We start from the raw sequence: 72,089 nt of genomic DNA on the forward strand, positions 1-72,089 counted from the left end.
AGGGAAACCTAAACTCATTCATCTTGATGATCACAAAACACAAGAGCAATCCATCTCTGAGCAGATGAATGGGCTTCTCCAGGGCTGGAAACGTAATAAAAGTGGCCCTCTAATGGAGTATAGTTGTATTAGGGCCCCGTTTATAAAAGCCATAAGGCCCATTGTCAGGCAGGCAGGGAAATACAGCATCATTACAGCGCCACACAGACGTGGATCAGTCTCTGATAACATTAAAGCAAAGCTTCCTTTGTGTGGCGGCGGTCTGCTCTCCACCACCGTAACTGGTTTTGGCGTGAGCCAGACGAGCAGCGGCTTTGAAGCTTGCGGCGCGTTGCAGGCGGCGGCGGCGGCAGCGGCGGCGGCGGCCGAGGCTCAGCTGATGGCGCAGAGCGGCGCAGCTGACAGGATGAGTGTGGGCTGTTTGAGCTCGGAGGTGCTCGCTCGCCGCGTGATGTAATTACAGCAGCGTCCGGGCCGAGGAGCTGGTTCCTCTGACAGACGTAACGAGGAGCTGTTAGAGATTAAAGGGCCAAACCACCAGTCATGCGTTTCTCTATTGATTTACTATCAGGAGGGAACGGCCGCCATTTTAAGACGTCTCCTCAGACTCCACAGCATCTTTCACCTCAGGTGTACGTTCACCTGTGTGAAGAAGAAAAAACTTATTTAAAACTAAATTTGAAGCAGCTGAAAGTTCGGGTGAAAACATTTTTAAAAATGAGATTTTGTTTGCGGCTGAGTTCAGACGAGCTTCAGTAATAAAAGCCGTCACAGCTGGAGTTCGTCTGGATCTGGACTCACCTCAGTTACTGAAACGCTTCCAGCATCTGAACACCACCCAACCGGTCCAGTCCACACTGCACTTCTATTAAAACCTCGGGAATTAAAAGATTCTGGTTCATCCAGTGAACTGGGAAATGAGCCATGTGACCTCCCTTTATCTCCCTCCATGTTTCCTGTCTCTCTCTCTCTCTCTCTCTCTCTGCTGTAATCTCAGTCTCAACCAGAGCAAATGCCAAAAAAACTAACTCCTATCCTGAATAATTAATATAAAAGCCAAAAGAAGCAACTGTCTTATCACTGCTAATGTCCAAAACCACCTGTCGCCTAGAAATTCCCCTCTGAATCACAAGCGTTGTTACTGAATGCATCTTAATTCATGTTTTTCTGTAAAAATAATAATATTGCAAGAAATAAAGTCACTTTTAATGGGATAAAACCTGAAAACATGTTTTTTCTTCAGGAGGAAAAAAGAAACTAAAGTGCAAACATCCAAAATGTGGATTTAATTTCTCCAGCTGCTTTTCCTTTCACTAATCAGCTAATCAATTAGTTTAGTCATTTAGCTTCTCTGCGACGCTCTGGGCCTCCAGTGCTGTAAAACCAGGCTCAACAACTGGCCGTGGGACGTAAGAAGCTCTCTGATTGGTTGGAGAGCTAACCCAGTGGGTTTTACCAGCACTGAAGGTCACAGAGAGGATGATGGGAGAAGCTAATTGACTGAGCTAATCGATGCTAACAGGAAAAGGAAAAGCAGCTGGAAAACAATGGAAATCGAAGATGAAATCCAGCTGTGTCCTGTTTTTATGCTGTTTCTGTAAATCCATTTTTAAATCTTACGTATATATTGATGGATTAATTGTTCATTTTTAAAAATTCTTTTAACAATTCCTGAAGAATAAAAATGAAATTGAGGAAACGCTTCATTACTTTTCCCATGACACCCCTGGTCCTCCATAGCGACGCTCCGTGACGATACAACAGAAGCTGAGACATGGACGAGCGTCAAGAAACCGGGTCTGGTCCAGACCGCGGCGGCGGCCTCGCCTGCTCTGTGCCACTCGTTGTTTTTGGGTCCCCCCCCCCCCCCCGACAGTTACACAGATGTAATTGGAAGCGTCTGGCGTTGCGTGTCAGCCCGTGGCCTCAGTGCTTCTGTCTACACGTACAGAGAGATTCCGACCTGTACACACACTTAAAGTCGAGTCACAGTATATCATGACCCGACGTCACGGCTTCGCTCGTACACTGATCTATTGGCTGTGAGAGACCGTGGGAGAAGGGAGTGGAAGTGCGTCTGCCCAGAAGGCTCGTCCACATTCGGTCATGAAGCAGTGAAAGAAAAAGGTAAAGCGCTGAGGAACGGTGAGGTCTGTGTCATTTTAGATTTAGAAAAGTTTTATTTCTGTGCAACACACAGAAGACGTAGGTAAAGGTTTATACTGAGGATAAATCACGTTGGCTAAGACTACTTAGAATTTACTGAAATTTATGTATGTGATGGTTTGAATGTAGGATTTACTGCACTGTACATGCAGCGCTACAAGACACTAAGACTGTGTGGGAAGTTTGAACTTGTTTAAATAAAATTAAAGCCGTATTTCATCACATTTACAACATGTCTTCCAAAATAAAAGACAAAACGCGATGTTTCTTCTCCAGAAAGACACGTGTCTGAACGGCTTCTATCTGTTTAACATAACGATGGTCACATGGTTCGGTTTCAGGTAGAAATGCGACCTGATTGGGTTTCATGAAAAGGTCCTGGTTAAGGTTTTAAGATACTAGTTTTCACTCGTCTTCCTTCTTAATAAAACGCTTTGTAAGAACTGGTTTGCAGGACGTGCTCTCCGGCCACGGCTGCGATCAAAGCCGTTCCTCTCTGGCAACATGTTCGTCGTGGCGTCGGTGTGAATGTCGGATCATCAGTTTGTGAAAAGTTAAGAGAAACGAATCGGACAGATCTGTCTGATCTGATACGGCGTTGGAGAAGGAGCGGGAGGAAGGAGGTTTCTAAAGCAATTCAACAAGACGTTCAGATGAACTGACGATTCCTACAGTCAGTGAAGGCTTCGTCACTTGAACGTGAACGAATGTGATTTCAGGTGCTGAAATTGCCCTGACTTTTCTGTTTCCGCCACAGAAACTTAAGTGATATTATCAGTATTTAAACAAAGTCATTTCATGTAAGTTGAAGCTTTAACAGTTAAAACCAAACAAAAGACTCGTTTTGTTGCCGTAACGTCATTTTTAAAATCTAATATTTTACAGCAATTTCAGAAAATACAGGAAGAAATTTTACATCGAAGAAAACACCAGGAGTGACATTTTATTTCCTCTCTGAATATTTATTCGTCCAAGTTTCTTCCCGCTTAATCGGCGGAGACGGCAGCGGTTCACACCTTCAGCACGTTGCACAAAGTCAAAGAGCGTCTCGATGCGCGGCGTAACTACACTTCAGCAGAAATCCCAAAACATCAGACGGGACGGTATCAGCATGAGATCACTGATAGGGGAGCGCTGGACTAAACAACATGTGACACGAGCAGAGCCGACCATAAATCCCGAGCAGGGCTCAGCGAGAATGAGCAACAATGAGTGGCTGGAGCGAACGGCCAGATGTGCAGCGGTGCTGCTGAGGAGGGAGACAGATTTATGGCCTCTTCTTTAATGAGGTAACATCCTTTTCACTCATAAGACTTTTAAGAACTTTTTTTTCTTTCTTTTCTTTTCTCCCACATGCAAGAAAAAGGCAATTCCTCTGGAAGCGAGGCGAGGATGTAGAGACCCGGGAGGAGGGGGTGAAAGAAAAAAAAATAATATATATATATAAATGTAAAATTCAACTTCTTTTTTTCTCCTGACGTCAGTGAAGCAGGAGGGAGTGTGAGGAGTGAGAGGGAGGATGGACAAACAGATAACACTTTAACAGCGACATAAACAGTTCGACATGATCTATCATGTCTTACTGTGTTGTGTGTGAACGCAGTGACTTAACCTCGGGATTTAATGTTGGGAAAAATACAAAATTACAGACGATATTCGGACGTTGAGGCTTGAAAAATAAAAGAAGTAATAAAAACTTATCTACCAATATAAAATAAAAACATAATCCGGCCTGACTGTCGAGGTTTATGTTCATTATTGTGGATTAATTCGACCTTACACTGTAGAAACACTAAGAATAAAGTAATTTGATTTAAAATAAAATGTAATTAAACTAGATTGTGACACAGACCAGGACCATGACATGGACGATTCACACTGAGGCTCTGGGCTGGGAGGCCCCTGGGCCTGTGACCGGGAGACCCCATTTACATGCTGATCCGTGCACATTTATGCTGCATTACTCACAAACCACGAAGGAAGTTTTACAGTAAAAGATAATAAAACGAAACATCACATTTCACACACGTTATTGAAATTAGTTTTTACTTCCAGCTGTTTTCTTCCTCCAGCTGTGGCCATTAAATGAATCAGTGCCTGCCCTCAGCGTCACCTCTTATCAAACCAAAGCCTCAACTATTAAAAAAATCCAGAGGAGTGATTAGAGCGGCGGCAGCAGACTGCACCGCATTAAACTGAAGCTTGTTTTTGCTGAGGCGGTGGGCGGCCATTTATGAGCTGCTAACATGAACGAAACAAGGTTTTAAAACAGAGTAGGTAACAGAGGATTTGTGTGGCTGCACTCGAGGGCCCCGGCCCCTAACACTGCTGCAGATTGTGCTCGGCCCCTGAATGGCAGAGTCATCACCCTCTAACTCCTCTGCTCATTATACAGCCTCTCCACTCTCACTGAGCGGCGTTTGAACGGCGCTGAAGGACCCTACAAGAATGAGAAACACCGATTTCATGAATGGGCACCCCCCACCACCCCCCCGCCCCCCTCCTCCTTTCAAAATAAATCTCAGAGAAAAAAAACAAGGTGGGTAAATACGGCGGTGACTGAGAGCGACAAGAGTCGAAATTGAATTTCCTTGGAAGTGATGTAATCTGGCGGCCCGGGTCAGACCGAGATGTTATTATCTTAATTTGGGGTTCATTAATCGCCGGTGCGGCGGGCTGATGACAAGGTTTCCACCTTGTCCCAGCTGCACGGAGCTGCCAGCTGATTTAGGACGGCTCCCGGCCTCGGTATGTAAACCATTTGCAGCAGGAATGTATAAGCAAGCTGTAAAAATAGGATTTGGCCTGAGACATACAAGACAGATCACGCTGTAAAACAACGCGCTCCATCTCCACCGCAGCCTGGCGGGGGCGGGCGAATTGTTCCGGGAGGGGGGGTCAGATTGTTGGTTAGTTCTCACAAGCGGAGGGAAGCCCGCAGGTTCAGAGTTCGGGCCTTTGGCGACAGGCCGTAGATTTGAGGAGGAGGGGTGTGTTTAAAACTGAGAATGGATTATAGGCTGCAGAACCATGTAATCCTCCTCACAAATAAACGATATATAACGCTCAGCTCTCACGAGGGGGCTCAACAGGGAGGAGACGCTTTCACACGCAGGCGGCCGAAACGCACACACCTCCATTTGCATCCGTTCACAGCGAAGAAGAAGAAGACACCAACAAAGAAGAAGTCGCTGCACTAAATCTGAGCCAGTAAGAAAAACCCCCTGCTCACTGAGACACCAGGTCATCAGTATCCAGAGTGAGATAACGAGCTGTGGCAGCGTGATGCGAGGCAGCTCCACATCAGCTTCCTCCAATCAGGGTTAATTAGATTTAAAAGGCGATGTCAGCTCGTGTCCAGGTGCGTGAAATAATCTGTTGGTTTTATCTACCAGGACACGAGTCCGTCCATTTATTTTGTGTCAGTCAATGTGGGGTTCGTTCAGAGAGTGAAAGAAATTTAATTTTGTGATTCCTGTTCTTCACTTACAGTTTTTGTGACAGAAAATAAAGAGTTACTGTCCAGATTCATAAAATCAGTAGATTATATTTTGTGTTCCTGGACACAAACTGACGTGAGACTGCGTTAAAAACACACATCAGGATCATCATGTCTCTGCAGCTTCAGGTCTCAGGTTCCTGGTCCCAGGGTTCATTTCTAGGACCCCAGTTTTTAATCACACTTTTCTTCTCTTGTGTTTTATTATGTTGTTGTTATTATTATTATTATGTTTTATTATTAAGTGTTGATCCATAAGAAGATATATTTGTGATGTTAAGAACCAAAAACCATCTCAGTGTAGTTTCACATCTCCTCTCTCAGGCTTCTCTCTGCAGCTCTAGTAACAACAGGTCGGTGAGCCAATCAGAAGAGAGGAGGCTCTGAGCCTCTCTTCTGATTGGCTGACTGTTTTCTGAGTGATCCAATAAAAATAAAGCAGATTTCAGGTTAAAACACTCAGAGAAACCAAATCCTGCAAGGTTTGGATGGTGGGTCCAGGTGGGCGGGGCTTGGTGACTGCTTTGTTGTGACATCACAAAGTTCCAGAAGTCCTGACGGCTGGTTTTAAGGCTCAGTTTCTGAATACAGGCTGTGTGCATTTCTCTGTGGACTGAGGCTTTGATACTTTCACAGTATTAATATAGAAGCTAGAGCTGATCTATAATCTATAATCACACTACACATGGACACAGACCTTCAGATCGGAGGAGACCTTTAAGTTTTGCTGTAGCGAGAAACTAGGGTCCTGAAAATGTGGCTTTAGGATTGTGGTCCTGAAAGTCCTTCAGTTCTCCAGAAACATTATTGACACGAGCAGAAAAAAATGTAAAGTGAGATAATTTATACATTGATCACAGTCCTGGAGTTGACATGATGAATCGAGTATAAGTTTAAAGATTTATAAAATGACACACGGCAGACAGACTCTGACAGACTGAAGAGGAATACATGAGCAGACGCGGTGCACGGATCTCAGTTATGTCTGCACAAGAATGTTTAAGAAACAACGACTTAACTTTAATCCTAAACCAAACAACCCGAAGCAAACCTCGGGCTTCTTCGACATTAACAGTTTTCTTCATCATGTTAACTGATGAAACGTCTCGGGGACTGGGACGGCGGGACGGCGGGACGGCGGTTTTGTAGCAGAGGACATGAAGTGATCCCTGCGGTTCGTGCGGTTCAGCCGACAAACATCCGCAACTCTTCATTCGAGGTTTGATTCTCTGACACATTTTTTAAAGCTGCGTATTTCATTCCTCGTGCGTGATTCACCAGCTGATACGAGGCAGGCGGGCTGGAACCAGGACTTTAGAAACACTGAGGTCATGAGTCTGAAACCAAAGTGGACAGTGTCTCTGGTGGAGAATAACTTTTATTTCATATTTTTAAATTTAGTTTTTGCCTTAAAAACTTTTGCACATGTTTAAACATCATACGAGAATCAGCTTTGAGAAACTCAACATGTGAATCGCTCTGTCATTAACCCTCAGGAAACATCAGAGGACACGACCTCTGCGCTGGAAGAACAACAGACCTTCAGCGTCTCAGTCCTTCTAGAGTTATTTGGTGTTAGAATTTCATTTTTATTTTATGAACCTGTTGTAATGTGCAGTTTTGCAGTTAGGTGGTAGTGTTTTTTTAAACCAACGCTATTTAATACAAATAAACAAATACGAGCAAAAAGCAAAGTAAATAAATAAAACTAACAATAGTAAATTAGTGAGTGTCCTCTGCAGTCCGTCTTGTCGTAGTCGACCCAGAAACAAGCTGCCGCAAAAAAAAAATGTAACTAGACAAACTGACGGGGGCAAAGTTGAGTTTAGATTTTAAAGTGTACCAGGCACACGCACGTTTGAGGTTCATACATGTCAAGACTGGAGCATTCATCACATCGCCGCGCTTCGTGTGTGCAGACGATATTATCCAAACAGCTGAGCATCTGTTTTTCTTTTTCTTTTCTGAAGGACAAAACAAACTTAACGTAGATTTGTCAGGGTTCACGTCGAGCGCCGCCTCGCTGATTTTATCTGGTGCATCGTTTTCAACCGTCCTCACTCTCCTCAGCTTCCTGTTGTTAGGACTCGGCATTCAGTTGGTGGCGTGAAGCGTCCACCGCCGCTCTGTCATTCAAACACACTTTACTGTCTGAGTTTTAGATGAGCTGCCTGTCTCATTCTGAATGTGTGGTGATAATAATAATAATAATTAAAATAATACAGTCAGGACGGAGGAAGGACTTTGTGTCTGGAGAAATTCATGTAGAAAGTTTGTACAGAAATGAGCCAGAGACACAGTGTTAAATTAAAACAATAAAATTCAGCTTTAAATACATTAACGTTCCACAAAAGTTTCTGTTTTTAAATTTTAGCTTTACGTTATTTGTCTCTGTACGTGCGACATCTCAGGCCGAATCCTCCTCTTTCATGTTGATTGATCAAAGCCTGTTAATTGATTTTTCCGAGTTGGTGAAATCCTGAAACTTTTGGATCTTCCCAAAAATGTTGCACATTTCCCCAAAATGAGTCTCAGATCTCAGTGATGAATCTGTTTCGTTGCTTTCTTGCATGTGTAATAATAAACTTTGTCCCTGTTTTCATTCGTAGGAGTTTATTTTTAATTAATCCTGTTTGAAAATCTGCTTATCTTTAAGTTTAGTTTACTTTTATTGTCAGAGTTTATCACATTTCTAGTTCTATAATCCAAATAAGTTCTGCTGCTCTTCGTGAGATTTCTGGGAGTTTTTCCAAATGAAGGGTCAAAGGTCAGAGAGTCCCATGTGTTGTACAGATTGGATTTTTGGCTTTTGAAGATCTTTCCTTTTGCTTCTCCGTCACATTTGCCTGTTACCTGGTCGGTGGTTATGTCAGGGACTGTTTAGGAGTCAAGATGGCAGCATCGACCAAACAGAGAGGCCACAACTTGACAAAAAGCCGCTCTGCTGTAATGAGCTACTCCCCAACTTCCCAGCATCGCTCATAATTCAGCCTCCGTTATTTAGATTGAGAATAACCGCCGGTGTAATTCGTTCGGCTCGGCGGCAGGCAGCACAAATGCTTCTCATGCAAATGAGGTAAATGTGTACACCAAATTACAGCTTGTCATCCTGCATAACGCGACAGCGAGCCGGACGATGCACAGGGGCCGCCGTCCAGACGAGGCAGCACGAGCGGAGTAAGGAAAGAGCTGAATGAAAATCTCCACAAGGCAAAGATGATTTCTTGCTCTCTGAGGCTGCCGTTTGATTGGATTACAGTACAAATGTGTTTTGCAGAGAATAAATCAAAACGCTGTTATCGCTGCTGAGAGCTGGCAGAGATGAAGGTTTGGGGAGCTGGACTCCCCTCACAGACAGATCAGAGCAACAATACGCACGATCAAAAGCTCAGTTCCTGCTTTATCACATGCTGTTCTTGTTTTATTTTGTTGTGTATGGACGTGTACATGCAGTCTAATGCATGGCAGAGGTCATGCGTTAGAAGCCCTGCCATAAAAAAAGCCCAAGGGGCAAAGGGGGGGGGGAGAAGAAAGCCGGCAGTGGAGGAGGACTGGAGGGGGGGGGGGGGGGGGGGGGGCAGCAGAGGAGGCGTCTGTTTTTCCTCAGGAGCGTTGGCTGCAGAGCGAAGTCGACATGGAAAAGCCGGGAAATGGGAAAATGGCGCAGGGAGCGTTGGGATCGCGCCTCAGCTCCCAAACCCTGCACTCAGGTTTTACCGGACTCAGCTCTGCCGGGCCGAGTTCTGCTCTGATCGGCCGGGATCCGGTCGACGCCGCTGCTGCAACAGGTTTGTTTCAAAATCCCCTGAGACGAGTGTGAACTCTCAGATCTCTCCCAGCGCTCAAGTGGTCGCCACATGAGGCGGTCGGTGCTTATCATTCCTCTCACAGGACCTACACATGAGAAAAAAGTGACCAGACGCTAGAAAATGATATTAAGAGATGTCTCCAAACAAATAAGAGTAAAGTGTAATGTATGTGCCTGTGTGGGATAAATCATAGTCATACCTGATATTTGTCAGTTTTCTCACAAGCTGCTTTGTGGACTGGAAAGATCAAAAGTCGTCCTGGGAAATGTAGGAAGTAGCTGCAGAAACAACTGTGGCAGAGACAGAAGGAAAATATTCTACAATTAGCATCAAGCTAAAGTCTGCAGCTAACAGCTTCTGGTCTATGAAATAAAACCCATCACAAAACCCCAAAAGATTTGATGTTTGGTTTAATCTCATAAAACAAAAACAAAAGCAGTAAATCATCACAACCCGGAACTGGAACCAGTGAACGTTTGGCATTTTTCATTTCAGCTAATTGATCCTAACCCTGTTAATCAATTATCCTGACTGGTTTTATCGTAACAGTCGCTGTATTTCCTCCTCTCGTTCATCAGTTTTAAAATGGCAGCTTTGAAATTAAAGACTCGCTCGACACCAAAACCTGATATTTAAGTAGTTAGTTAGTTAGTTTAGCTTAGCTAGCAAATGTCTAGTTTTGGTGTTAAGCTAGCAAGCTAACAAACTAACTACACCAAAACTTTATGTTTCAGTAGTAAGCTAACGACTGAAACATCAGGTTTTAGTGTCAGTCCCTCAGCATCTAGCTAGCTACCTTTTTTCAAGTCATACTAAATAAATGAGCGACACATGATCACAAGACACATTAAAAATATACTGTAACAAGAAACACACTAAACCAAAAGCATCATGACTGAAAAAGCTTGTCTACTGTTTTCTTTTAGCTAACTTGCTTTATTGTCTCTTGACTTTCCACTTTTCTCGTCGCATCCTGTCGAGCTCTGCCTGACTTTGGTTTAAAGGTGTTTTCATGAGTTGAAAACTTACCTGATGCCATTTCCTCTTGTGTTGCTCCCTGCAAACAGAGTCTGTCTCTCTGAGACCGTGTTTGACCCGGGTCTGATGTCAGCACTGTCTCAGGGTCTGTCGGGGGAACCAGGGGGTCCACTGGCACCAGCAGGGCTTAGCCCAGATTGACCCCCAGTCTCTCATCTCCCTGTTCCCACAGGAGGACTGACCTGTGCAGCCACAAAGTACTCATGGTCAGATTTATGTCCCAGCCACAGAATCACACCCCACTGTTCTGCAGCCAGCTACATCTTAGGCGCAGTTTAAAGTAGTAATCATTATCTTTAGAGTATTTCAATACAATAAAGCGTCATAATAACGTTAATAATGTGGTGAATTGTTGTTGTTTACAGCCAAACTTCTCTCCTGAGTGACGAGCTTCCAAATTCTCCTCAGTCAAACCAAGGGGCAGTCGACACGTTGAATATTAAAACCAGTGCTGAAGTGCTTTAAGTAGGTTGTAACTTTGAGATATTGTCCCATTAAGAAAATATCTAAGTGGCACTTCACCTAAAACCCATTTTCATCCATTGTAATCAAACATCCATTTAAAAAGCTAAAAGCTTATTTTCTCAGAGAACTACAGCTGCAGTCGGTTAAACTGGATTCAAAGTCAAACGTCTTTTTTCAGCCTTTATTTTTTCACATTTTGGAAAAATCAACTATGAATTCAGCATTAATGCTTCCTGTTTGAGATGCAGCTGTATCTTATACTGTTTATTTATACGGAGGCTGTGGTTTGTGTACTGGGTGAGTGTGACCAGGTGCAGCTGTGTGACCAGGTGAGGGGGGCGTGGCTAATACAGGAAAAATGACTGACCATGAGCCGGATGACAGGGAATGCTGAAGTGAGGCAGGTGACCTGAGATGCAGAACTGTGACAGGTAAGTAAGTAAGCGGTTGGATGTTCATCAGTGATAATGATAAAGTCTAAGTCGTACTGAATCTAACACGTCAAAACTACAACTGACTTCCTGTTGTTGCACGCACCTGTCCCCCCTCTCCACCTCCCCGTTAAAGTTATATAACCAGACGTTTGGTAGGTAGAAACTACTGGTACAAATAGTTTTCTGAATTATACCAACCCACCTCAATCAATATTTACCCTCAGTATTAAACCTGCATAATTAAGACTCATAGTTTTAGCTAAATAAGATTAAATATGAACGAGAGACGACACCGTTAGCTAACATCAACCAACAGCCAGCTAATCAGCTAACCGCTACATCTAGAGGCAGATTGCAAATGATTGACAACATATAACATCTTGAACGCTCACCTGGACGACTTCACAGACCAGCGGAGAGCAGCAAGCGGCGGATGAAGCGTATTGTACATGTTCGGATGAATTAATGTGTACGTACAGCCGTTAGTCTCAGAGCCAGAAGGTCCAGATCATTGGCCGCTGAGAGAAACGTAAATACAACACGGCTTTTGTAAACTACGTTAAACACAGGTCACACTTACAGTCAGGCAATGCAGCACATTCCTGAGAGCCACACACACACACACACACACACACACACACACACACACACACACACACACACGGTGAGTCTCAAGTGATGACATCAGTCAGACTTTGAAGAAATCCAGAAATCAGACTTACAGTTTAACTGTTATTTGTCTCTCTGAGCTTAATGAACACGTATGTTGTCACATGCTTCATGCGGGTCAACACGACCCATACATGTTGTATTTACCAGAAGCTCGCTCCAGTTCGTGGGATGAAGATGCACCATTGTTTTCTAATTTAACTGCAAGTTATTTGCTCAGGTTAAATAAATATAATAAAGCGTCGCACCAAAGACACTGAGCACAAACTCCTCGATGCTTCAGTTTCTTGGTGCCTGAGACACAGACGGCGTCTGAAGAAAGAAAGATGTCTCTGTGTGGGTTTGTAACGACAGCACTGATCATGTGAATGTTTCTCATGTGGCTGTGCAGTAGAGCTCAGGTTCAGGTCAACATCAGAACCATAAGAACAACATCGGCTCCAAACACACATTCAAACAGGTTTTCAGTTTGTTTCTCAGCAGGACGCCGCGACACAAACACGACTATAAAATATGTTTTTCTCAAACTAAAATCACCTCAATTGTTTTATTTTTTACTTTTGTTGCTTTACATTTTGTTCCTTTCCTGTTTGACTGAAGGATTGAGACGATAAACCACTGAAATAACTTCTTTTTTTAGTATTTTCTTTATCAAAAATCCCTTTGACCACTAACACCAAACTTTCTAAGTGCTGACGTGTAAACCAGCCCAGCGGCCATGTTGGAGGTACTCAGCAAAGAAGAGGCCTTCTCTCTTCAGATCCATGATGGTGTAAGATACCGTTGGCATTTTTTAATTTAGCCTTTTACCTTATTTTCTACTCTGCAGAGCGTCGGTTGGTCTGATGATAAAGGTGTGAAAAAAATAAAAATACCAGGGAAAATCCGGCCGAAGTCACTTCGCCCTGCGATGGCATCCCAGGCTGATACCGTAAAGGTCACTGCATGAGCCAACAACAGGATACGGTCATGATAAGCATCCATTCAGAGCTCACGCTGCTGTGATAAGCATCCAATCTGAGTCTGAGAGCTTGTGGCTGCATTCCACAGGCTGATCTGACACTATCATGAGGCCTGATGCCAGCTGGGACACGGAGCTGCGAGGCTATTTTAAGGGTCTGCACAGATAGGACAGAGTTTCGGCATGGCTGAGTCCAACGGAAAGAAATCTGACCGAGCCGCACTTGAAACAAGGAGCTGTGTTCCTTTAACCCTTTCTGATCTGAGCTGAACTATTTAAAGGAGCTATTTGTAGGTTTTGCTATTGCTACGTAGCTAATGTTAGCATTAACAGCGGTTTATTTAGCAGTATAAAAGAAACGTTTTGAGTTCAGCTTCTAGCCTCTACCCATCAACAGCTGTCTCCAGAGGTGGAAAGCAACGCTAACGTTAACTCTTGTCCCTATAACGTCTATTCTTCTACTGAAGTTAGCATGCTAACATGTTAGCTCCAGTCGGTTTCACTGCTTTCAGATAGGTAATCACTGTAGCCTCCAATCTAAAGATGCTAACTAGCTAGCCCCGGCCCGTCTCGTTGCTTCCTGATAGCGAAGACGTAGCGCAGCTCAGACGATGTATTATAACCTCCACCACCCACCGACAAGAAACCACGTTTGGCAGCAGAGAAAACTCACATGTAGCCCCTTTAAGACCTTCAAGGTTCATCACTAACTAATATAAGATACCTTAATTTAGGAAAAATGATTTTGGAACCTGGCTTCAGAGATTTGCTTCCACTCACACCCAAGAGCATGCTGGGTGATACGACCTGTATTCTGTCCGGCTTCAAGACTCATGTTAGACCATGAAAAACGGGTACAGGTATGTGGACGAGCGACACATGGACTTCAGTAATAACTTCTAATAACTCCCTTCTTTGAGGATCTGTGATTCTTCTTCCAAAAAACCTGTTAAAAGAATGAAAAACGTCCGCTGAGGATCAGCGCTGGAGATGTTGCTCCTCACTTTGTTCCTGTAAGTAGAACCAGGTTTAAAAGATTTGTTTGTCGGCCAAAGATTGATGCAGGACTTTGGAAACACAACCGTCAGATTTATCTCTTTGTTTTTAGTGTAAAAAAAAAAAAAAAAAAAGACAGTCTTTGAATCTCTGAGAGAATCTCCAGAGGACCAACGCGTCTCCGGAGCAGCGGCGTCTTCTGAGCAGCGGCGTCTCCGGAGCCGCGGCGTCTCCGGAGCCGCGGCGTCGCGAGCGCAGACGCTCTCAGACGCTCTCAGACGCTCTCAGACGCCTGGGTGGCCCCGGCGGAGGGGGGGAGACACAACACGAAACCCTCAACTTGGTGTTTAACTTCGCTTCCTTTAACCTCACCTCTCCCAAACCAAAGCTCCTTCCAGGTAAAAGTAATGGGCGACTCCACATCTGTGGCCCATTCACTGTTTTAATGAGCAGGGGAGCGAGGAGGTGCGGAGAGCTGAGTATGAATGGACAAGCGGCAACTTTTAACTAGCTGCCTCTGCCATTAAGAGCCTGAGGGGCAATTATGTTACCGAACACAGTGACCTCAGCACCACTGCAGCGTGTGACCGTACACAACAGCCGTCACACAGATGCAGTTCTTCATATACATCTCTCCTTTTAATTCTTCCTGTTGCTAACCAGCTGTACATACTCCAGTTGTTGCCATGGATATAGTCGTTGAGCGCGTATACGACGACTTAAAACTTTGTGGTAGGTCTGAGAGGAAATGAAAGGAATTTTTTTATTCACTTTTTTAATGTTTCATTTCCTTTTAAAACATTTAAAAACACTATGTTTTTATTTATTCATTAATTTTCTTATAATTTCATTTTTTCACCAACGATCTGTCGGCCCACTTGCAGTACCTCCGCAGCCCACATGTTGGGAACCACTGAAATATTCCAAACAAATAAACAAGCTTGTTTAACCAGTCAATATTTTTATATATATATAGATATATACATATACATATATATGTATAAAGAGCATAGCTATCTCTGTTGTATTGAAATGTAGCTGAAAATTAGCAACAACATCGGAGCGTCTCCTGAAATAACAGCCAGACCTTGGTTGTCATGGTTACAATAATAAACACACGGACTGTACCGACAAAGGCGTGTCAACTTTCTTCACCATGGTTACTATGATAACGGCCTTGGCTTGGTTAGGTTTAGAAAAAGGACTGTGCGATTTGGGTCAGACGATCTTTGTTGTCATGGTTACAACAGCAACAACAACAACAAACGGTTATGGATAAGAGAAACAACATAAACACCCGCTCTCTCTCTTTATACTACGTATACCTGTCATCATCACTACGACCACTAGATGTCGCCTAGCAACAGAATGAACTATGGGTCATAACAACCTGCTGCACAGACGAACTATGGGCTGGTTTTTTGTTTATTTTTACAGGACAGACTCTAAATTAGCGTCTGAATGCTGATGAAGTCTTTCACCACATCTTTCATTCACGTTCATAAAAAACATCATTTATTCTTTTAAAACCAAACGTTGCATTTTTCTGCAACTCAAGAAAACACTGGAAAAAGAGAAGATCAGTAAGAAAGAATTGATCTGAATATACGAGAATAATGAGAAACTGAAATCAGAAACTTTAATGATGGTAAATAAAACTGGAAGGGGGAAACTGTGAGAAGCTGCCGTCCTCGCTCAGGTTATAAATACAGCTCAAGGCGTCGGCCTCTTCAGGTGCGAGCAGCGCCGCGGCCTCGACAGTGTTAACGTGCTTTCAGAGGAGTCGGTCCCTGAACCGTCTCCACCTCCACATTTCTCAGGGTCAAACCTTCGTGCCGATGTTTTGACTGTCAGACTCTCTGAAGCCTCTGGGGTCGTCTGACACAGAGCAGCCGCCCTCTGTTAAATCTGCTGCTGTGAAATCATTAGAGCCCGACCTGCCGGTGGTCCACGGGCCCAGAACCTGACTGTGTGTGTGTGTGTGTGTGTGTGTGTGTGTGTGGGAGGCTTTGGTTTGATGCTGTGTGAGTATAAAGTGAGGATCAACGTGGATAAGTGAAGCTTGTTATCGACACGTGACTGATGGTGTCACTCCTGCTTCGTAGTTCAGACAGAATTAAAAGGACAAAATAATGATTTTCATTATCAACTAATCTATTATTTATTCTTTTAATAAACTATTAATCAATCGTTTGATCTTTACGACCTGAAAAACTGGGTTTATATACAGCTGTGTTTATATGCATGTATATTATCTTCACTTGCACAGTGAAGCATTTTACAGAAACAATATACCATGAATGAATTCTGTTTATTTAATTCAGAAGAATATGTTTTGTTGTTGTTGTTTGTTTTGTCAACATGTCTTAATGAAAAATAATATGATGAGTAATAAAAAACAGAAGCGAGTGTCCGTCATGTTTCTTTTCATGTTAGAAGTTCAAATAGTACATTTTTTAAATGTCTTATTTTTTCTGAATCATGATTAAAAAAATTTTCAAAAGTTCAAATATGAAACATAAAGAACTTAAAATATTTAGTTTTGCAACTTGATAAATTGCCAAAATTATCAATTGATCATCAAAAAAAATCACCATTTAACTACCCGATTATTTGAGGTATCGTCTTCACTAATTAATTATTTTGGGATAAAAACAGGAAACAGTGAAAGAAACAGTATTTTAGCACCAACAGAGAATAGAGAAACATCCATTTTTACACTTAATTTTCCCAGAACAAACATCAAAACGTTTCCTGTGCGTCGTCATGACAACTCGTCTTTATTTTCTTCCTCTGGTTCCAGCTGCTCACGTGAGTTTTATCACTGTGACGTGAAAATCTGTTTTTAAAGCTTGTAGCCTCAATATGTTTCATGGGCGACGTACACGTATGTAAACACACAGCCAGGCAGTGTATATGATTTATTTAATTTACCATTGGCTTAGTTATTATTGATTAAAAAATGCAGATACTGGATGAAGATCTTTAGACGTCACCTTCGGATTCATCAATGATGAAAATATTGATTAGTTGTAGCTTGAAGTGATAAGTTTGACTTGTTTGTTTTGCTGCTGAAACAAGTTTCTCTTCTATTGATGATTTTTAAGTTTCTGATTCTTTATTTTAATTAATATAATATATATATATATATATATACACATACAATGTGTGTGTATATATATATATACACATACAAATATAAGACTTCTTCTCCTTTCCTTCTTTGGGAACTGCTGCAGCTGTGAACTGTTTATAGTTTGAATGAGTTTTATTTTATAACTGACATTATAAAAAGTGTCCAAACCATTTGTCAGATAAACAAGAAAAGGTAAAAAAGGTAGTTACTGGACGTGTTGGCGTTTACGTCCCTTCAGCTCGTCACCGTCACCTCGCCGCTCCACATTCCAGCCGTCCCGCTCTTATCTTTATGGGCTGAGGACGGGCAGAATTACTGCAGTCGGAGGACGGTTTGTGGAGCTCGATGACCAGAGAGAGCAGAGGGAGCAGACGCCGGGCGGAGACGACAATCACTTATCAATGTAGAGATGACAGAGGAGAAGACGGTGTCCGACAGAAGAAAGCAGCAGATCCAGTCGATCAAAGACGCAGAGAGAGTGAGACAGAAAGAGAAGCTGCAGTAAAAGTCAACGGTCTGGTAAAGCTCCTGAACGACAAACAATAAACTTTAACTGGAGTTTCTACTGGAGTCAGCTGACGTCAGTCGGAGCGAGAGACCGAGCAGAAAGCATCTGTTAATATCTGATCATCAGCTGCGATTACAAACAGGTAAACGACACTGCCGAGGCCTCAGAGGATGGAGCTGGTCATGTGATGTGATCATGTGATCCGCCACGTGATGGTTAATGACTAGTAACTTAAACATGTGGTGAAGCAGCAGGTACAAACGGCCACTATTTGTTTGTGTTATAACAGCTTAGAAATGATCATTAATAAACTAGTTATACACCATTCATAAATCCTGGATAAGCCGAGTCTTATTGTGAATCTAAAAAGTTACAGTTACAGAATTTAACAATGAACCAGTGGCTAAAACTTCGATGTGAAACTCCAAAATAATATTGTGTTAGCTGGATGAGATGCGACCTCAGTGTGACCTCACAAGAAGAAAGACACACAACACCTTCAGGTTTCTACTATAGACATGAAACTTAAGGGAGTCGCACAGAATCTCTTAAAGGTTTCTTTAGTTGAGGAAACAAGTTAAGAAATTTGCAGCAGTGAAAGAGATTTTACAGCGGTAAAATTCTACTGTTTCCATGGAAACACCTGTGATCTCATCCTCCCGTTGTTTTGAACTTCACCAGGTGAACTTTAAGGTGCAAAGGTAAAGGTAAAGTGATTCTCTAAGTTTAAGACTAAGATGAGGAGAAAACCTTAAATTAAATATTTAAATGAACATTTTAGAGAAACTTTAAAGAGAAAACTGCAACTGTTTTTAATCCAAAGACACTTTAACTCACTTAAATCTTAACCTGAGGTGTTTTGTCCACCCGGCCTCGGGGTAACGCTGCTCCGCTGTGTCCAGAGCCACAGAGGCCTCCGGAGCGGGGGTTTCTTCTCCCATCATGCACTGGGCCTCTGAGGGACTCCTGGCGTGACCCACACATTTCCCAGAACGAGGAGGAGCCGCCACGACTTCATTCTGCCCGGTGGGTTCAATTAGCCTTAGCGTGACGGCGTCGCCGCACGCCAGAGGTGGATGCGTTCTCTTGTTCTGACAAAACACTTTGGTCTTGAGCGTGCTCGGCGGCGTTTTCCGTGCCGAGCCCGAGGCCTTCGGAGTGGCGGGAATATTTGTTTGGAAATGTGGAGTTGAGGGTAAGCACTCTGAAGAGGAGGGAAGCGGCGACTGTTGAAAAATCTACACGATGACACAAACAATTATGAGGAGAATTCATAACACGGCCAAGATGGCTCCTCGTGACCTATTTTGGATGTTTCCCCTGGCAAAGCAGCGAGGAGAGAGGGGGGGGGAGGAGAGGGGGGAGGAGAGGGGGAGGAGAGGGGGAGAGATGACTGGAGTCTATTGGGGTTGAAAGCAAAGTATGAAGAGACTATTACTGCTGCTCAGGTCTTTCAGCACGTCCAGCCAGAGCAGGTCCGGAGGAAGAAAGAGCGAGATCAAAAAGAGGGAAGGTTCTGGTTAAAGGTTCGAGGAAAGCGATGAATTGAAAAGAAAGAATGACGAGAGAGAGAGAGAGAGAAAGGTAGAAGAAGAAGTGGAGAAAGTGGTACAGAGAGAGATGGAGAGAGTGGAGGAGGGAGGAGTATTGTATTTCATCTCTGCGTAGTGGACGTCTTAATCAACAGTGTCAGGTTTTCTTTCAGGAGGCCGCATGGTGTTTTTCAGGCTGACAGCCGCGGCAACGTGACGGAGGAGGATGTTCCTCCACCAGCAGCAGAAACATGGAGGATAAATACAGTCACCGTCACCCGAGAGACGTCCTGCGTCAAACACATAAAGCGTCCGTGTGCAGGAGCTCCATTTCCTCCCTTACAAAATAAAATAAAGTCCAAAAGTTACACTCATATTATATATTTTTTTGTCTCATATTACAGTTTGTGAATGTGAAATCAGCACCAAAAGAATTCACATTATTATAGAGGAATAAAGGAATATTATAGTCACACACAAATACGATAAAGTCTATCGTCCTTTTCTTTTACACTCTTGTATTTCACGTCTGAAACTAAAATCTTTGCAGGTAAGAAAATGAAAATGAAAATATTCATGATGCATTTCTGTCATTTTACTGGTTTGTCATGAATTTTATTCTGTTTTTTCCCCTATGAAGTGCTTTATTTTGAAAGACACAAATAAAAACAGTTGTTAAAGGTTATTATTATGTTGTAATACATCATTAAAAAAATGGTCCAATTCTGCTTTTCAAACTGTTTCTGGAGTAAAAGTCAAAGTTAAAACTACTTACCTTTAAATTACATTTAAATCTGAGTCTCAGCAGCTCATTCAAAAGGAAAATTAATTAAATGAAATGTTGTTTCCTTTAATCTCTAATAGTAGAAACTAAGTTTAAATAATCACGTTTCACTGTCTTTACAATTTACAAATATGTGCTTAATATTTACATTATAGTCACATCACAGTTCCTCGTGGTCTTATAATAACATGAGATAAAAAAAACATGTGAGATAATGAAAATGAAAATATTGAAGTATCAAAAGAAACATGAAATTGTATTTATTGTAATTTATTTTGTATTTTATCTGACTGTGTCCTTAAAGGCGCCTTTAAATAAAATGTGTAATTATGAAAATCTATAATCCTGTTGAAATATCACAACAACACTGAACGAATGTGAAAGAACACAACAGAGAAAGAGGTAAAAAATAAAAAATAAAAACGTAAACATGTGACAGTGTTATAGAGAAATAACGCGACAGAAAGTGACGGATGGTTCTTTACGGTTCCTCGTGGAGGTTGAGCTGTAAACACGCAGCACGTGAAGGTGACACCTCCTGATTTATGGCTGTATTTAGATAAGACTCGCTCCTAAATGGTTTCTAAATAGCGTCAAGGTCATGTAATGTAATGGGATAATGTTTTTTGGGCGATGGAGATAAGATGATGTGTTCAGTGTGTGAGGAGCTGTGCGGGGGAATTCGTGCGGGAGATAAAAACCCGCCGCCGCTGCAGAGGTATGACGACAGCAGGCCGCGGGAAAAGAACCAAATAATTCATCAAACCTTTCATTCACACTTCAAATCAAATCGCTGATGATAAATGACTCAATTCAGCCGCTTGGTGCAAAAATAAAAAATAATAAAAGACCAATTACGCGTTTGAGAAAATATGAAAAAAATCTTACAAAACAAGCATCAGGTCGAAGGAAAATATGGGGAAACAATCTCTTATTTCCAGAGTAAATTCATTAATTATCGAGATAAAATGAGAACGTGCCTCTATAGAAGCATATAAAGTTTATTGATACGTAATATATCATCGTTTTTATTATTATCTTTTGTCAATAGCAACAATCTTTAAGAGGTCGGTTTTTCTTTCTCTTTGAAATCGCCATGTGCAACTTAAAAATCTTATATTGCTAAACTTAAATCATACAGAAATGTAATATATGACATACAGGCCTATGTCACCTATAGTCTATATATCTCTGTGTATCTCGAATTTGCCCTAGGGGGTAAATAAAGTATAAATAAAGTATCTATCTATGAGGGGATATATTATTATCACATATAAAGGCCTAAATCCTCCGGATTTATGAAGATATAAGTTTATAAACTACATGAAATACCCGTAAATGTTGTACGTGTACATACATTAAAACTATATGATACATTTTTATATGGTATAACATGTTGTAAGCATATATGTTAACAATATATATTTAGGCTTAATTTATATATGTAAGTTAATTAAAACAACTTCTATATGTTTATGTAAGTTTTTCTTATTCATTTTAAACATGTCTATCTCAGACTTTTGGATCCTCCTGTGTATAATATCAACATCATATATATATCATCATGTACTGACAGACTCTGAGCTGGATATATATTTATGTAGCATATCTACAATATATAAAACATATATATTTGTATGGGCTAGACACTATGTTAATATATGAAAATAGTTCCAGTTTCTAACAGGTTTTATATATGATTTTTACATGTTTTTTATCTTATATATATATATATATACATATATTATATTTGTATGGGGTTGCGTTCACGGTCCAGTTCTCCACCTCATCGGCCTCGAGCTGATGAGTAAAACAACATCATTATTCAAACAGCAGCCCCTAATTAAACAGGTATGTCCTAACAGATGGTGCGTAAAGTCCGTGCGTAAAACCTCTCCAAAACTAAGAGAGTACATTCAAACCAGAGGTGTTCTAACCCCCCACCTCCTCCCCAGCCTCCACCCCCCAACCAGTAACCGACTCCAACCAGTCAGATATCTGCTGCTTGAGATTCTGGCACCATGGCGCATGTTAGTATTACAGACCTCTCCAGACTCTCCTCCCATCCTGGGCGCTCTCCTCTATTGGCTGCCTCCTTTCCACGCTCACATCCAAATCATATAAACCTGGGGGCCTCACACCTTCAGCCGGGGTCAAATTTCTCGGGCGAATCGGAGCAGCCTCTCCGGGAAACGGATCTTCACGAACCAAACACACAGTGGAGTCCAGCGCGACGCCGAGTCCCGCTCTCTGGATGTATACGGTTTTTCTGCGGCCTTTCTTTCCCCTCCAGAATGAAGACGATGTAAAACTCGGGGTCTGGACTCGTTGGTGAATCCAGGAGGATACAGATTAAAGTCGTGAATGAGTCCCGCTGGCTGCAGATCCCCGAGCAGTGACCGTTTTGGGGCCGCAGCTGAGAGAGACCGAGGGCGCCGGACAACGCGGAAACTGCAGTGTTTGCTCCCCCGCTCGACATGAACCTCATCGGGGGCTACCAGCATCACCACCACCTGATGCACGAACCCTTCCCGTTCGTGCAGCGGTGTCACCAGGACGCGCCCTACTTCCAGAGCTGGGTGGTGAACCACGGCGAGGTGCCCCCGGACTTCCAGATCCAGGCGCCCTACCCGGCCGCGGAGCTCGGGGCGCCAGGAGCGACGCACGACGCCCGGCTGGAGGGGCTGCAGGCGGGGATGGGAAAGAGGAGAGCGTCGGGGCCGAAGAAGGAGCGCCGGAGGACGGAGAGCATCAACACGGCGTTCGCGGAGCTGCGGGAGTGTATCCCCAACGTCCCCGCGGACACCAAACTGTCCAAAATTAAGACTTTACGCCTGGCGACCAGCTACATCGCCTACCTGATGGACGTCCTGGCCAAAGACTCCGGGGAGACGGAGGGCTTCAAGGCCGAGATCAAGAAAATCGAGAACCGGGATCTGAAAAGGAAACGAGATCTGGTGAGTCGGTGTGAAGCCGCGGAGGAGTCCGAGCTGATCCAACAACTGATCCGTTAATTCACATTAATGTCTCAGTGTAAACACACCTGCAGGTTTGGTGCCTGTCTAATTATTATTTTTAATTTATTTTAGGTAGAAGTTGTTTTTATTTTTGACTAAATTTAAAAACAGATTTTTTTTTTTAAACCACTTAAAAATTAAATTGACTTCCCCTACAAAATATAATTAAATTACATTTTCAGGACTGTGATACAAGAGTTTATGAACAAGCAAATATAATTATATTTTTTGTAATTATGTAGACTATTGTAATGCCATTCATTATGGAGGTTGAATTATTTTAAAATAAACGCTTAAATTAACAAAATAAAACTTCTGGTCCTACCTATGCAAGTCCTCGGTCCGAGTCTGGCCCATATATACCTCCACACCCGGGCAGATTCTGGCCTTTATCCTTTCTGGTATAGTTTTCTGTGTGTGCGCCAGAGTTGGTCCAGATGTGGAAGCAGCATCTGACAGTCATGGTGTATTTTCGGGCCAGATTCGGGCCGTAGAACTGGGTCCGACAATGGCCCGGATTTATTTTTAATATCGTTACAAAAATAGAGGTGTTAAGGAGTTACGTTACATCTTTCGTACGCACTGACGTCACACTCTTTCACTTTAATGTAGCCTATAGTTAAAACAGCTACAAGTGTTTCCAGCAGCTAATCACCATGACAACCACCCCTCACCACTTATACAGTTATAAATACGTAGTTAACATCCAGGTTTGTGTTTATAACATGTTCATCTCACATCCTGTAAAAAAAAAAAAAAAAAGTTAAATTCAGTTTCACACATGTAGCTTTAAATTTAGATTTAGAGTATGAATTATTATTATTATTATATATAATATAATGTATATTATGTAGATTATAATATTATAACTATATTATTATGTCATATGTCTGGAGAAATATTTTCTACTGTAATAAGTGATATTAACAACATGTAATGTTCAAGAAAATATTGTTAAATGATAAATATCCATATAATATATATTTATATAAGATAAAAAAATACCCAGTACTAATTCCCCCCTCCTCCCCCCACAGACTGACGGGCTGCAGGACTCTTTAGGAGCCGAGAAGAAGGTGAAGGGCCGGACCGGGTGGCCGCAGCAGGTCTGGGCTCTGGAGCTCAACCAGTGACCCCCTCCCTCCTCCTCCTCCTCCTCATCCTCCTCATCCTCCTGCTCTTCATCCCTAAAACCGATTCAGAGACTCTGGATCAGATTGTTTTGTTTTTTTTTTAAAAACCACTGACTGACTGAACTTGAACACACCGCTGTGCACGTGCAATGATGCGCAAAAAAAAGGGGGAGAGAATGAAAGGTGAACTCAAACTGCGGACGCAAACACCGCGGTGGACGCTCGTTTTGTTGACCCTCGTTTCTCCCGGTGTGGTTTCTGAAGTCCACTCACAGATCTGACTGTAGGTGTTTGATATTTGTGGTATTTCTGCTTTGTTGATGTTTCCACCCCTCCAGTACTGGAGACCACATGTTGCCATTGTGTCAAAAAACATCTGTCTCCCCCTGAAGAAAACGTGTTGACCTGGTGTGGTGGCTGTTTCCCACTAATCTGATGCCGCTGAAGCAGAAACAGAATAAATGATGATAAACGATGAGTGGAGTAAAAGCAGAGTAGTGGTCTGAGAAAAAACCGCCGATGCAAAAGTTCAAAAACTACCTTTTTTTTTTTTTAATTTGAACTTTATTTATGGCGCGTAAAACCCGCTGTTTGGCGCTAATTAACACAGCACAACAGATTTCATTACTCATTATAAACCTTACTGCATCTACTGGTGGATTGTTGTGTAATCAGAAACCAGCTCAGTTATCTTAAGTCTTAATTATGTTTCATTAATTTCAACATAAACAGCTGTGGTCTAAATTTATCACCTTCTATTTTAGCTTGTTGGAAGTTGTTTAATTTCCATTTGGCATCGGCCGAAATAAATTATCACGAAATATTGTTGCACAAATCCTCCTATAGGCGAATTATTTTGCAGTTAAAAATTTACAAGTGATAACATTTATATATATATATATATATATATATTATATATATATATATATATATATATATATTACAATTACAGTGGAGCATAAATGACATATACAGGATTTACCCCCCCCCCCAAAAAAAAGAACAATGAATAGAAATACAAAAAAATGATCTTAATTTTCCAACATTAATTAATTGACCACTCAGTCAGTTAACTAATACCTGATAATGACTAATTTATACCGTAATAACCGGATATGTTCGTTAGGGTTAGGTTACGTTTTTCTCTGACGTCATGCCGTGTCAAAATTGAAAAAATAAAATAAAACAAAATTAAAAAAATGTAAACACTGTATCTGGCGGGAACACAAAGTCCAGTGGAAACACATTTTGAGGGGAGACTGTTTTTTTTTCTTCATCCCACTGAATTTGGCGCAAAAACAGGTAAAACACGTGACGATGATTATGAATCCAGTCAGTCGCAGTCAGATCTCAGATGGAGCCCGGGCTGTGTCAACTCTTGAGGCTGTTGTTGTTGTTGTTGTTGTTGTTGTTGTTTGCTGTTTGCTGTTTGTTGTAGAAAATGACTGAATATACTGAACTGAACTGAATCTACCTCAAATTTAAAAATGTCACTGTCCGTTTAGAGAAGAGGGAAAACAACATTTTGACACCGGATGTTGAGTTGACGCACAAACACGACAACAAAGAAGATTCAAGGTTTATTACTGTGCGACATGTTGATGGCGATGTACATTAGATGTGAAGTTATATATAGTTCCGTAAATAAATGAATTATTTTAAGACACTCGAGCTGTGGTGAAGGCGACATCTTCTTTCTTCTTCTACGTTTTTGTTGGAGCCACTAACTGAACTGACGGAGAAGGAAAACACGAACCTGAGACGTTTCATTATTATTATTATTATTATAATTATATTTGTTTTTATTATTTTTTTGACTCATTTTTATTATATGAATTTATTCTCATAACGGTCTGTATTTTTTTCTTCGCAATCCGAACTGTTTTTAATATTCGTTATTTTTCACTTATTTTCTTTTAATTTACAACATTTCTAAAGATTTTTAAGGATGAATTTTAATTTAAAACCGATATCAGGAAACCTTTTTTTTTTTTTTTTTAAGTCCTGTTCTACTCAGTGGCTTGTTGTCATTTATTATTCATAAATGACCAGAAACTCAGAAAAAACTAACAGCTTATCATCATATTTGCACTTTTTTTGTTTAGTTTGTTTTTTATTTCCTATTGATACAGCTATAAAAATGTATTTCTAATCCTCCTGTGCTGATTTGTAGTGTAAACATTTTATTAAGGGTGGGTGGAAATTAAATAACAGAACTGTTCTGTAAAATATAAAAAAAGAGATTTGCTTCCAAAAATAATGTTTCACCCCCTGTGATAAAAAAGAAGAAAATCTATTCTTACAAAATGTTTGACTTCACCTTCTGTTGATCCTGTTTCCTGTGAAGGTCTCCAGGTGTTTGAAAGTCCAGAGTCCAGGCTGCCTTCATTTAACAGGAGGATCCACAGTGACACCTAGTGGCCGAAGTCTGTTACTGAAACAACAGCATGAAGAAACTGATGACAAGTTCTTTTCAGCCTTGATTCTAAAAGATTTAACACAATATTTCCACATTTATTCTGTATATGAACTAAAGGATTAAGGGCCACATGTGACAATTATACATTAATACATAATAATAAACAATAATATAATGCTGATAAATAAAATGTGGCCCCAACTCTCTGCTGTAGTTCAGACATACATACCTGTGTAAAAAGACAAAGGAGAGACTGTTGCTTCTGCCTGTACAATACATTTATTATTATTATTATAATTATTATTAGGAGCAATAAGCAGCCATATTTAAATATGTTCTTTTCTAATACAATAATTAGGTTAATGTGGCATGGCCTATGTGTTAATAAAGTTGGATGTTATCTACATGACACTAACGAACCTACAAGCAAAACTGAAAATACAACAGACGCTAAAATGATAACCTTGTCGAAAGGAGACAAACTCAGTGTGGTGGACAGACTTAAATATGATGCAGAAGATGGTGAGATAAAAAAAAAGAAAAGAAAACAACTCCATGTAGTCACAACCATTAAAAACAGAAAAAAGGAAAAACAGAGTTGGAGTTGGAGAGAGGAGGAGGGGTTTTACCTGGAGGTGTCAGCAGTACAATGAGTTTAAATCAACTTTTGGATGCTTCATGTTACATGTTAACGGGTCACTGATAGTTTCTCATCACGCCGTTTGGCTCGATATTAATGACATTTTTAAAAGTTTCTCTCCTCCACGTCACTGAGAATCTGTGTGAAGACGAAGCCTCACAAACTTACCAATTAATCAATGACAGATCGATTACAAATCAAGAAAATAAATCATCAGTAGTTTTGACGAACTTTTGGTGCCGAATTAGATTCACATTAGACTTTTTTTACGACAAACATAATCAATTGTGCATAAAACTGTGCGACTTCACAGACATGGAAGTAAGGCGTCTGGAAGTTACGACAAACTCTTGTTTTAATTTGATTAATTATTCGGGGGGAAAAAAAAACAAAAGAACTTCTCAATCCAGCTTCTTGAAATACATCCACGCTATGATGAGAATCAAATCAAGAGTTGAACCTTTACCATAAACACTGCTCTTAAATATTAAAATGGCGCTTATAATTACTCTTTACACCCCTGTCACTCACGCACGCACGCACGCGCACACACACACGTTTGATTTCAGGTGGGAAAAAAAGGACGAAGAAAAATAAAAACAAAATCATAAGCAAATAACTTTATACAACTTGTAAATTAAGGCTCAACTAAAGAGGAAGGAAAGAAACTTGTATGTTTAAAAGAAAAAAGAAGAAGTAGCTCCCGACACCTGCGATGCACAGAGAAATGAATCCGCATGACAGTGTTCATACGCAAGGAAAAGACTCACTACAATCGGTCTTTGAACGCATCACATCCAGCTGGAAAAGGGCGACGTACAGATTGAGGATTGATTCGTTTTAGACATTATTGAGAAAGAAGGTTTTTCTAAGTGAATTTTGCGCCTTCAGCAGCTGGATGTGGCGTCAGTGAAGGTGCCACCTCTTTCCTACAAATTCATTCATTCACAATAATAATAATAAAAACAAAATCCCACTCAGTATCATTCAGTTCCTACACGCTTCTGTTTGGCACAAGCATTCCTCACGGGCGGCGGATGTGTTAACAGTCAACTCGGCAAAGGAAAAAAACAAACAAAAAAAAAACTAAATTTACCAAAATGTGTTTTGCTTTTTACTCTTAAGGCAGCTATATCGTACATTGCATTCAACCAGGTTACTTGAGATCGGACGCGGTTTCTTTTGTACATATCGACAAATTACATTACAGCATGACGACGTAAAAACCCTGCGGAGTGAGTCCTGGTCCTGGACAGTCTTTTTAGGGACCCGGGCGAAAAGAGGAGGATCGACCGTCGCGACGACATGTGCTCAGACTGTATTCGTGTGAAGCGGAGGCGGGGGAGGGCAGAGACGAACTCATCCCTTCCTGGATTCTCCTCCAGTTTTTCTGTGAAACGTCCTTTGAGGACAGCGAGAGTTCAGGTTCTGGTCTGACGGAGGAGTGGGACGGTGGCAGGGCTGCAGGAGGAGCTGGTTCTGGTGGGTGGAGCTGTTGTTAGTGGTGTCCAGCTTGTTGTTGCCGTTTGTCACTGTAGGTTCTGCTGTGGCTACTGCTGCAGTTGTTGTTGTTGTTGCTGTTGAAGCTTAGTCCAGCGGTTTGCCGCCGTCCCCTTTCTGGTCCAAGCGGCTCTTGCTGCTCTTCACCATGTAAATAAAGTAGGTCAGAGTCTCCTTCTCGTTCACCGGGATGTTCCTGAAGTGACGACTCACCGTCTGCGGAGGAGGAGACAGTGACGGTTAAACAAATGTTTGTTGTCATGATCTGATCTGTCTGGAGACCAGTTTCAGAATAATGATCCATCTTAGAAGTTATACAACAGTGAGTTCTGACTAAGTCATTTGATTGGACGATTGGAGTGCTGATATAGAGTATAACAGCACTGGGATTTTAACTACATGTATCATTCTCTTTAACCGTTAATTAGCGTTACATTAACGGTCATTATCTATGATAGAAACTTCAGCACACACCTGAGGTAACCGAGGTAGCAAGCTAGTGTGCACTGTGCAGCTCAGGAACATGCATCTTATTTAACTAATATTGCGCTCGCAGAACTGTGACTGCGGCCTCGTACCTACGCCCGAAACACAGCCGTGCTGATATTCAGTACAACATCACTCCCAATATTACACTCTTGAGTATTATTGCTTAATTAAAGCTCCATATTTTACACTTCCTGTGTTCTATATTCAAGTATTGAAGATATATTTGTGGTTTTAAGAACCAAAAACCAAGATCAATATCTGCCGAGCTGCAGTGACAGTGATTTTAACATGATCTTGTGTCATCTGCAGCCATTAAACCACCAACAGAAACTGCCATATGACTTAGAAACAACCTTTCCATATCTGTGATGGTGGATTTTCTTCTTTAACTTCAATCAGTTTTTAAAAAGCAGGTAACAGCTGAGAAATGGTAGAATCTGTGAAGACAGTAACTACTGGATACTGGATCCAGTAGGAGACAGTTAATGTGGCTTTAACTGGAGCTTGAATAATGGCTGTTTGGATTTTATAAAGTAGCATCAGGCAGAAGAAAACAAACATCCTGTCCTTCAAACATCCTCTCTCTCTCAGCAGCCACTGGTCCTCCTGAACGGGGGCCGAGCCCGGGGGCCGAGCCCGGGGGCCGCAGCTGCAGCTGGTTGTGGGGCTGTTGACTGGCATTTTATTAATGATGTGGGAGGCTCATTAATAGCAGGGTCTGAACCTGAGTAAAAGCCTGGGGAAACATTCAACTTACAGCCCCAGTTTCATTCATTCCTTAACTCTACAGCCTGGTCACATCAGACCCCCACCACCCCCACCCCCCTCCACCACAGGCAGACTGAGAGCGCTACATACGGGAGGGATTTGTGAGGACGAGGGCCGAGCCAGCTGCACGAAGTCCACCTGTCGATTTGGCAAATTAAGTCTAACAACCTCTGTATGACCAATTACTGCGAGCGAGGACCCGCGACACTGCGTTTGTCACAGTAAATGAGTAACATGGAGGCGAGGGGTCGAGAAGACGGATGCAGGGAACACCTAACGAAGGCAGCTCAGGGGCCTTTAATGAACTACTGGTCTAATTATTCCACAAAGGGTTCAGAGAAAAACCAGTTTCCTCCCAGGACGCTGCTGAGGTTTCTGCTTCTCTGTCAAGTTTTTAAACCGACGGTAGAAAAGTAAATGTTTTAGTACCAACATAATATCATGATTAAAAAAACATTAAAAATATGTACTGTTCAAGAAACAGTCTCTTCTTCTGTTCCTCAATAATGGCCCGAAGTGCTTTTGCCGAACATTATGATGTCACAGTGAACTTTGACCTTTGACAGTTATCATCACTTATCATATTAATTCTTGAGTTGCGGCCAAAAATTTGTCTTTGAGGTCACAGTGAACTTTGACCACTAAAATAATGTTAACAATAATAATTGTAGATCAAAATTAAGTAATATTCATTCATATTAATTGATGATTTTGTTCAAGGCAAACCAAAAAGTAAAATGAAAGTAAAGTAAGAACTGGAGGTGAAACTGTGATTCATTTTTTTTTAATCACAGATTAATCTGGTGATTATTTTTCAGGGTTTCAACAAGTTAAATTTAAGACTTTTTAAGACCTTTATGGATGAAGTTTAACAATCTGCTCAGTGATTTATGATTATTTAAATTTCACTATTGAATCAAATGGTAAACAAAGTTTGTCTCCATGTTCTGTCTCTCTTGTTCCCCTGTGTTTTTTTTTCTTCAGAAAAAGTTGCTTTTAATGTCAATAAACTAAGTTAAATGAAGCTCATGTTGCAGCCGCCTGATTTTGTGTTCGACCAATCGGTGACATTCAGAAAACCCAGCCCTGACAGTTCCTGGGCCATTAGAGGGCAGCACCCTCAGAGCGGGAACTTTCAGGACCAACGTAGACCCCGTTCCCTCTGGTCAACATGTCAACACACAGGTTAAGGTTCCTGAGTTCCTGAAACAGTTCCTACTGTGGAAACAGACGTGGTTTCATGGTCCACACTGAACAGAACAAACGGTGTGTCGCCCATTAGTCAGCAGGTAGATACGGTGAGTCGGTCAGCGTGCTCTTACCTCTGCCAGCTGGGCCTTGTTGAGGCCTGGTCTGGTCTGCAGCTTGTAGTGTCGCTTGTAGCGTCTCAACGTGTTCACCTGCAGCTGGAAAAGGTCGACCTGAGGACACAACACGAGCAGGGATGTAGTGAGACATTCGGTCCAGAGAGAGGATCTTTTTTTTTAACTCCGACACATCTCAGTGATTTACTGGAGGCTCGCAGCTACTTCTGCCTCTTTTCCAGCTTTTAACGAGGATGAAAATTTAATGATCTCTGTGGAGAAATTGGGTCATTGCAACAGTAAACACCGGAAACCCCACAAGGAGAGCTAAATACAGACGTGCTGGATATGAATTTCTTTAAAAGAGTAATGGTGGTTATGTAAGAATATTCTTATTTCACCATGAGCCGGTGTTTTTAAGCTTTCCTCTCTCTGTCAATGTGTTTTTACTCTTTCTACACTCAGGTGTGACTCCGTCCCTGTTGAACGTTGTGAGTTGACACTTTAGTCCACGTTACCTCGGGCACCTCCACATCATGATCCGGGGATTCCCCTCCGTCATCGCTGGTCTTCCTCTTCCTCTTGTTGCGGACGCTCTGGATGAAGTTCTTGTGAAAATCACAGATGTAGAGGTGTCGCACCTGTAAGGATGTTAATGAGCAGTGAAGGATTAAGTCTACTACGTACATATATCACAACTCAAAACACATCTGTTTAAATCTGCCTTTTCCATCTGATGCCAATTGCTCTGTCACTTTTGTATTGTTCTTATTTATTTATTTATTTATTTATAACTGTGTACGGTGTCCTTGAGTGCCAAGAAAGGCGCCTTTAAATAAAATGTATTATTATTATTATTATATACCTCTGTCTCACAGGATCACAGCAAAACACAAGTCAGACTGAGCTGGATATCAAATTTAACAAGTTTCCATCCTAGTGCCACGAGAAAACTTGAAGGAATAAAGTTTTTCAGTAATGTTAAAATTAAAACCTAAAATCAAAGCAGTAGCAGAGTTTAATGTCATTTTAGAACAACTAACCGTTTCAATAACTTCATTACTTTTTATACGTTTTGTTTGCAACTCAAAATGTATTGAGGTATGATGCCCTGCCCCGACAACACGTTGTTCCTGAAGTCAATAACTGAAAAACACCTGCAGCCTGCTGCCACTGCTGAAACCCTCAAATACAAAGAGGCTTACCTCGTTAAGACATCCTTGAATTCACTGATGACTCTGCTGCGTGTTAGGAGGCCCAGGAATATATTCCTGCATGTGGCTTCAGGTTTGTTATCGTATTTTACTGTTATATTATTTTAGGGCTGCACAATATGCAAAAGAAATAATAAAAATATTATTGTTATTTCAGTTGGAATCATGTTTTTACTGAAAAAAATTTATAAAATGATGATGTGATTTTTGTTGGTCTGTTCCAAATAAACATGATGGAGAACATGATTTTATAAAAGCTTATGGTGATAACAACGCACAACACTGTTGTGACACATCTTGCCTTTATCAGAAAACTACAGCTGCTACTATTTGGATATTGCCCTTAGCCATATTGCAATTTAGATTATATTTTGTTTAATTGTGCATCCCTACTTTTTTGTTTTTAATACTGTTCTGAATGTGTATTATTGAGATGATCTTTACTCCACAATTTTCACAACCATGATTTGAGACTTTTTTCTGTTTTACACCACTGTAAACTAATCAGTTTGAGATTTGAACTGTTGTTCTCACAAAACAAGACACTTGAAACGTCACTCTGGGCTCAGAGAAACTGTCTAACTCCTAATTATAGACAAAATGATTAACTGAGACAATAATCAGCAAATTAATCATTGGTTGTAGCCCTAAAATATTGCATCAGTGGTGCTTATTTCCTAATAATTTAAATACAGAAAAGCTCTCTAATTAACTGCCACAAAGGGAAGACAGGGACTTTAGGCTGCTAAAGGTCTGAGGCCTTGAGACACCTGCCTGGTGGGTGAATCACCTTTCGATACCTGTCAGTTTCTCTCCCTGACACTGGAAGTGAGCCACTGTACAATACAATCAACTTTGCCGTTGATAGCAAACCAGTGATACTAATTAAAAAACCTATGCAAAAGTAACCACGAAAAATAAAACTCTAGGGCAGAGTTGAATAAAATAGTCTGCTACTTCGACCAATATTTAACTGGTAGTTCGTTGTACTTTGAAAAAAAGAGGCCGGTTGTTGTAACCGGGCAGGAGGAAGCTTCCCTGGCAACAGCCATTTTGGAGGAAACTGTTGCACTGCAAGAAAGTTGATGCGGGCAGGATCCTGCTGTCCCGCACGTCGTCCAGGTAGCTCAGCTAGCACAGCTAACGCTAGCTTGACATTTAAACCGAGTGAGAACAGATTTAACTACAGACAACGCGGACATTCCCCGCTACGGTAACGCTAGCAACTAGGGGGACGCTATGATTGTGTCCTTTTTGTTTACTCACGTAAACTAACCTGCTAACTAGCTTTAGCTGACAGCTGAAGAGTCTGAGCAGTTTCCCCGGCAGCTAGTCAACTTCCAGACATCATCTCGCACTAACAATCACTGATTTAAGCGTCACAACAGAACTGAAGCTGTATTATAGTTTCACTTACACTCTTGTCAATGTCCAGTTTCAGTTTCTTCTGCGATATGCTCTTCTGGATCCTCTTGCTGAAGGAGGCGTTTCCAGCTGACCGGCCGCAGCGCTCCCCGTCCTCGATCAGACAGCAGCTCTGTCCATAAAACGGCGGAGCAGGCGGTCCATCGTGGCTGTCTTCCTCTGTGCTGAATCCATTCATTCTGTACGGTTGTAATGCTCTTCGTGCTATAGCCCAGGAGAAATCACTTAAAAGCCAGCGTTAGGTTGGCGACCAAGTCTCTTGTTCACGCGTTGCCCCCTTTGTGAAAGACAATCCGGTAGCGTTAGCTAGCTAACTAGCTAGGCTAAGTGGTTCGATTCGCTAGCTAACAACTCCTGGTGTTTTACCCTGACTCCGGCGACTTATTTCGAAAAACGACAGCCTCTGGTTAAATACATATTCCCGCCGATGTCGGTTAGATTCACACTAAAAAAAACAGCTGCTGCTAACGTTAGCTAGCCTCGGTGCTAGCAGGACCGCAAGGTGGCTCAGCTGCCGCTAACGGACAAATTCCTCTGGTGAGACCGCAGCTGTTTGTCCCTGTAACAACCCGCTGCTTTTTGATACGATTCAAATATGACAGCAGTCTCACGCGACTCTAAGATAAAAGGCGTCAACCGGCGGCAACAGATGAAACAACTTTGAAGAAATCACGCATTTAACAGCCTGCACCGCAACAATCGCGGCACTCTTTGAGAACAGCTCGTACAATGGGACATGCTTCGTCTCTGTGGCGGAAGTTCTCATCCCGAGCCAGGATTGGCCAATTTTGCATAGGGGCGGGCTTAGCGTGCAAACCTTGCTTTTCCATTGGCTGTAAGAAACATCGATATTCAAGCGGCTTCTTCCTGTATCACTCGGCGTCATATGTTTTCTACAATGAATAGGAGTTAAAGGTGGCGTCGCAGCCAGTTGAAGTAGCTTGTTACTGCCCAGCAGAGACTTGGCGACCTTTATACAGAATAAGTTAGAAAGAACTAAAGCAGCTCGACTACCTGTTAAATTGATTTAAATACACGTGGATGAAGTTTTCAGATAGACCAACTGTAGTCAGATTAAGGACGAAAGGAACTGACAAACCTATTAATTAAAAAACGTATTTAAACTTATTTCCTGAATCTTGACGTATGCAAATAGAAACTACCAAGTAGTATTTATGGTTGCTTCATGTCCTTTAACTTTCGAGATGATACAACACTTTCTTCCCTTGTAAAGATCAGACCAAGATCCTAGAAAACAACCAGTAACGAATATCATCAACAGTCATAAAACAACTGATGAGTTGACTCAGTGTTTTCATTTAGAAAATACAGCAGTTACAGCCTAAGAAATTCTCTTGTGACATATATTCCTGTAGGTTTTAAAGTTAACTTCATTTGTTTTTGGTGGAAATGGGGTTTGATAATTAGTTTTCATAATCATTTTTGTTTGATTGAAAGGAATACAATGCATCCAAATAAGAGATTTTTGAAGTTAAATCCGTGAAATCATGTCCATTCACCAGGAGCCTAGGTCTCTGCCTAAGGGGTAATCGGAGCCATGGACTGGGGCGTACAGAATTAAGGATACTGCAGAACTCTTTATGATGTCACAAGATTTCATCTTACTTAGAACTCATGACATTAAAACCTTCTTTCATTTATCATGTGCATCATAGGTCATATTCCTTTTTCTTTCCACTTGTTATTGAACAGTGATTTGTTTAATTTTCACAGTTATCTTTACCTAACAATATCACAATTTTAAATTACTCAATAAACTTACTTAAGTAAATTCCTGTCAGTGTTCTATTTTTATGTTATACTATTAGATTATTGTTGCTGACGCATCAACATGCAAGCAGCATTTAAATATTGACCCAGGTAGAGCTGATTTTAATCATTTATATACTGTCAGGTCGCTTAATTTACTGTTTAATTACATTTACATTTAAAGTTCTAATCTTCTGTAGTATAGCAGAGTAAAAAGTAGGCCTACAATATTCCCCCCTGAAATATTGTGACATTGAAGTAGAAAGTAGCATATCATTAAAATACTCAAGTAAAGTACAAGTGCCTTAGAATTGTATTTGAGTGAATTTACTTAGTTAATATTTTTATACTCTTTTATATTTCCATAATTTGTTACCTAAGAATGTTACTCTTAATGTTTTGTAACTTTTTTCTTTCTTTGTCTTTATTGTGTTATTACTTGTATGTATTTTCTTTATTATTATTATTATCATTATTATTTTTATATGGTTTAAGTATAGAGTACAAGTAATTTATGTTTAAGTCTATGTTTTTTTTTTTTAAGTTAAATAACCTTCTAGGAGGCGTGATACACTCTAATGTCAGTGTTACTTGATATGTACAACAGCGAGGTTGTCATTTTTAATGCACTATGTTTACAATATAAATATTTGATTTAATAAAAATATAAAATATATAACCTTACATCGGTTTTATATGCTACACAAAATAACTGAAACACTGGGATGGTTAGAGGTCGACAGCCGGTTCATACTTAGGGGGTTAAAATAAAACACACGAACACCCCGGCACCAACTGTCAACGTTTCAAATAAGATGACAGTTTAATTTAAACCAATAGGAAAAGGGCTACGTGACCCCGCCGACCAATGGGATTGAGCAGCTCTTTTCCCGAGAGTATAAAAAGCCCCGCCTAGCTGCTTCGCATTTCAGTTACGTCTTACACAGGATTCTTAACGTCCAAACAGTGAGAGCTAACGTTAGTTCTTCCCTTTTTTCTTAATTCGACCGCTACAGACTCCACAGCTTCGGTAAACATGGTGAGTGGGAAAATACAGGTTTTGTTTTTACTCCTCATATGTTAATTTACCCAAATTCAAAACGTGGAAGTCGAGTTTTATTCATAAAAACCACGAGCTAAAATCTCGGACGGGTAACCAAACTTCATTTTCAATGGTGTTTTAATGTTGGAGAATTAAACATAACTCGATAGGATGCAGTCCAAAAATTGAAGTTCAGTCTCGGCTGCCATTTTCTGGGTTTTCCCCCGTCGGCGCGTTGACCCAGTTAACGCCTGTCATTGTCCCTTAATTCAGGCTGAAACATTCCTCTGTGTGAAGAGGCCCGGCCATTATGAATCTGCAACCCAACACCTATTCAAGAGAAAGCTTTATGGGGCTTTCATGTTTAATCTTTGTGTAAATCTACTACCTCCTTTTTGTATGAAAATATTGAACTACAGCTGTGTTTGCTTTGTCTCACCACACCTCTTTGATGTTAAAATGTTTGTTCTCAACCCATGATTATCTTTCGGCCTTAAGCACCTTTTTATATAAGTATCTGAATTGCCTCTAAAGCCTTTTTTGAGTCTGGCTCTCACGATTCAACACACTGCAATTTAAGAATTCATGCAAATGGACACAAGGCAAGCAGATGATGACCTCACTGTGTTAAGCATTTCCAGTGGACACTGAATACTGATTGTTTTCTCACATGTTCTCAAATGTGTGAAAATGCTTTTTGTGTATTTGCATGCTTTCCTAAATTGCAGTGCAATGAGCTAGTAGGCCACCGTAGTCGCCCAAGTTCAGAGGCTAAATGACTGTGCAACGTGTCGGTTGACTTTAGTCATGGTGGTCTGGTATTGGCTTCTTTACAAAAGAGGCCTTTGTCTCATCTATGGATTTTTGCATTAGTTCCAGAGCAGCCCCTCGACATGTGACCAGCAGCCTTCAGCATCTAATGTCATTAAAAATGACAAAGAGCCTTTTTTTTTTTTTTTTAACCACCCCCCCTCCCAAAAGCGGCTTTTCAGCCATACAACAGCTCTTAAATCAGCTGTTTGCTCATTTTTAAACATGCTCTATAAATAAAACACCAATTGATTATAGTTCTGTATGGGAACTTGTAGAAATAACCTTTTCTATTTTTTTTTTTTTTTTTTTTTTTCCCTCCCTCGTAGCGCGAGTGTATTTCAGTGCACGTTGGTCAGGCTGGTGTCCAGATTGGCAATGCCTGCTGGGAGCTTTACTGTCTGGAACATGGGATCCAGCCGGATGGACAGATGCCCAGTGACAAGGCCATCGGAGGAGGAGACGACTCCTTCAACACGTTCTTCAGTGAGACAGGAGCTGGGAAGCACGTCCCCAGAGCTGTGTTTGTGGACCTGGAACCCAGCGTCATTGGTAAAGTCATATATCAATTTTAAAAAATAACACTAGTTTCTCATGCATGTTTTTTCACTCAGTCTAACCATCTTGGTATTTATGCTAATTTTCTGTAGATGAGGTACGAAGTGGGGCTTACCGCCAGCTGTTCCACCCTGAGCAGCTGATCACTGGTAAAGAGGATGCTGCCAACAACTACGCCCGTGGGCACTACACCATCGGCAAAGAGATCATTGACCTAGTGCTGGACAGGTTGCGCAAACTGGTGGGTAACTTTATCAGGAGGGATCTATTCCTAACTTTGACTTTGCATATCAAACAGAATCATATCATACCTTATTGATCACTGTCTCCTCTGTCCTCAGGCCGACCAGTGCACTGGTCTTCAGGGCTTCCTGGTTTTCCACAGCTTTGGAGGTGGCACTGGTTCTGGTTTCACCTCACTGCTGATGGAGCGTCTGTCTGTCGACTACGGCAAGAAGTCCAAGCTTGAGTTCTCAATCTACCCAGCTCCCCAGGTGTCCACCGCTGTGGTGGAGCCCTACAACTCCATCCTGACCACCCACACCACCCTAGAACACTCTGACTGCGCCTTCATGGTGGACAACGAGGCCATCTACGACATCTGCCGCAGGAACCTCGATATCGAGCGTCCCACCTACACCAACCTGAACAGGCTGATCAGTCAGATCGTGTCCTCCATCACTGCTTCCCTTCGCTTCGATGGTGCCCTCAATGTTGACCTGACAGAGTTCCAGACCAACTTGGTGCCGTATCCTCGTATCCACTTCCCTCTGGCCACCTACGCTCCCGTCATCTCCTCTGAGAAGGCGTACCACGAGCAGTTGACGGTGTCGGAGATCACCAACGCCTGCTTCGAGCCAGCCAACCAGATGGTGAAATGCGACCCCCGCCACGGCAAGTACATGGCCTGCTGTCTCTTGTACCGTGGAGACGTGGTGCCCAAAGATGTCAACGCTGCCATCGCCACCATCAAAACCAAGCGTACCATCCAGTTTGTGGACTGGTGTCCCACCGGTTTCAAGGTTGGCATCAACTACCAGCCGCCCACCGTCGTTCCTGGTGGAGACCTGGCCAAGGTCCAGAGGGCCGTGTGCATGCTGAGCAACACCACCGCCATCGCTGAGGCCTGGGCTCGACTCGACCACAAGTTTGACCTGATGTACGCCAAGCGTGCGTTTGTTCACTGGTATGTGGGTGAGGGTATGGAGGAGGGGGAGTTCTCGGAGGCTAGAGAGGACATGGCGGCTCTGGAGAAGGATTATGAGGAGGTTGGCGTTGACTCGGCTGATGGGGAGGGAGACGAAGATGGAGAGGAGTATTAAATATTCCCTTGTGTTAATCTCTGATCTGAGACTTAAATGTTGAATAAAGCTTGTTGGTTAACTGAACTATTGTCTCTTTAATGATGTCATTCTACAGGGCAGAGGGAGGGGAGACGGGCGTGGTTCATGTGTCTGGATCTTAATCCAGTGTTTTCAAAACTCAACTCAAACACAAACACAAAATGTCTGGTTTGGTCTCAAATGCAGGGAGTGAAATGTTACAATTCATCCCACAGTTGTAATGTAACATGATATAAGACTTATGACAAAGTTGATATTGAAGCTTTGATTTCAGCAGTTTAATTATATTGTTAGTTGCTGTCAGTGACATTTGTCTGGGTTACTTGCACACAGACTCTTTTGGCCATGAACTGGGTTAACAGCCAAAACATCAGCACTGACGACTAGCATGAAAAATATCTAAGATTCTCAAACATGAGTGTGATGAGTACAACTACAAAAATGAACTCGGAGTGGGTGGAAGATGAACTATAAACAGACAACATAGTGGTTTACTCAGCAATCCCAATTAAGGAAAAGTTTTTCCTTCTAAAACAGTCTGTACCTACTGAGTTTAATCCTTATTCCATGAGGAAGTAGCTTCCTGTGACAGTGAATCAGGTGACTTGTAACTTGTTCCTGATTGGAGAAAAGGGAAGCGGTACCACTGTCCCATGTTGCAATGCTTCCCCTACTGTAGCCATGTTGCTAATAACAGCATCTTTAATGGAGCTGTGTAGGTTGTTGCCCTGTTTCTGTCACTAATGCTAAAAGCTCGCTGCCCTCTCTCTGCAGGATCTCACTGGATTCAAGTAGTTTTTTTCAGTGATCTTCTAGAGAAGCTGTTACTGTCCTCATGCTCTCTCTGAGCCACAGCTAAACGTTCAACACACCCTCTCTGCTGCTGAGAAAACACCTGCTTCGTCACAGAGAAGCTCTGATAGTTTGACAGTGTGGAGATGATGATCCTGCTGCTCTACTCACTCCTGTCACTTGGGGGCAGCGGTGTTCAACAAATGTTTGGACTCCACCGTGATGAAGCAAACTCCTCAGTCAAAATTGTTGCAAACACTAGGTGCAGCATTTAGTAAAACTAAATGACTCTTACAACACCGGACATTTTCAGTACAAAGAGCAGATCACACATTTACTAACTTAAGGTGTGATTTGTGCTTTTTCCTGTGAGAACTGAGAGGAACTAAGGCCCGACCTGATCCGATTTTAAACTATAATGAGGTGAGGCTTTCAGAGAGAGGCTCTGGTTTTTATTATTGTTATTAATCATTACATTAGACATACAAAATAAGGCTTTTTTAAAGATAAAAAGGCTGAGATATCCTGAAGTCCCTAGTATAGGTAAAGCTTCAAAAATTCTTGATCCTACAATTCCCATAATGCATTAAAAAATTCCCTCATCTTTCAAAGTTCCCCCCTCTCTTTTAAATGTAACTGCAGGTTTTCTGTCCAATATTCAACGTCTCCAGCTTATACAGCAAAATGCAAGTATAAAAAGTAAAACTACTCATTATGCAGCAGAAAGGTCTCTGTCTGTGTTATTGTACAGTATATTTATTATTACTAAATCATCGAATTATGCAGCAATTTTAATGTTTTAGCTGGTAGTGGAGTTAATCTTACACTGCTGGGCAGTTTTATCTATAACCTTGCATTGTGCTTTGTCAGGTGTTGTATGTAAAATATTAATTTGCAAAAGAGTAACTGTATCTAAGATCAATCTAGTGGAGTAAAAAGAACAATGTTAAAGAGGAGGGGCGTGACGGACAGAGACCTGCAGACTGGAGGGACCTGCACAGAGCCCTGACCTCCACCATATCCAACCAGACCTCATCACCCAGCGTCAGTGTTGGGCTTCACTAAAGCAGCCAGGCTCTGACTCGTGTGGAACGCCTGAACCCAGAGGGCTGTTCCAGCAGACTGGACCGGCCCACATTATGAGCTGTAATAGTTAATTTGGAGAAGCAGCCAGTCAGCAAATCCAGACACTTTAAAAGCCCACTTAAATGTGAAGCCATCTGTATTATGTGGGTTAACTAATGATGCTCTTTGTTTGTCGTCATTCGTCTAATGTGATATTTGCTCTCGTGTGCAAACACGCTAATAGCTGAGGACGAGGATGAAATACAGAAGGGAGGGAAAGATGGAGGGAGACGGGATCATAAAAAAAGTATTAAAAGGAGTAAAGACAATTGGATTACCTTTTTTGTTGGTAATGGTCCTGAGACCAATAAAGACTTTTTAATGGATATCTCTGACAGGACACTGTGGGAATGTAATAGCCCTTGTATCTCTCCTCACCCATGTATGGCTCATGAGTGGAGGGGAATACTGATTGTGTGCTGACTGACTGACTTTAAAAGAGGAAGATGATGGAGTGCCGAAACATTAACAGGTTTTTCACTTTGCAATTTAGAGGTTTATGTCATCAGGGAAATGTCTCTAAGAGGCAATAACATGTAAAGTGGTCTTTCGATGTATTCAAAGTTGTCCCAGCACCTCTCTCTCTCTCAGAGCCGGTGTGACAAGTTGAGCGTTATGACATCCCAGGAGACTCAGGGAAATGGGCCACACCGAGGAGCAATATCACTTCAGAGATGAATGAATCACTGCTGGCTAAAAGCTATCTGAGCTCGGTGTTGTCAGATGAAATGATTATGAGATTAACATTTAGTAAAAGTGTGTTTTAGTGCCATCAGTCACGGAGATGATTAAAGTCATAAAAAAAGAGGAAAAACACATAAGAGGTGACAAGAGAGGCGAATCAGAGAGCTCAGGGCAGGGACGGGTTCCCAGGATTTATTCAGGGAAGATAATAATAATTATAGCTTGAATGAGCAGCTTCTCCTTGAGTGGAGCTATAAAGTAGGGATTATAAACAAAAAGAAAAACCCAGCGTCACATGAAAGAGCATTAGGAAGGCTATCAACCTGTCCACTCAGGTTGTAGTGCTGTGTAGAGGAAATGAAGTTTAGACACAGTCGTTTTTTTTTAATCAAGTTAATCACAACTTCAGGTTTTAGTTTTGCTCTGGATGTCACAAATTTAATTTCATTAAAAACCAGAATCACCAACCCATGGTTGTATCCCTCCGCCACTCAGACTAGTTTCAGGTTACATCTGTGTAGTGTTTTGTGAGGTCACCCTGACCTTTGACCTTTGACCACCAACATTTAATCAGCTCATCCTTGAGTCCTAACGAATGTTTGTTCTAAATTTGAAGAAGTTACGTCAAGGTGTTACTGACGTATGACACTGTGATATTTACCTGTGACCTACAAAGAGAATTAAAGGAGCTAAGTTTTGCTATTGCTACATAGCTAACATTAGCATTTGCAGCTGTTTACTTACCAGTCTTGTCAAGAACTCCAGCCACTGTTGATGTTGTAATACGTCATCTGAGCAGCTCTACTTCTTCGGGTCAGACTGAACACTACAGTGACTCGGTATGGGACAGTTACGGACCAGAGCTAGCTGGTTAGCATGCTAACTTTAGCAGAAGAGAGGAAGTGATACAAATAGAAGCAAAACAAGAGAGTTGTTTTTCACCACTGGATAACACTTCTTCTAGACTGGTAAGTAAACAGCTGCTAACGCTAATGTTAGCTATGTAGCTATAGCATAAACTTACATACATATAAAACTTTCTGCATCAAATTGTCTTCTGAATAACTTGCTGTCATGGTCACAGATCGAATATGTAGTTTAATGTAAGAATGAGTGAAATACTATAGATTATATACAATATACAATATAATTAAATACTATAGATACATACAAGGCTTCATGAAGGCCAATGTCAGAATGAAAACACTGAGAGCAAAGACGCTCTCTGCCTTACAAACACTGAAATTCATGCGGTCACACTGTCTTCCACACACGACTCTTTTGTCCCATGACTTCAGCTGATGTGACACAGCACTTTATGAAAAGCATGGCCTCTAAAAAGCACCTGCTTCTCCAGTGGAGAGACTGTGACTGAAAGCCAATTATCCCGCCTGTCACAGAGAGCAATGGAAAATTTCCACCACTGACTCATTTTCTGACAGTCCGTGGAACGTGAAAGGACAAACAGGTCCGGTCTGTGTGGAGTTTATTTTGCGGAGGGGATCTGATAAGCTGTCTCAACACTGTGACACGGTTCCTCAGAAACAGACCGGGACAGGGTCTGACTCAGCTCCGGCTCCGAGCACACGTCACATTATGTTCAGTGTCGAGGAGCCGCATTGATCAACATGGAAAAACAAATCAATTGACGGGATTTGGTCTTGATGCCAAATGAAGTCTTTAAGGGACCAACCTATAATCATGTAGACAGGTGCACTTCTGGTGCTGAACAGATCTGCAAATAATTCTATTCAAATTGTCTCTTTAACATAAAAGAAGCTGAAAGACAAAGCAAACTAACTTCTGTTTCACATTTAATACCAGTGATAATACAAAGTGCTTGACAGAGTACAAGCAAAAGGAAGCTGAATCAAAACAAACATAATAAAAGAAGTAAAACAAACAAACTGGACAAAAAAATTGAGTTAAATGTGACTGCAAAAAGATTAGTCTTGAGTTTAGACTTTTGTTCATCGTATTTAGCTTTCACCCTGGGATCAGCTGACCCGAGTGGTCTATAAGGTTCCTCCTGGTCCAGCAGATTGGATTAGTATTTCCTGATTCATTTTGGATTGACTTCCTTTGTGTGTCTTGTGGTTATTTTACTTCCTGTCTTTGTCCTGTTTCCCTCCGATGTGATTGTCTGCCCCACCTTAATGTGTTCACCTGTGTTCAATCACCCTTGCCTCCCTTGTGTATTGAAGTCTCTTTGTCAGTTTGTCTGTTTTCACCACAACTTTGACCTTTGACCTTTGACCATTGTCCACCAAATCCTAATCAGTTCATCGTTGAATCTGAGTGTTTGTGCCAAGTATAAACTAATTTCCCCAAGGTGGTTTTGAGACACCACATTCACGAGGCCAAAACAGTGTTTTGTGAGATAATTGAGGTCTTGACCTTTGACCTTTGACCACCAAAATCTAATCATTTCATCCTTGAGTCCTAGTGAATGCTTGTGGCAAATTTAAAAAAGTTCTGTCGAGGCGTTACCGAGATATCGTGTCCACGAGAATGCGACGGACGAACATACGTATGCACATAGGGACAACCCGAAAACAAAATGGCCTCCGGCTCTGACTGTTGCCGGCGCGGAGGAATAAAAACACACGGTACATACTGTAATACTGTAAGTGCAGTTCCTTCAGAATATAACTGGCAGAGCAGATTAGCAGTATATAAACACTATAAGACTTGACACATTTGTTTTGTACAAACAAGGTTTATTTTCAGTGACACGACTGTGACAGTAGATTTTGTGTTTGTGCATCACTAGAGGAGGAACTTCATCTGTAACACCTCTCTCTACACAATGAACGTATCACAACTGTAATCAGTAAACGAACTGTGTACATTTCTCATGTTTAATTCTTAAATGTTTTAAACAGTGTCACATATTGATTCCGATAGAAAGCCATTAATCACCAGAGATCAGGCCGCTGGGAGAAGAACACACAGTCTTCACATTCACATTCAGAAAACACTCAGCTCCCCATGATGTCGCCAGGTGTGGTTGCCATAGGAGATTTGGGATGGAGCTTGATGGTCCTGTCCATCACCATGACAACATCATAATGTGACTCCTCAACAAGTCCTGAGATCCTGATGTGACTGGATTATAATTACAGATACGCGTTGGAGGAACTCGTTAGAATGTGATACAGGTCGTCAGTACAGCAGAGATGTCACTATTTTTAACTATTTATTGGATTTTCCCAGCAGCTCTCCTTCAGGTTGAGTTGTGGTCATTCCCTGACGGCCGCCGTCAGTCATAGAGAAACACCGGTGTATTGATTCACATTAAAAAAAACAAAAACCCAAGCATCAATATCCGTCTGGTTCCCGCCTGATCGCCGCCGCAGCTTCAAAATGCTGTGTATTAAAATGTCGGGGGCTGTGAAGCAGCCGCACGGGGGTCCGGGCTCTTCAATCAAACCAGCGACAAGAAAAACACCAGTGACTTAATGATTAATTCCAGATCAATTCCCATGTTGTGCTTACTGTTTACGGCTAAACGCACCAATGATGCATAAGAAAGCGTGTAAGAGCAGCTACTCTCGCCAAGCACGCCGCCACTTTGACTTATTGCTTTCTGACCTTTCATGGCATTTGGAAAGGGCAACTTGGCAGACAGATGGTGCATACACATATGCAAATTGATAATGTTAGGTGATGGCGGCAGCGGCGGCGGCGGTGGCGGCGGGCTAGATCAGAGATTCTAATAATTTGCTCAGTGCCTCGATAATCCCTCTCCGTGACAGGAGTGCCACTAATATTTGAGTTACGGCGTCAGTTTCCAGGTGCTGCAAAAACATACACCAAAAATATAATTCAAACTCTGTCAGCAAAGTAAAAATGCTGAGAGTGAACTTGCCCTTTAAGGAGGACAGACGCTGAATTTTTAATGTGATTAAAATTTTAATGCCTCAGACCTCTGACCTCGCTGTCATTAGAGATTTGTCTCCAGTCAAAGTTAATTTCAGACGCTAAATTAGTGAACTACATATTGAATAAATGCTAATTTCCTCCACCGTGACCCTTGACCTTCACTAACATTTTTAGAGGAGAAGAAAACAGTCCGGCAGTCGCTACGGCCTCGATGAATATCAGTAACGATCAGTAAATCTGTATGACTGTGAAAAGCCACATAATAAGGTCAGCAAGGCCAGTTTGGGTCACATGTGTTTTCAGTGTGGGCGGTTCTTTCTAGAAGGATGTGTCATTCATTAATTGTCTAAAGGTTTAAAAAACACTGAAGGAAAACAGACTAAGTTAAACATGGACGTACAGACCAGAAACATTCCTCCAGCGGGGAGGAATAAAAACATTGGATATATTATTGATGTGTTTAACGTCGAACTGGAAATGTCCGCAGTTTTTATTTCAGAAATCTGGTCTGATCTTATTTTTAATGTCACCATGAGTTTTCACAGATCTGGGGAAAGCTGCATTTTGAAATCAAAAGTCATGAAATAATCACCTTTCATTATAAATTTATATCCATTGAAAACTTTAAGAGCATCATAAAGAATGTGGTACATGAGACGTGCACTTGTTTGAGCTCAAATTGTTGTCATGTCGTATATTTGTGGTATTTTATGCTGAGTTTGTATCGCTGCTGACTTGGACAAATCTCAGTGGGACTTCCTGGTAAAATGAAGGAAATAATAACATTTCTGTTTACATTCTCTAAATAGCAAGTTACATAAATGCAAATGACATTCTCCCTTGCTGATTCTCATTTGGTTTGTCCCTCTTCCTCAGGGAGGTCAAAGGTCAGGATCAGCAACAGAACAGCACAAGAGAAACTTCAGCTTAAACAGGCAGAATATTTGCTGAAACAGAGACTTGAGGCGCCAAACATGATCCTAACACGAATTAGCATCTTTTCCCCTCTTTTCTCTTTGCAGTCTATTCCTGGTCGGGACGCTCAGAGAGAGAGAGAGAGAGAGAGAGAGAGAGAGAGAGAGAGCAGCTCATTCCTCCCTCACCGGCCCGAGTTGTGACAATTCAATCTGTTCGACGTCTTCCCGCATGAATTATGGATTAACTCCGCCACCTCTGAATGTGGTGGGGATTTACGTTGATTGAGCAGACCTTGGCTCTCTAACTCCACCTGCTCGTGTTTGCAGGCTCAGTGTGGATTTGAAAGAGGTTGGGAAGAAAAATCGAGGTAATTTGCAGAACGTCAAGGTAAGAATGAAATGTGGTATCACCGTATCCTCAAGTCAAGTTTTTCTAAATTTAATTTGTGTTGGAAATACACAGCTTTAATTTGATTTTACCTTTTTACATCATTCTCTTCAATAAAGCTTCACGTCGCTCATTTTATTCAGTTTCAAACATGATTTTCATCCAGATACAAGATTACAAAACAAATCAGTTTTGCAGATTTTACAATTTGAAATTAAATGATTGAATCATGACTGTCTATTTTTAATTTGTTTGGTTTTTAGAAAAACTATTCAAAATGAAATGTTTTGCCTTCATTGATGTAAGTATGATATGGTCAAAAGTATGTGGACACCAAAGACTCATGGTTTAGGTTAAGTTTTAATGCTGCAGCGGTCAGTCATATTTTAAAGAAAAGTTTAACCTTGTTAACATCCATATGATGTTTTTATATAATAGACATATGATGAGTGAAATAATCATCAACACCATGACAGTCTCATTCAGACAGCCAGGGTTACAAACCTTACGTCACAAACCTAAGGAACCAATCCTGTCAACTTGTGGGGACGGGGGGCGGGGCTAAATAAACCTGAAACCTTGTCAGTACAGAGAGAGAGAGTTAGCGTTAGCACAACCGCTAACACTGTGTCAGCTACTGCCAGTTACAAGCTAACAAACAGCATAAACAGACAAGTAGAAGATGCTAACTGCGCTATCGGTTCTGACCCGTCTGCTAGTCTCTGGTTCTGGTCTCAGACTCCTCCTCTGAGTCTGGGTCTGACTGAGTCTCTCTGATGTTTCCTCCTCTCACCATCTTGATGCTCTCTGCTCTTTCACCTGTCCACCTGGAGCCAGCAGGTGGTGGGCGGGGCTCAAGGCCTGAGTCAGATTTCTCAACCAGGAAGTAAGAGGAGATGAACTTTTTTTATTTATTAATTTTTTTTTACTTTTTATCAGAGAAAAACAATATATATATATATATTTTTTTTACAGAGTTTAAAACATGTCTGAAGGAACTTTAAACAACAGCGTTCTTCCATCTTTGTGGTAACAGATGGTGTTTTGAATCTTCGTCCCCATCCAGCACCGTCAGGATGAACTGGATTGTGGACCGTAAGCCGGGCCTCATCGCCCAACATCAGAGCTGGATCTCACTAATACTCCTGTGGCTGAACGGGAGCAAATCCCTGAAAGATCTCTGTGGAAACCAGAAGAGCGGAGGCTGACACCGGAGCAGAATAAGGCCTGTGGTTTTTGAGAACAGACAGGTGCGACAACTGTGTAGGTGTAATTTTGAGGTGTCTTTATAATTTCTTCAGGTGTCCGCATGCTCTTGGACGTTTTGATGAAAGGCTTCATGACAGGAAATGTCAGAAAAGCAACGAACACGTTCCAGCTGCAGGTGCAGTCCAGGCCAGTCACTTCAGACGCCACATGAAGGAAGCGACGCCCAAAGATCTGCTGTAACAGAAACCAGAGGAAATATTCAGGGCAGGAAGCTCAAAGTGCTTGGAAGAGTTTAAGCGTTTTAAAAACTTCAAATCATTCAGGGAAGCAAAGAATCAATGACCCGACCTGGTTAATCCCTCTTTTAAGAAGACAGAGTTTCATCTGACATTTCCGTCAGGGTACTGATCAGCTATAAAATCACTTTTGAATCCTAAAATTTGACCAGACAGACTGTGAAAGCCATTTTAGTCATTCTGAAGTTAGCACAAAGTTTGTCTGGGAATCTTTTTTCTCTCAAAGCTTTAAACCTTCCTCCTCTCTCTCACTGCTCTCTTTCTTGTTGATATTCAAATAAACAAGAAGGTTGAATAAGTTCAGCCTCCGGTCTGAGAAAATCTCATTTTGCCTGGCTGACATTTATGTGAAAGAGGAGTAATGGCTCGGGGTTTGTGACTGTTCTGTCAGTAAGCTGGGGGGGGGGGGGGGGGGGGGTAAATGTTTAGCAATCTGAAATTGACTGACCAGTCAAATCAAAGTTTCACAACGTAAATCCCTGCTCTTACTTTGCTCTGACATTTCTCTGGGAGATTCAGAATACCAGTTTTGGTTTTGGTGAATCTCACTTAAACCTGCAGGAAATTAGAATCAAAGTAGAAACTGAAACGTCAAATCTATCTGGTTTTGAATATACTGCATGTAAAAATAATAAATAGTAAAATAATTCACCAGACACCCCTAAAGTGGACCGTACCATTTCTTAACCTTGACATTAGCTGAACTGGCTGCTTCACGTCATCAGTGGATCACCTCTTCGAATCTCTGCTCCCAAGCTTTGTGCAGACACTGTAGGTAAATGTAAGTAGCAGTAGCTAACTACTAGCTTATGTATACACTTTACTTTCTTACTGTCAGTTTCTGAATTACATTGTGTCAAGTATCACGGATGGACGCTAATGTTAGATAGTTTCTAACTGTAGCCTTAAGTTGCAGTTACGCTAACTCACGTTAGCTAATTTCTAAGTTAAGTTTTATGTTACAGTTTAGCTAATTAATGTTAGCTAGTTTCTAACTGTAGCCTTTAGTTACAGTTTAGCTAACAAATTTTAGGGAGTTTCTAACTTAAACTTTAAGTTACAGTTGGGCTAACTAATGTTAGCCTTTCATTTCCAGTGTTAGCGAGTCATTTAATTACCAATATAAAATGTTTTATATGATTTAATGTTAGCAAACACTGGAGCTCAGTCATGAGCAGCGAGACGATGGAGGATTAGTTGCTGTTGAGAAACGTTTTCACATCGATATAGTTTATTATTTCACGTTAATAGTCTGTTGTGTGTCTGTGGTGGTTTAGTTAGACTTCTACCATGTGCCAATTGCCACATGAGAGGAAATAGTTTTCTTTCTACTCCACTACATTTATTTGAAAGCTTTAGTTAACCAAGCAAGATACTGAAAGGACTGTTACACTTCAGTCATCTGAAGCACTGCACTGGTTTCATATAATTCACACTATGAGCTTTTCTGGATATGATGGTGCCTGAACACTAAGGGCTTTTCCTGCAGGGATCAAGTGCAGAGAAGCTAACATGGGAGAAACATGATCTCTCTTCATGGTTCTGTGATGTATCTGGAATGAACAGAGACTCAGATGTAGAGAAATACTCAGGAGACAAGGGGAAGTTCAAAAAGGCAAAGTATTTACTGAGTTGCCAGGTAGTCAAACACAAAAGTCAATCAGGGGCCAAAGTAACGAGGTGTCAACAACAACAACAAACGGATGGTAAGGGTTCATATTGTGTTTCGCAGCTGGCAAATCAAAGTAATTTCCCACATGTTGTGTTGTTCCTCTCTGGCCAAAGAATGAATGCCCCAAAATTATACCAATTTGGCACAAAAGTGCTCAACAGAAGACACTTGTGACAGGCTCGAGATTTTTATTGCTCAGTGAAGCTGCTGGATAAATACAAAGCCTGCATGTGTACAGCTCTGCTACGTCTGCAGAACGGGAAAATTAGATTAAGTTTTTGGAGGTTTAGTGGGAAAAGTGTGAAAGTCAGTTACAATAAGAAGCTCAGTCAGTCATTTATAAAAGCCAAATATTGCATTTCATCACTGGAGAGAAAGCAAGGCGGAGATAAAAAAATAAAAAAAATAAATGAAGGAGAGAAAAATTCAGACTTCAGAGTGTGTTTTCGTGCCACAGGCTGCAGCTGCGACTGATTGTGAACAGAAGCTTCTCTTCTTTTTGCCCGTCAGGGATCTGCTGGGGTAAAAGCTGGGGCAGATACTGGGAAAGGGTCACAAGAGGTCGTTTGTCAGGGCTTTTTAAAGGACGTATACGACTGTTTTAAAGAACAACTCTCATGAACATTTTCTGAATCTAATATGTTTGAGAAGATAAAACTACTTTTTTAAAGGTCGGACAAAGATCGTTCACTAGTGATTATGCATTTCTTTCAATGTGTAGCTGTATGTTTATGGATTATACACGATAGATTGGTTTGGTTATTTATGTAGATACATTGTCATATTAATAATGTAGAACATCAATCATATTTATGAAATTATAAAATAAATAATTATCTTAACCTTCAGCCACAAACCTAAGTGAATAGATGGAATATTAGCATGATATTAGCATTATTGCCTTGTTGGCCTGAAGCTCCCCCACCCTTCATCCTCACACTCTTCCCGGCTAGTCGAACCGTGGGAGCTGTTCGAACCATCAACAGCCTGCGATGAAGTTCAAGAAAGAACCAGTCAGTCAGATAAAAAGAAACTCCTCATCTCTCGTCTGTCTGCGATGTTTCATTAAAGCTGCACCTCCGTCGTAACCCGGCGATTTGAGACATCGTGAAACTCAGTCAGTTAGCGATCGCTGCTGAGCTGATGGAAACAAACCCCGGCTCGCTGCGAGGTGCCGCCTCCGATGTCCCATCAGCGCCACTCTGCGAAGATTAACAAAGGTGAGAAAGTGCCCAGAGTGGAATGAGTTGGCTTCAGCATGGAGCCGCGTGATGGCGGTGATTAGCGGAGCGGAGGCAGGAGATACGATGCAGCACGGGGACGAACGCACATGGTTGTGTTTGCTGATTAGACAGTGAAGTAATGTGGGTGATTACACAGCAAAACAGCCTGTTCGCATCTCGACGTATGAGTACAACAACAATAAGGAATATTTTAACCCAAACTTTTTATATGTTAATTTTATCCAACATCCACCTTTTAAATTATTCAAAATTAAAATGCAAAATAATTAGATAAATATTCAGCCCTTTCTGTAAAAGGGTTGGAATAATCTTTACCATTTTGTTAAATAGATAAAATGCTGTTACTGTTGGAAGAAACACACTGAACTGCAATGAAAAAAAGAAGCTCAAACTCAGATTTTTGATGTTGTTCCTTTAAAGCAGAAGCAGCTTTTATCACCGTGACGACGTGTTGACCAGCATCAGACCACACAGGTGTCTGTGGACGGGTCGAGGGCTGAGGCCGAGCACAGCGCTCCATGACCATTAGGACTAATGTGGTAATTTGACAGAGAGCGACTGAGCGCTCCACTGCAGCGCCGGGTTAATGTGGTGTCCAGTTTGATTTCCTGGTTATTAGTGCTGAATGATTACGACAGCTTTTCTGGGAGTTAAATTCCCACTGCTTTGCTGCAATGTGAAACTCTCCACACACACAGTTTCTTTCCTTTTCCTCTGAGTCATTAGAGTTTTATCCTCATTTCTCACTTTCTGCTTTCAAATCTCAGTTGCTTTCATTTCCAGCCAGAGTCTGTGCACAGAGGAACAAAGAGGAGCGGAAAGACATTTTGTACAGACATTGAAATTGAAAGAGTTTTTGAGACTAAATGGGGTTTTGATTGATCATAAACTACCATGGAAACAACATATTGATAACATTAAATTGTTAATAACAATATAGAGATATATTAAATTAATTTAGTGCTCACTTATACATCCCTATATTACATATGTTATATTATTGTTTGGAAGTGTGGGGGTCGTTTTTTAATTTAATGTTTTAGTATATTATTATAAAATAATGTTCCGAGCTGAATCAAAGTCACTCTAGACTGTGAACAAAAGACAAATATGATCTGAGAGGTGATTGTAAATTCACTACACACAAAGATGAAAGGAGATTAAAAAGGAAATGTGTTTCTGTTGTTGAGGTTAAATTATGGAGCAATGCTAATATAAATTTAAAAATGTGTAATTCGTTTTTCGTTTTCAAAAGAATGATCTGTAAAGCTGTTTCTAAAGATTAGAAATGTGAATGATTTCATTATCACAAATTATGGAACAATGCTAATATGAATTTAAAAGAATAATTGACTAAAATTTGAAATGTGACTTTGTTTTTCTATTGTGTTTTCAGTCAATACTGTTTATTTTTACTGTCTTATGTGTGATTACTGAACAAAAGCTGAACCACATTCATGCCCCCGGAGGATGAAGCCTACTGTCTGTTGATCTTCTGTCTAACACCTTTGTTTTTGAGTGAAATGTTTTGGATTAGCTGGCAGATTGGGGGCGGAGTCAGACACTGCCAAGACGGTGACGGTGGAGCAGCTCACTCTCAGCTTCAAAACCACTCTTCAGAGACCTGTGGGTGACGTAACGGAGGCTGCGTCCATCTTTATCTACAGTGTATGGTTTATTCATGGATAGCTGGTGTAGTGTGATGTTGGATGTGCTCGTCTGACAGCTCAGACTCTGACTCATCAGGATCTGAATTTCTGTTATTTTCCTCCATTATCTCTCGTTTCAGCTTCGTCTGTAATTTCATGAAGTGGAGTCGTACACTTTGTGAGATAAAGACGACGTTTTCCTCTAGAACTGAACCACTCTGCACCTCAGTGTTTGGTCTGAGCACACTGCAACACATTTCACATCTAATGTAAAACTATCACTTAAGAAAACAGCTTCAGCTACACGACAAACCTAAAAAAGACAGAATGAGGAGTCGACGCAACGAGACGTATTTCTGCAGCCACAGGAAAAGCATGGAGACTGTAATGCAGCAGCAGCAGGCGATCGCACTGCCTCCTACTAAACCCACGTTTTTCAACAGATCATGACAGACGGACGAAGACTCTCTCACCGTCAGAGAGACTCTCTCTCCTGCACAAACGTTCGTTCAAACCTGGAGGAAACAACAGTTGTACCAGCTGTGATAACTGCAATATTCCACCTGTGTTGACCAGTTTTATTTTTATTCCTCCGCATTGGAGACAATCAGAGCTGGAGCCATATTGTTTTCGGGTTGTCGCTGCGTACGTACGCACGTCGCATTCCCGTGGACGCAATATCTCTGTAATGGCGTGAGGGGACTTCTTCAAATTTAGTAAAAACGTTCACTTGGACTCGAGGGTGAACTAATTCGATAATGGTGGCCAAGGTCAAGATCAGTGTGACCACAATAAACTTTTTAGTTTATCTAGTCTGAGTGGCGGAGGGATACGACCACGAGGAGGTGATTCTAGTTTTATTCTCGTAGTAATTCCTCAAAGTTCACACTCACACATCCAGCCTCCATGTTGGCTATATGCCGTGTTTTTCTGTTTTCTATTGTGATGATTAAGGCTGCTGTCTGATTAATCATTTCTCTCATGCAGACAGCGGTATCGTTTGTATTTAAAATGTTTCACTAATTGCCTCCTCCCATCGAGCCAATTATTCCTCCATTGTGCTGCGATCCTGTAATTGACAAGCCTGAGTCACTGAAAGTCAATCAGTGTGGAGAACGACTAGAGGAAGAAGAAATATAAATAAATAAAAGCCTCGGCTTTGTGACGCCGAGAGACGGTTCTCCGCAGGAAAATGACAATCAGTCATTTCAGCAAATTCCCACAGACGTTGTGTTTATAATTGGTCGTACAGTAAATCCTGACATTTCCCTAAACGCATAACCAAGTCCTGTTTGTGCCTGAACCAAACCACAGCCTCCTGCCAGGGCTGCAACAGCCAGTTTGATTTTTATTCATTTTTTCACTTTATAGAAACCGACCAGTGTTTGTGTCCCACTGCTAATCTACACTCAACAAAAATATAAATGCAACACTTTTGTTTTTACTCCCAGTTTATAAAACATTTTGTGAACACAAAAGAAACATGATGATCTGTAACAACACTTCTTCATTACTTAGTGCTGTGGCTCAGGAAGGAGAGACTGTGAACTTGGCCGGTCGGTGCAGGAAACCACCACGAGGAGCTGATTCTGATTCTGCGGCACACCTGTGCAGTAATCAGCATCTGGATGTGCCACACCTGTCAGGTGGAGGGAGGATCCAGGAGAAATGCTCACCAACATGGATTTAGACACATTTGAGAGGAAGGTTTCTGTGTTTTCAGATCTTGAATTTCAACTCATGAAACATGGGAGCAAAAACAAAAGTTTTATATTTTAGTCTCCGCAGTGAGAACAGTGATGAGCAAAAGGCAAAACTGCTGCTATAAAATAAGACAAAAAGACGAAGAAGAAATGAATAAACCCACACACAGCATCTTGTACTTTACCTTCCTCCTGTTTCTTTCTGCTCTCAACAGCCGAATAAATCAATGCTCTGATAACAGTTCTGTGGTCATGAGTAAACACAGCTAATCTGCTGCAATAAACAATTTATTCAGCTTCTGCTTTTTTCTTAAAAAAAAGAAAATCTAATCAGAGACATCTGCTTCTTTCCAAACATTTTTAAATGAGAGTTTATCTCTGAAGTGAGTCATTGAAAGTTATTCTCCACAGAGGAGGGAGATCATTTGTGGCTAATGGAATAACAAACAACTTTTCATGCTGTGTGTGTGTGTGTGTGTGTGTGTGTGTGTTGTGTGTGTGTGTGTGTGTGTGTGTGAGTGTGAGGAAACGTTAAGGTTAGACCAATACATCATCCAGCTGCCACATTTGTTTTACTGACCTCTGATATTTTCTTTGTGCTGCCTTAAAGAAATACTAACTTTAAAATGCAGTAAAAGTTTCTCCGCTCAACTAAAGATGAATGAAATTACAAATATTTAAAAAGATAATTTGTGTCTGCGTGTTATGATGGAAGTCCCCGAACATCCTCTGCGTTCAGGCGTCGGCAAAATTTAGTTTCCTTATCTGACATGTTGCCAAACCTGCCTGTTAATAATAAACTCTCATAGAGTCTCATGAAGTTCAAATGAGGCCGAACAATCCTTTGAATTCATAATAGAAAGCATTTAAGAATTTTCAATTTTTCACCCTCTTAACATGATATTATAATAATGAGCAGGGGGCTGTGAAAGCCGAGGCAGATTCATTAAGGTGAATTTTCTGCACTAAGTTTTAGCCAAACCCTCGGGACTTAACTGGAGGAGAGAAATAATTCTGCCACGTTCTTGGTGAAGTGTCTCTAACTATGAAGCAAAAATAATCCTGAACTTTACCAGAGGACAAGAAGACATGAAAGAATATCTGTATCTGTTTATTGTTTATTTCAGGGCCCATGTCGACAGGCCGGAGCGAGATTTACAGATTCTGCGTCTCGCCTATTTTTCACATGTGACGCGTCTCCCAGCAAGGAGAGACAAATAAAGCACCTGATGATGTCATAATGACATCACAGCGGCAACCTGGCCACAACTGCTTGTAGGAGCATCAGAGACTCGTCTGTTCTAACTTTTGCTTTCCTTGCTCCAAAAACTCGTTCAGAATCTGTTCATCATTGATTCTTTACAAAACTTTTTTGTGTGTTTTTCTAAACCAACCACTAGAATAAATCTGAAAGTCAAACCCCCCCCCCCCCCCCAACTTCCCACAAACAACATTAGCAGCTGTCAGTCTCCCTCTCCCCGTGACCCGAGCCGTCACTCTCCTCCCTCGTTTCCTGACACCAGCTATCCAAGTCTTGTACGACCTCTACCTCCTCGCCTTTGATGCCTCTCTCTCTCTCTCTCTCTCTCTCTCTCTCTCTCTCTCTCCGCCTCCTGCGAGCAGCACATTTAAATTTAAAAGGACCCTGAGGACCCTCAGCCCCGGCTGGGTCGGGCTCTCTGCCGTCCTGACCTGGATAATATGTGGCTCCTTTAATAACAGGTAATGAAACGTACCACCTCGCCACTTAGCACTGATCTCTCCCTCTCTCTGCCCTCGTCCGTTATTCTTCTTCACTTGCCTCATTTTTAATTCTCTTATATATTTCACTTAATTCCCATCTTTCTGTCTCTCTGTCTCTCTGTCTCTGTCTCTCTCTCTTTCAGGCTAGTCTGTCTGCCTGAAACGCTCACACACACACACATACACACACGAACACACACACACACACACACACACACACACACACACACGTCGCCCTATCATTTTATTCCATCACTGAATGACAGGGTGAATCACTGCTGCCCGGCGAGGACTGATGTGACACAGTTAACACCCGCCTGTCAGAAACCCATCACTGTCTCTTCACTTTTACTGGTCAGACAGACCGTCCCATCCCCGCCGCCACCACCGCCACCGCCGCCGCCGCCAACCCACCCTCAGCTGTCTCCGCCTGCTCCGTAGCTGGTGTCAGCCTCGTGGTGACGGATGTGTTGGGAGTCCTCAGATCTGGTCCTGACACATTTCATTTCTCTGCAGAAATTCAAGCTGTTGTCACTTTCAGGGTCTTTAACTGCGGCACGTAGAACTGTCCTGACTGAACTCTGCCATTTCTTTCAGTCGGTTCAGGGGAAAGGTGAAGTACTGAAAGTTGCAAGGAGAGACGATTATCTCCATTTCTATAATTCATCACCTCTGTCCTGCCCTCTGTGACGGCAGGACATGTGCCTGTAGAGAGAGTTCAAACTACAGGTACGTGCTTCAGTGACCTGAGGTGTTTCTCACACCTGTATTTTAATATTGTTCAATGAGCCAACAGGTAAAACTCCTGAATCCCTGAGTGAAAACAAAGAGGGGGACTATTGTAAAAACTAATGTTAAAGGTAAAAGACTAAACCACCACATGAAATAATAAAATCTATATTGATGAGAAACAACAACTAATCCTCCATCGTCTCACTGCTCATGACTGAGCTCCAGAGTTTGTAACATCAGATCATACATGACATTTTATTTTGGTAATGAAATGACAAGCTAATACTGGAAATGAAAGAGCATGCTAACAGCTAGCTAACATTAGTTAGCTAAACTGTAACTTAAGGCTAAAGTTAGTAACTAGCTAACATTAGTAAGATAAACTGTAACTTAAGTCAAACGGTTTGAGAATTGATGGAAACATTTGGGATAATGTAAGAACACAACTTTTATAACACTGGTCAAGTTGTTTTCAGACACTTCAGTGCAGAAAAGTTACAGATTATAACTTTAAAAGCAAACTGCAGCCTTTAGTTTAGCGCAGTCTGAATGTTAAAGTCATTAAATTTAAAAAATGTAGAAGTTTAATGTGATCTTGATCAGGTTTCAATTTGCTTTTATCACAAAGCAAGGTCAGCGTGTTCTGGCTCTCTAAGTGGTTAATGGACTGTGTTTATAAAGCACCTTTATCCAATGTGCTTCTCATTCACACGTAACACACGCACACACACACACACACACACACACACACACACACACACACACACACACACACACACACACACACATTGAGATGGCAGTGGGGCTCCGATGACGGTAGCTGTCTGACCATCGGGAGCAATTTGTGGATGATTGTCTTGCCCAAGGACATTTCGACCTGCGGCCGCGAGGAGCTGGATCAAACCACCAACCCTGCAATTAGCGGATGACCTGCTGTACGTCCTGAGCCAGAGCCGCCGCTCTTCAGGCCAAACTGGCTCAGCGACGCCATGCACATAAAGAGACGGAGAGGATTTATGCTAACAAGACCAATTTTTGGAAGAAACCCACTTAATTAGACGAAGGTTGCTGAAGCCGTTTGCTTAATACGTGTTTGCATGGAACATGGACTTTGGATTCTGTCTGTCTCTTCATGACCGCTGTGAAAGGGAGGGATGATTAACGGGGACCTATCGCTCATTTCTTTGTACATCTGTGCAAGCAAGTATTAAATTAAGACTCTGCAAATTAAATCTGAGCCTATTCTTGGAGCCCTGTAAGACGTGGCCCCCGGGCAGCCGCGGGATGTCAGGCTTTGTCACAGGCTACTTCCCGAACGTGGAGCCACGGGGCGTTTACAGGAAGTGTCAGGAAAACTGAATTTACGGCCACATTAAACATCCGCAGACCGCTGACTGTCTCGTGTATCGTACAGTCAGGTCTGGGCGATTGCCAGCTGCAGCAGCCTTTACGTTTCAAACAACTTCTGATTTCTTTAGCAGCCTCGCTCGGTCGCGCCGCGGTGGTAATGACACCTACTCAGATCTCATTTCATCACATTACACAAGGTACCTTTTCATGTCTGTATAGAGGGGGTGGGGGAGGGGGGGGGGGGGTGGGGGAGGGGGGTGGTATTGTGTAAACAGGGACAATATCAGGTGCTTTCTAAACCTGCTGTTAGTGTCTTGCATGCTGACGGGCTGGGAGAGCGTCCCAGGGATCAGATGATCAGACACTTTTTAGCCATAACTCTAAGACTTCAAACAGCAATTATGACAAAATTTTAACACAAATGGTTCATATTTTATTTGACTCTGGAAAAACAGGGATGTGAACTAAAACGAGTCTGAGTGGCGGAGGGATACGACCACGAGGAGGTGAGTCCACGTGCGTGCGTATGTTCGTCCGTCCCATTTCTTGGACGGATATCTCAGTGACGCCTTGACGTAAACTCTTCAAATTTGGCACAAACATTCACTAGGACTCAAGGATGAACTAATTAGATTTTGGTGGTCAAAGGTCAAAGGTCACATGACCTCACAAAGCACGTTTTGGGCCATAATTTGAAATTCATACAATAATTATGACACAATTTAACTTAAATGTCTTTAAGGATAAAATTAAGTAATGACATTCATTTCCAAAAGGTCAAAGGTCAACTTCACTGTGACGTCATAATGTTCTGCTAAAATACTTCTGGGCATTATTCAGCGCTGTAGCTCAGGAAGGAGAGACTGCGACCGTGTTTCCTGTGACTGGTTGGTGGATGAAACGACCACGAGGAGCTAGTTTTGTGACTCAGTGACTATTAAAATAAAAACAGACACAACAGTCTGCCGTCTTTCTTTCTACTCCTTTGTGCTCCTCATATAAGAAATACAGAGCTGTCTCTTGACTTGTCTTTATTCCACATCATTAGAAGTGGATGGTGTTTTACACAGCAGTGAAACAACTCTGACGCGCCCTCGTTTTCCCTCTGAATTAAAGAATCTCACCGCTGCATCCGTCGACGCCTGTTCCTCCAAACCTTATGAAGAGCAGAGGGCTGCAATGCAACGTTAAACTGACGGGGATCTGCTGTTGAAACTATGATTCACATTCATGTCAGTGATGATTAAATATGACTGATATTTAGTTTTTCTCTTTGCCTCTGGTCTCTGATGGCGTCCTGCAGCGTTACTCTGCCCAGTAACTCTGATGGCGAAGAGCCAATGGGAGACGTCACGGCCTTACACCGAATAAAAAAACTCTTATATCTGAAAGAGAATGTAATGAATAATTAAATTAGGAAGGAGAAGGAGATGCTGGTGGTTTCAGAAAGGACAGAAATGGGAGAAGTAAAATTAGATCATCACTCTTTGTGAGTCATTAACAGGCTCTTCTTTTTTTTATTTCATTTTATAAAGGGAGTACCGTCTGTTTCTCTACCACACAATCTCTGTGTTTGCCCTCCTCGGCTGCCTCTTCATACTTTTGGGTGGGATGATGCATATTTCATGGATATACGCCTCTTTTAGCAGGAAATTATATTTGGAAAATGAATAAACAAAAGGGATTTGATTATCCAAACTGAACTCCAAAGGGGAACTCTACAACTTTTTATTTAGAGACCACATGCTGTTTGTGTGTGTGTGTGTGTGTGTGTGTGTGTGTGTGTGTGTGTGTGTGTGTGAACCGGTGTGTCTTCGCACTGTGTCCTTGTCATGTAACATAAAGGCAGGTAGTGAGCGTGTGCAGAGAATATTTCCCACCTTTTTAATTCAGGTTTCTATAAACAGGAAGAAGAAACTCAATTAATTAGGTGCAAATATTAAATTAACTCCATATTTCTCTTTCAGTCAGAGTCACAGTCAAACTTTTTATTTTGTTTTGCTTTTTTTATTTGTTGGTAAAATTTGCTCACTGAAGAAGATGTTTCTCCCTTTAAGACCGAATGACAGGTAGACGCGACGCGTGGTACATGATTACGTCATGTTTAAGACATGTGACTGATGAGATGCGCTGTGATTCGCTGAAATACATGTCAGGGGAAGAAGAAGTGTATTATGGGAAATGTATTTTGTTTGTTTTTAAGCTGCAAAAAAGTTCTTAAAGTCGCTGGTCAACAGATTATAAAACAACAACAACTTAGAAGATTCAGACATTTACCTGCTGAGAAACTAACCAGCTAGTGAGAGACACGGAGGAAGAGGAGGAAGAGGAGGAGGAGGAGGAGGAGAGGAGGAGTCAGTATCATCCTTTCACTTGCTACAGCTTCTTCTCTGCTGCTCGGATTATTTCGTCACAGTTATAAAACAATCTTCTACATGAGAAGTCGGCCCCGCCCCCTCGGGTGGCGGCGGGGGGGGCAAGTCACGGCTGGAGGCGAATACATCTCACCTCATTCCTCACAGAAAATAAAAGGGCAGTGAAATCCAGTCTGACCTCGCCATTAGAAACCTCATGAAACCTGGTCCAGCCTCAGAGAGAAGAGAAGAAGAGACACGTGATGAATTTTACAGAAGGAGATGACGACGCACTCGCTCTGACGATCTCTCCTCCAAGGTGTTCGGGGTTTTTACCTTTCTCATACCTGGACAAGCAGCCGTGTGAAGCAGGTGTTGTTGGATTGTCTGTTTCTGAAATGAACAGAACTGACTCAGCTGACGTCAAGTCAAGAAATGGTACGGTCCACTTTAGGGGTGTCTGAAATTGTATTACAAGATCCTTCCAGGCATGAATGTGGGAAAATTTACAATTATAAGTAAAACGGATATATAAATGTTCCAACCCCCGAACTGTTGTTGTAACCTCTTTTAGGGATATATATATATATATATATATATATATATATGTGTGTGTGTATATGATGTAATACAAATATAGACTTGGTTGATGTAAGCTGTGTTTACGTATATCTGGAGGATTTCAGCTGGTGCCAGCTGATAAGACTGCAGAGCAATATGTAAAATAAAATTTAAAAAAGTCCAGTTTGTTTGTGAAGATAAAGTATGTTTCTGGGGTTTGGGGTGTGTGTGTGTGTGTGTGTGTGTGTGTGTGTGTGTGTGTGTGTGTGTGTGTGGGGGTGTACAGATCTCTCAGGATTTATGTGCTCCCTCAACCACCTCTCCTTTTTTTCCTCCTATACATAATACTTTACTGTCTTCATGCATAGGAATTTGTTTTGCATTTCACGCCTCAGCACTTGCACAAAACAAACCAATTCTCTTTAGTCTTCTTCCTCTTCTACCTTTTTCTCCTGCTGTTGTCACTGCTATATTTTTACACTCTCTCCACCCCTCCTTCATGTTCCTCCTTTATCTGTCTCTCCAAGCGCCTCTCCTGCTCTTCTTTTGCCCCATTCCAGTTTTAAAAGCCAGACATCTAACGCTTGCTTTGCTATATTATTTTACAGTGTGGCTGCAAAGCCCGGAGCAGATCTGTAATATCTCTTATTGCTGCCTCAGTAACTATTTACCCTGTGAGCTGTGTTTTTCTGTTTTGTGTATTCAGTGCCAGCGCTGGCTCGGGTGAACTAAATCCCTCACGGTGAAAGAGAGGCAGAGATGGAGGAGAAAAGGAAGGGAAGTGAGGCCTTTTAAAATCCCCCCCTCCAGACCAGCCTGTATCATCCTGGTAGATGCTCCCTCAACTGCCCTTTTTTAATGACATTAAAAAAAACAAAACAGCTTCCAGTCATTGCAGGGTGACCCGAGGACAGGGGCGAGAAGGTTTGTAATGGAGTTCACAAGTGCAACATTTAGTTTGAGGAAACATTTTTCAGCTTCACTAACTGGTGCTGAGAAAAAGTGTCCAGGTGTGAAAGTGTCTTTGTAAAACTAACGTTGCAATTTGACATTAATTTAATTTAAAGACGATGTGTTGAGTCAAACTAATACATCATATCAACCACAATAAGCTTAGATTTACCGACTTCAAGAGTTTGCTTTTTAGAAATACGCTTGATTTAACTTAGAAATATAAACTTTATTAAGCCCCTTTTCTACTGGTCAAAAACCTGCTAAGAGCCACTAACATCGGGCTTTTGTCGGCAACGGAAAATGGTTCAATTGGCATTTATCGGCTCCGCTTCCGATCGGCATTGGTGTAACGTCTCTCAGAGATTGTGTGAACGTCACCTGTCACCTGTCCAGCTCGGTGCTGTCAAACCAGAGACACGGAGCTCAGGGATGAAAGAATGAAGCAGCAGCCCAGGAATAAGTTTTAAAAACACACAATCGAAGCGTCTCGCACGGAGGCGATGTGGTTATTCTAGTAAAATTTGGTCCCATCCGCTGCCATGGAGGGGGCGGGGTTTATGACCTGTACCGCAGCCTGCCACCAGAGGGCGATGTCTTCTACCGCCACAACTTTAAGTTTGCATAGTGAAGTTGCCACATCAGAAATGAGAAGTATCAAACATCACTGAGGAATTTGTTTTGGTTTGTAACACAATTATCTTCAGAGTTAATATGGACAGATTAAACATTAAATGCATCACAGCTCATCACACTGTCGCAGACTTGGAGAATTTTATTTGGTTTCTTGTCATGAAACCCTCACTCAGTCTGTTCATGAGCCTTGTGGGGACACTATCATCCAGACATGTTGAATCATGGTCAAATAGTGTCTGGAAATTGTGAGAAACGCAGTGTGTGTGTGTGTGTGTGTGTGTGTGTGTGTGTGTGTGTGTGTGTGTGTGTGCTTGTGTGCGTGTGTGTGCGCGCGTGTATGTGTGTGTGTGTGGAGCAGGAACACAAGAGGCAGAAGCAGAGGAGCTGCCGAACAATCAGAATCAATTCCTATTTGGTGAATTAGTCTACTCTCTGCTCCCAGTGAAACGACCTTCATCAGTGCAAATCCAATTTGAGTCACGAAGATTTTCATTTTCATTGTGTCTGACTGACACTGCTGCAGAGAGAGGGAGGGGAGATATGGGACAGAATGAGACAATGTAGTGACAGTTTTCATTTTTATTTGTGCATCCTGACGCGATGCTGAGGCCGACGTATCGCTGAATAACCTCCAACTGCAGCACTGTATGTGCGTCAGTCTCTTGGCCATTAAATGCAATCTGAATCCCCAGAGCAGAGTGACTCTCGCTGAATCATGGGATGTCGTTAGTAAGTTTGTGGAGGTTGTTGACTGAAGGGAGGAAACAGGGGCGGTGAGAGTGGATGAGGAGAAGGAGAAGATCGACGGATGACTGATGGTGTGTTGTGTTTCTATGAATGTGAAGCAAATCTACGTGTACAGTTTAAATCTTTTCGTGCTCTACACCTCAGACGACCATGTTTCCAAACAGCGTAGCGCGCTTTATTTTTTATCTCATTTTACATTCATATTTTAAATGTTTTTCATTTTAGATCAAAGCTTTTAACAATGTTTTATGTTCATTTTATGTCTTTTCTTTTCATGTGAAACACTTGGTGCATGTCATTTCTTGTATGAAAGGTGGTATACAAATAAAGGTTTACTATCATTATTATTTCTTAAATTATTTTTAGCCCTGTGTGAAAGGGCTGCTGATCATGATCATTATCATTGTTATCTAATCAGTATTTTAGTTGGATGTTCCTCTGAATTTCTCAGGTTCAGTTATTCAGTACAGCGGTTGTGGTTGATCTTTGTTTGCAGGTGTGAGATGTTGGTTGATCAGCAGCTCAGTCAGGTGAAGGGGAAACAGGTGTGTGTCATCAGGTGATCATGTGATCACCATGTGGGGAGATGGGTAGAAGTGTTCAGCATTAGAAGACAGTGGAGTGAAACTTGTGCTAATGAATAATATCTGGTGCTGATCGTAGAGTGGGAATTGTGAGCAGTAACAGGAGTTAGTATGTGGGGGGGGGGGGGGTTGGTTTGCTTGGACAGGCAGGTGTAGGATTAGCTCACCCCCATACTTACCTGAGCTGGTGGTACGCTCCAGGTGAGAAGACAAGATGCCAGTCAGGAGTGAGCAGAGAGAGACAGAGCGGGCGGCAGCTCGCTGTGAGGCTGCTGGTTTTATTTCTTTGACGTTACGGTTTCAGTGATGTTGTTTGCTAATATTTTTGTAAATAAAATCACATTTACTTTGGAACTTCCCTGTTAAAGTTTCCAGTGTCCAAACAGCGTCATCTGACCTTTGTATGATCAGTTTTTCCTCCATGTTGTCTTCGGTGCATGGTTCGATGCCTCGTTTCTACTGACCACACAGAGGTCAAAGTTCAACTAGGTTGATATTTAGTGTTTTACTCTGTGCGATCATGGACGTCCGCTCACCGTATTTCTCTGCACCGGTGTAAGTGAGAAACATTAACATACATTTACTCGTCTTGGTCAATGAACTGACATCAGTTCTGAACCTATTCTTCTTCCTCCTGAAGGAAGAACGGCCTGACAGATTGAGCTCCTCGTGGCTCCGCAGACGGACGTGCGCCTCGCTGTAAATCATGATGAGTAACACCCGGGCGCTTCTCACTTTTCTCCATTAGCGAGTTTTTGAACGAGTGCCTCTGGTCCACTCGCACCAAATCAAAAAGCCTTGACAAGGACAGCTGCCAGAGGGCCTCGTGTGATTTGCGGCGATGCCATTTCCCTCCTGGCAGCGAATACAAATCGCGAACCATGACAGAGATTACGCTACAATTCGTCTTTAGATTACAGTAATTAAACTGTCAGAGCTCAGAGCTGCAATAGTTCAACTGTGGAAACATGGGATTCATCAATGCTGCATTAAGAGTTCACTTTAAACATCTTTAGGGTGACATCTGGGACAAAACAGGCTCCAATAACAACAACACAAACACAATGAAGCTGTTACATGTGCAGGGAGTGTGTGCACCTTAAGGCAGTTCCTTTTACATGAACCGCATTTAAGATCTTTGCCTAAAGGTCACAGGTTTAATTCCAGGAAATTCAGATTACATCGATCATCCACAGCACCACGTGTGTCGCCTTAAAGTGACCTGACATGCATTCGTTCCTTCTCCGTGAGCATCAGCCGAATGTTTAGAGTATAAATATCCCGATATCCTAAATAAAGGCCTGTCTGCCGTAGTGACGTGAGCATGAGGAGCAGCCCCGAGGCAGCAGCTGGCACACATCTGCTTCTGGACCACTTATAAATTATTAAGCCAAACGTCAGTCAGCCAGCTGTGGCTGCAGCTGGTGGGTCAAATACTCAGGAGGGACGTCCACAACCACGTCGATACTGGTGGGATTACTGTGTGAGACAGTATCTGTTCGGGCCTTTGTACATGGAGAAGGACAGTGTGTGTACTCATCTATAATATAAAGAGGAAGGATGCACTGAAAAGTTCTTCTTCTGCCTCTCAAACAGCACATATATAGCACTGTTCTTGGACTTAATTAACACTGATTATCATAATGATTAAGTGATGCATCCTCAGAGATTTGTCTGCTTTGTATTTTGCAAATAGCAGTGGTCAAAATACGGCATCTGGTCAGTATGCAGACCGCAGCCCTCATCCATCATACTAAGACAAACATATTAGCCTATGTTTTTGACTTGTGCCTCAGTATGAATTATTCAATAAGCTATTCATTATCCTGACTGGACCTGTGCGCGGAGGATGAGTCCCATCCAGAACTCAACCTCTTGTTTCTCTGAGGAGTTGGGAAAGCTCTCAGAATAATTGAGTTGTGGTTTGAGAGAGTTTTTTTCCCCATCTCATTGTATTAAGCACAAAGACAACTGCACTTGTCTGACATGACTGATTTAGACACTGTGCTGCCAAAACCTGATCAGGGCCGCGCAGCAAAGAAGGAACCGTTTAAGACTTTTAAAGGATGGGACAAAGTGGCAGCGGACGTTTGATTTAAAACACAGTTTAGCAAAGCAGAAGACTGTTTTATTTACTATGGAGGTTGAAGCTTTTTGCCCACACAGGTCACACCTGGCTGTAGTTCGCTGCTCCAATGTCCAAACATATATGAGCTTCAACGACTTTACATTAGTACGGTAAGGTGACCAGATTTCTGAAATGAGAACCGGGGATATTTCCAGTTCGATGGCCAATATATCATTAAAATATCCAATGTTTTTACCTATGAAACAAATGGGGACAGTCCCATGTATTTTAACCATGGTAACTATTGTTCTGTGATTAACTATGGCGAAGGACGACCAACAATCGGCTTCACGACTGCTTCAAAGGGAGGGAGTCATCATTATGTTTATTCTCAGTTATTTACATTCCTTTTGGTTCATAAGAGTCCAGAGATCAAAAGAACCAAAAGTGTTTTTCATAAAAGTATTCCATGTTGTGAATATCGTCATGTGAAGGCCGATTGCAATCCCAACATAAACAATTTTTTTCAAGTTACTTGTGGGGCTTTGAGCATGTTTTGTTTTTTGTTAGTTTACTAACACGACGATGAACTCCTAACTAATGAGTGAGCCAGCTAATATTTTCTCTGCCTAGAGACAAGAAAAAAGAAATATCTGATTGGATAACCCTACTTTGATGCTGTTTAGCTTCTGAAGCTATAGCTAGCAGCCAGCCCCCTCTGTTGGCCAAAACGATCACAATGCCAGACACAACTCCACCCAGGCCATCTATAATGGGGACTGTCTGGTCACACTACAGTACGGTGGCCCAGAGAGCTCAACTTAAGAATTCACCTTCAAAAAGACAAGAACACAAACGAATTCAGAAAAGATCAAATGTGCTGCAAATACTCGCAACACAAGCAAATACACAAATGCGCTGCAAATATGATTTAGTGCGAGCGGACCAAGGGCGCTCGCTAATGGAGGAAAAGTGAGAAGTGTTACTGATCATGATTTACAGCGAGGCATGCGTCCGTCTGCGGCGCCACGAGTTCAATCTGTGAGGAGGAAGAAGAAGAATGGCCTCAGAACTGATGTCAGTTCATTGATCACGAAGAGTAAATGCATGTAAACGTGTCTCACTTACACTGGTGCAGAGCAGACGTCCATGACAGTCCAGGATCGTCCTGGTTTCGAGTCTTTTATCGCTGCTGCACTTGTTTTAAAACGGCATCCTGCCTGATTTTATGCAATCTTGAGACAACTCATTTAAATCTTTAAATCTTCGCTGGAGGACATTTTCTAACACGAGGAGAACAACCGAACTTTTGACCCCGAAAGTTAAACAAACTCAAATTACCTTCAGCACCATATTTCAGTGAACGCAGAGAAACACATTCATCTGTGAATCATTTCTTTCTCTCAAAGATTTCCACGGCACTGGTTTCCTTCCTCCTGTGCAGAAATTATCGAGGCCGTTATGTGGTGAAAATTATAAATGAAAATATCAGGAGGCTCATTTAGCTACACAGCATGGAGATGCATTTGAGAAGAAGCCACTGCGCTCGCTCTGTCTCCAAATGGAAAGTCATGATCGATGGTGACACAGAAGAGGTTTGGTTTTTGTCTCAACACAAACTTCTCACCTGCTTCTGAGCTGCTCTGCTTCAATCTTCATTATATTTCACTCAACTCTTAAAATAATCCTGTGAAATTTTCTGTGGCATTTTTTCCTGAAAACTTAAAAATCTAGATTAAATTAAATTTCGATTTGCTTTTGCCTTTTGATGCTGAATCTTGATGTACTTTATTTATTTGATGCAACTGCTGCAGCTTGTGCGATGTATATAACAGCAACATGGTTAATTTCATAATCAATTGCCCATTAAATGTCTGTCAAAAAGAAATTAAAAGTTACAGCATTTCTTAAAGGCCCTTAATTAGCATCTTGTGGTAATTTCCAAAAATGATGTCACTCATCCACCCACCATTTTAACAACATGAGATTTGTGTGCCAGTGGATGGGCGGCTTTCTTAAGTGAAATCTGACCCAGTCACACAATGTGGTCCAGAACTGGAAGACGCAGATTAAATTAACTTTCATTATCGCTTTGTCACAAAAACTTGATTAAGAAGTTACAATTCAAAACCAAGTTGACATGTTTTCAAGGTATTGCAGAAGAAGAACGTATCCTGATGACAGTAGCAGAGTTTCTATCTCAGTTTTTCTCAAAATAGAGTCAAAGTCAACAAAACACGACTGTGGCTGTTCTGTGTTTCCACTGGGTGACGTCATGTGAATAAAGCTGATTTTCTCTTCTCACAATATCGTTCCAATTAAACGTGGCGATGGATTTCCAGCTGTCTGCCTCTCTGTTGGACCTGGCTCTCCGGGTCGCCGCGACTTGGATGCGAAATAATTGTTTCCATTTCAATTTTATGCGAAATATTGCTCATTAAGCAGGTTAAAGGAAACGCACATTTTCGGTTCAGACTGTCGTTACATCTAGTGGATAAATTGCTCTGGAGTTTGATAAACGCATGAACGTTTTCCACGTTTAACTGTATGAACTGAAGTTTTTCTTTTTTTTTTTCCTTCATCAGCAGGTAAGAATCTGTTTATATAACATTTTTTATGATTAAATAACTTAAAAGCTAATGACATTAGCTCCAGCTGTACTTTGTGTTTAGTGCTGATTTTAAACATCAACAAATGTTAGCATGCTAACTTGTTTAAACTGAGATAGTCACACTATACATTACCCACTAAAAATTAGTATTTTAGTCCAGTTTTAAAGTGCTCACAGGCTGAAAACACTCTGAATGGTACAGAACCAATTAACCCTTGTGCACCACCGTGCCACTGCCTGGTGCGACGGGCTCCGTGGTGCTGAACCACATAATGGTCATGAGCTCAGGGTGCTGGGGGAGCTGTTGCCTGAGCAGCTTCTCATCAGGACACCGAGGACACACTGCACTGCTTCTGAGCTACAGGGAGTGTGTGTGTGTGTGTGTGTGTGTGTTGTGTGTGTGTGTGTGTGAGAGCGAGTGAACATAATGTGAGTAGTAAAGCAAGTTGCAGAGGTTGTTAGCTGCTGAATGGCGGCTGAGAGATTACATGGCAGTGCAGATTGGTAGCTGCTGCACGCCCCAGGCAGAAAACTTGGCACAGCAAGATGTATTGTTTGTGTCACTCAAACATCAAGCTCTGGGGGGGGGGACATAATAATCTCATTGTTGGAGTAAAATCTCGCAGGCAAAGTCAAATAAGAGCATTTTCCTTGGAGCGCTAATTAACTAAAAGGCAAATTTAAATGGTCTAAAAGGAACTTTCATCATTTGGCAGTTTTTTAAACCAGTGACTTCTTCCTGCACTCACAGTCTGATTAGCTTGTTCACTGAGCTGAAAATGCGCCACGTCAATTGCAGTCCGTCATGACTTAATGGGAGGGCAGCGCCACACAAAACAAATGTTCATAGCTCTGCAGAGACGCAGGCCTCTGCATTATTTATCTTTTTTATTATTCATCTGTTCTTAACACTGTTATTCTTGCGCATTCAGCTTTCTGCAGTTTGATTAATAATAATCCATAGAGCACTTAACACCTGCTCTCCAACTGGAGAGCAAAATGTTAGTCATTAGTGTTAATGTTGCTTATTTCTTGCATTTTGTTTGATTTCTGGTGAGCTATGAAATAACTGGTGTTCCTTACAGACAGTCACAGCATCAACTATCATTCACTGTCATTTGAAAGTAAAGAAATGTGCTCGTGAAGGTCGGATGCTTCGGCTCACGTTCATGCTTTTAAAAGGACTTAATTCATCTGAATTTGAGTATGGGTTGAATTCTTTAACTGGTGGTTACAGACGTGTCTTTGTACTTCCTGCAGTATCAGATGATGTTTACATGACCATGAGACATCAGAAAATAAACAACAATTTTAATAAGCTGTAATTGGAAAAACCATTTGATAAAAGTTCAAGTTATTTCTCAAACAACAAAACAGAAACTGTGTCTCAATTCTGGAGCCACGTCCTTCAAAAGCAGTAGCACAGTAGTGTGACAAGGCTATACCATCCTTTGTTTCCTGGGCAACAAAGGAGCCAATGGGTAGATCTTTTCAAGGCCCAAACTATCAAAAGATTCATTGCACGCTGGTGATAAATTACGGAACTTTTCAAAATGAGAATATGGCGGAGGCTGCAAACAAAATGACGGCTGAGAATAAATGGAAAATCCTCAGCAGGCTGCATCATCTCATTTCACTTTAGCCGTTAGCCTAGAGCTAAATGCTAACACCAGCATGCTAACATGCAGAGATTACCTTTAACAGGCTAACGTTTAGCAAGACCACCATCTAGTTTGCTGGTTACCACACATGTAGGGAACTGAGGCTGATGGGAATCTCATTAGTTTTGCAGGTATTTCACCATAAATCAAAGTACTGGACGAACAGAAATCTCGACCTGATGGTCACAGGGGAGCATGGCTATATGAACCATAATGCATTGCACTTCAACAAATAGTTGCCACTCATAGAACTAGCTGCTTAAATGTTTAAAAACACATTCTCTTCCATCTTCTCTACCTGCAGAACCTGCTGTGAGTTGCTGGTTTCTGGTCTGAAGTATGTTTATTAAGTCCACGGGATGGGACACTGTCTTATGTGTTTGTCAGTTTGTGTTTTATTCATGCTTTCTGCGTGAACTCTCTCTGACTCTCTCTGCACTTTTATTAGCTTGGGCTGTAAAGTGTGTGATCTGAACTGCTGCAGCTTCGCAGCCGCATATTATCAAGAGATCTCCACTTCTGTAAGGAGGCTGGTTCTACTGCACTGATGATAACCTCGTGTAGAGTTATCCTTGTTAGAAAGCAAGTCAGTGAGTGCACACACACACACTCCTTACTCATTAACTTACAGTACCCACCCACAGAAACGCAGCACACACACACTGATGTATATTTCATGCTCTGTTGGCGTTCTCTGTGCGCACCCTACCTCAGCCAAGCCTGAATGAAACATTCATACAGTAGGTCCCATTTACATACCAAGCGGCCGTCCACAGCTTTAGTTTGGTTGAGGAATATATTTCCTCTGCTCCACTCCTCGGTCTCCCTGTTTGACACGACATCGTGAGCCCAGAAGAATCACTGTTGTTCTGCAAAGTGCCTCTCTGCATCCTGAAGTGCAAAGTATAAAAAACCCAACAGACTATAGAGAATATACAGAAGAGGCAAAGAGCTCGGACTGAGGCGGCTGCTCTTGAGGAGTAAAAGCTACAGTCCTTAAACCATGAACTACAAGTGTACCCTAAATTAAGTCTATTAAATTCTTATGCCTCACAGGAAACGGGGGGGAGACACAGCTAAAGGATGCCAACTCATTAC

The 72,089-nt window shown here is 41.8% G+C and overlaps 3 protein-coding genes and 1 long non-coding RNA gene across 5 annotated transcripts; 2 read left to right on the forward strand and 2 right to left on the reverse strand.

Annotated features, from left to right (window-relative positions):
• Positions 1-9,241: 9,241 nt before the first annotated feature.
• LOC130183036 (uncharacterized) lies at positions 9,242-10,644 on the reverse strand. The gene is made up of 3 exons (XR_008829767.1): positions 10,504-10,644; positions 9,674-9,764; positions 9,242-9,559 (listed from the first exon to the last, which is right to left on the reverse strand). It is a non-coding gene; the product is annotated as an uncharacterized LOC130183036 (long non-coding RNA).
• Positions 10,645-22,029: 11,385 nt separating this feature from the next.
• Positions 22,030-26,683, forward strand: LOC130182687 (heart- and neural crest derivatives-expressed protein 1-like). Of its 2 annotated transcripts, XR_008829742.1 has the most exons (3): positions 22,030-22,954; positions 24,052-24,430; positions 26,495-26,683. XR_008829742.1 is itself a non-coding variant. In XM_056397778.1 (2 exons), the coding sequence occupies exons 1-2, from the start codon at positions 22,475-22,477 to the stop codon at positions 24,145-24,147; spliced, it is 576 nt and encodes a 191-aa protein (XP_056253753.1). In that variant the 5' UTR covers positions 22,030-22,474; the 3' UTR covers positions 24,148-24,622. The 2 variants fall into 2 exon arrangements, 1 of the variants encoding a protein (XP_056253753.1); XM_056397778.1 differs by lacking the exon at positions 26,495-26,683 and having other exon boundaries at positions 24,052-24,622.
• Positions 26,684-26,826: 143 nt separating this feature from the next.
• On the reverse strand, positions 26,827-34,655 carry sap30l (sap30-like). Its single transcript, XM_056397780.1, has 4 exons — positions 33,899-34,655; positions 31,786-31,908; positions 31,286-31,384; positions 26,827-28,922 (listed from the first exon to the last, which is right to left on the reverse strand). The coding sequence occupies exons 1-4, from the start codon at positions 34,082-34,084 to the stop codon at positions 28,794-28,796; spliced, it is 537 nt and encodes a 178-aa protein (XP_056253755.1). The 5' UTR covers positions 34,085-34,655; the 3' UTR covers positions 26,827-28,793.
• Positions 34,656-36,567: 1,912 nt separating this feature from the next.
• On the forward strand, positions 36,568-39,474 carry LOC130182954 (tubulin alpha chain-like). Its single transcript, XM_056398189.1, has 4 exons — positions 36,568-36,715; positions 37,858-38,080; positions 38,179-38,327; positions 38,428-39,474. Exons 1-4 carry the CDS (start codon positions 36,713-36,715, stop codon positions 39,406-39,408), a joined length of 1,356 nt encoding a protein of 451 aa, XP_056254164.1. The 5' UTR covers positions 36,568-36,712; the 3' UTR covers positions 39,409-39,474.
• The last annotated feature ends 32,615 nt before the right edge of the window (positions 39,475-72,089 follow it).

Source organism: Seriola aureovittata, chromosome 15 (genome assembly GCF_021018895.1).
Source record: "Seriola aureovittata isolate HTS-2021-v1 ecotype China chromosome 15, ASM2101889v1, whole genome shotgun sequence".
NCBI classification, from domain to species: Eukaryota; Metazoa; Chordata; class Actinopteri; order Carangiformes; family Carangidae; genus Seriola; species Seriola aureovittata.

Coding starts and splice junctions, on each gene's coding strand:
- LOC130182687 (XM_056397778.1), top strand. CDS start 22,475: ATGAACCTCATCGGGGGCTACCAGCATCACCACCACCTGATGCACGAA. Junction 22,955..24,051: donor TGAAAAGGAAACGAGATCTG/GTGAGTCGGTGT, acceptor CTCCCCCCACAG/ACTGACGGGCTGCAGGACTC.
- sap30l (XM_056397780.1), bottom strand. CDS start 34,084: ATGAATGGATTCAGCACAGAGGAAGACAGCCACGATGGACCGCCTGCT. Junction 31,385..31,785: donor ATGATGTGGAGGTGCCCGAG/GTAACGTGGACT, acceptor TTGTGTCCTCAG/GTCGACCTTTTCCAGCTGCA. Junction 28,923..31,285: donor ACAAGGCCCAGCTGGCAGAG/GTAAGAGCACGC, acceptor CCTCCTCCGCAG/ACGGTGAGTCGTCACTTCAG.
- LOC130182954 (XM_056398189.1), top strand. Junction 38,081..38,178: donor CCTGGAACCCAGCGTCATTG/GTAAAGTCATAT, acceptor AATTTTCTGTAG/ATGAGGTACGAAGTGGGGCT. Junction 38,328..38,427: donor TGGACAGGTTGCGCAAACTG/GTGGGTAACTTT, acceptor CTCTGTCCTCAG/GCCGACCAGTGCACTGGTCT.